Source organism: Primulina huaijiensis, chromosome 11, assembly GCF_012295235.1.
Source record: "Primulina huaijiensis isolate GDHJ02 chromosome 11, ASM1229523v2, whole genome shotgun sequence".
Classification (NCBI taxonomy): Eukaryota; Viridiplantae; Streptophyta; class Magnoliopsida; order Lamiales; family Gesneriaceae; genus Primulina; species Primulina huaijiensis.
The window spans coordinates 19,724,371-19,781,161 of NC_133316.1; the positions used below are offsets into that span (position 1 = coordinate 19,724,371).

Below are 56,791 nucleotides of genomic sequence, written 5' to 3' on the forward strand. Positions count from 1 at the left end.
AACATCATATGTATTAGGAATACAGATCTATAGGGATAGATCAAAGAGGATGTTAGGGCTCACCCAATCCACATATATCGATACCATACTGAGGAGATTCTCTATGGAGGAGTCCATGAGAGGATATCTCCCAATGTCTCATGGTGTGAATCTATCCAAGTCTATGTGCCCAAAGACTGATGAAGAGATAGAGACCATGAGCCGCATTCCATATGCGTCTGTCATAAGCAGTATTATTTATGGTATGATATCTACTCGACCTGATATTGCATATGCACTGAGTGTTGCAAGCCGATATAAGTCGAATCCCGAACTACTGCATTGGAAAGCAGTAAAGGACATTCTTAAGTACTTGAGAAGAACTAAGAATTTGTTCTTGGTATACGGGAGTGGAGAATTAAAATTGGAAGGCTGCACTGATTCTTGCTTCCAATCAGATGTGGATGATTCAAAATCTACCTCTGGATTTGTATTCAAGCTCAATGGTGGTGCTGTCTCTTGGAAGAGGTCCAAGCAAGACACTACAGTGGATTCAACCACTGAGGCGGAATACATAGCTGCATCGGATGTAGCAAAGGAGGTTGTTTGGATGAGGAATTTCATCCAAGAGTTGGGTATCATTCCTCAAACAGTTGATCCAGTCCCGGTCTACTGTGACAACACCGGTGCCGTTGCGCAAGCAAAGGAGCCGATGTCTCATCAGCGATCCAAACATATACTGAGGAAGTTCCATATAATCCGGGAGATTGTGGGAAGAGGAGACATATCGGTAGAGATAGTATCCTCCGCAGATAACGTTGCTGATCCACTAACGAAGCCCCTGCCAGGACCATTGTTAAGAGAAGCATCGCGAAGCAATGGGTCTAAGATCTATGGGTAGTTGGCTATAGGGCAAGTGGGAGATTGTTAGAGTAGGTGCCCGGCAAGCCAACTTGTGGCTAGGGCTTTTATTGACTCTAATGTAAAACAATCTTTATTTTAATAATATTTTACGATTTCGTTCGATTATGGCATTATACTTTATCTGTATACCCATGTAAGCTGCATAGATAAAGTCCTTGAATATACAAAAGGTACCATGAGGTCTGCGTCGCAACGTAAGATCATGAAACTCATTAGGAAGTGTATCGTATATTCTAAACAGGTTCCTAGTCGAATCAGCCGCCTAAAACAAGGATAAAGGTCGCTCGAGCTCGAGACTAGCATCTGTGATGTAAACGCCATGTTTCATTGGCAAGGACATGGAGATGTCCATTCACACAGATGGGTGATCATATGATGATGCACTGAGCAACCCTCCCTCGGACTGTCCAAGTGGTTCTCACTTATCGAGTGGAATAGTCCGCAGTTATGGTTGTACACCATTAGTCCTTTGACCCGGGACAATGTAGGGGCTATACGTACTAGCATGCACTTTGATCCGTTTACCGACTCCATTGAGGGTCATCAGGTGGCGAGGTTGGGTGTAGTTTCGAAATACGTAGGAGCAAACACATTGTAGTCGGGGATTCACCGTTCGCCTACGGGTGAAGATATCCTATGTGATCTGATGAGTTAATAGTGCAAGGAGTCTCTGGCCAGAGCAAGAAATGTGCTTTAGGAAAAGGTGTTTTCCTAGTTGTACATACCATGCCACTATTAATACTCAAAGATAAATCACATCGTTATCGAATTCATATGCAACTCTCGATATACCAATGGTTGCAGATTCGATCGGGATATATGTGTTGAAGGGACCGTACTGTACGCTAACCATGACTAAAGGTTCTTGCAGGCACTATCAGTGATACCTAGGGGATCATGGGGCGATGCTACTAGACGCTCTTACCATGATCCGATGGGTGCAATCAGAAATGAGTTCTGACATTCTTGATCAAGGAGTTGATGAAAAGAATGGGGTTAACTAGGGTAAACCCGAATAAGAATAAATGTTATTCTGAATCACATGGAGATGTGAACCCACGGCTAGCTGTATCCCTGAACCATTGAGGGTCACACAAGTATCGGATTCTGTGTTCCCGTTGAGATAGTCAAATTTCAAGGAGTTGGAATTTGGCGACTATAGTTTGATGGAGATCAAACAAGAAGCTTATAAAGGAGTTATGAGCTGATTCCATAGGATGGAAATTGGCATGATTGCTAAATAAGGAAGGAGAGTGGAACTGCCTGTTTTGTGAAGGAGTTCACTAAAACTGGTAGCTGCCCAATATGGTAAGTGAAAATTTTGATATTCGAAATTTTCGATTTTCATTATATGAACAAGAGTTGTATCCTTGGTACATCGGTTCTTTCAGATCGTCGATCGGGGTTATAATGAGTTCGAAATCATTTATTTAGTGAATTTTGAATTTACTAATTAAATAAGTGGTGCTAGTAGTGGTGACTACTAACATGTACAAATTCTCATAAATATTCTAGAATAGTCTAGAATTAAATTAACTAAAGAGTTAATTTATAAATTAAATAATGGTTATTTAATTTAATATGCATATACATGTATATATATATTTTATATGGTGATATAAAATATGGGTATATGATATTATTATATCATGTATTATTAAAGGTTAATAAATACATTATATATTAATTATATGAGAATTTAATTATAATGAAAATATAGAGTTCTTGTGGGAGAAGGACTCCTAATTAGATTATGAGTCTCACTCTATAAATATACCATGATAGGACATAATTCAAGAGAGATTTTTTTTCCATAAAATTCACAAGAATTCCTTCTCAATTGCAAAGCAACCTCACGGCAAAATTGGAAAGGAAGTCAATGTCAAACATGATTATGGAGATAATTAGCTTAATTAATAATTGATTGAGAATCAATTATAAAAGAAGAGAAAAAAATCTTCCCACCCTTTTTTAGAAAAAAAGCTCTCGACCATTTAAAAGGTTTTGGGGGAAAACTTACGGCTAGAGAGAGAAAAGGGGTGAAGAAAATTTTGGCCACAAGTTTCTTCCTTATGTCGTCGCTACACCGACTCCGGATTTAGGAAATTCGGATGTACAGTCTCAAGGAAGAAATTGTTTGCGATTTCTAGTGCAATCCAAGCAAGGAACAAAGTTTCTGATCGTGGACCTAATTAGGCGATCAAAATTGAAGAGACGTTCGTAGGGATTTACAAGAAGGACTATCTCCGGGTAAAAACCGGAATAGTTTGGAGTCCAGCGGTTAAAACGCAAAGGTATAATTATTTAAACACCCTATGAATGGTTTTAAACACACGACACCCAAGAACAAAAATTTTAAACTTCCGCTGCGTCTTGGGTGCGAGAATACGATGTACCAACACTGAACACACATTTAACTATGTTGTGCGAGGCATTTGTTTGCACCAAAAATACAATTAGGCTCTGTATTTGAAAAGCTCGAAGTCAATAAAAATTTTAGCCCACAAAATTGCACAAGGAAAGGCCAATATTTGTTTTAGATCATTTTGAATTAACCTAACAACGAGTAATCAATTTTGTAGACCATATCGAAATGGATCGTGAAGAATGAAAATGGGTAATGGGGAGAACCGTCCAAACAATAAAGGCAAAAACTTGTGAGAGACGGTATCACAGGTCGTATTTTGTGAGACATATATTTTATTTGGGTCATCAATGAAAAAGTATTATTTTTTATGCTAAAAGTATTACTTTTTATTGTGAATATTGGTAGAGATGACCTACTCAACAATAAATAAGAAGGGAAGTATCGACGGAAACAAAAAACAACTCAAACAGACTCAAAACAACAAATTCTCTACAAAATTACATTCTTTCATATTTAAATGTTTTTAAGATTTTATTATATTTTCCATGTTTTTGTGAATTTCTTATTATTTATAAATATATGGAATTATTTCTTCAATTTTAAAAATATTTTTTTAGAAGATTAAAACTTATGATTACATAAATTGATACACTTGCAGATTTTTCCCCAAAACAATTTGTGTCTATTTTTATTTCTTAGCAGCCTTCATGATGGCGATATGGACAACGTCCAGTTTACATTGGGAAACTTCGATTCCTTTTGGGTTTTCCACAGATTAATTTGTTCCTTGCTTATTAGATAAGTTCGTTAGACCTGAAACTCCTATTTATTGTTTAATCTTGATTTTCTTGAGCTATTTTGAAGTGGGGTAGTTGATTTATGACTACCCCATCGAGGCTTCTGGGAAAATTCCTTAGTCCAATTCTTCTGGCTCAGTTCTTGGTTGGTGATTTTGCATTTTGATCATTTCATGCTTTTGACGCATACTTTTCAGATATTTGGTTGTGGAAAAGTTCATTTCTTTTGATTCATTGACCCTTTATTTTCCATTCTTGTAGATTATGTTACCATGATTTAACTACCCCTTGTGCATCTCTCATCCATCCAGTATTTCAAAAAATTCGAAAACATAGAATAATAAATCACTGCCCTTTTGAATTTCGCCAAGATTGTAGAAATCCGTTGGCTTCATCAGGACATCTCATACTTTTGCTGTGAAAATTGTCTTTACCTCTGCGTATCATTTAGCTTTTAGAAATCAATGTCTGTTGCCTGCTGTCTCCCACTTGTTGAATGTGTATCATGTTTAGCTTGCCTTCGTTGGGTGTGGAAGAAATTCCTATACACCGCAGGCCATGAAAGCCAAAACTGGGGTCTTGCAACAGCCACTGAATTCGAGCCCGTACCTCGACTCTGTCGATATATCCTATCCATCTATGAAGAAGATATTAAAAACCCCCTTTGGGCTCCTCCCGAAGGGTATGGAATCAATTCAGATTGGGTGGTATCAAAAAAAGATTATGAGGATACACTTGGGAGAGTTTCGCCGTACATGATTTACCTTGATCACGAGAACACAGATATAGTTGTAGCGATTAGAGGGCTCAATTTGGCTAAAGAATGTGATTTTCTGCTCTTACTTGATAACAAATTGGGACAGACGACATTTGATGGCGGTTATGTTCATAACGGGCTTTTGAAGGCAGCTCAATACGTTCTTGAAGAAGAGTGTGATATTTTAAGAAATCTTATTGAGGAGAATCCTGATTATACTTTGACGTTTGCTGGACATTCGCTTGGTGCAGGAGTCGTTACATTGCTAACTATGTTGGTAGTGAAGGATAGAGAAAAATTGGGGTACATTGAGAGGAAAAGAATTAGGAGCTTCGCAATTGCTCCTGCTCGGTGTATATCTTTGAACTTGGCCGTGAGATATGCAGACGTAATTAATTCTGTTGTGCTTCAGGTGATAATTTTGTGTTTATTTTTGGTGGTCTTTACTCTATGTGTTGTTTTGTCCCCGATAACATAATATTCTGGTACAACTTATTTTGTTCATGACTTTCTTTGAGTTCAGCTCATGTTTTTTGGCAGCCTAGATACATTTTTTTTAATTTATGTTAGTATCTTTGTTTACCAGGATGATTTCTTACCCCGTACCACAGTTGCGCTGGAAAATCTCTTCAAATCCCTTTTCTGGTAAAAGATTGCAGGTCTTGCCGCCTTTCTGTTTTACTTTATTATAAAATAACCACTATCAGAAGTAAAAGAATGTTGCACTAATACGGATTCCCTTGGATAGTTTCCCTTGTCTGCTGTGCGTGATGTGCTTGAAAGATACGTGCACACTAGAAGAAAAGATGCTCAAGGATCCAAGACGCCTATATGCACCTGGTCGCCTCTATCACATAATCGTGCGGAAGCCCTTCAGGTATGCATTTCAAGTCTTATAACATGATGTACTACTTTGATGAAGTCTCGAGATTTGGAGATTTCGGAATAGATGACACAAGGAACTAGGGTCCTAAAAATCATAATTCTTGATCTGCTCTATATGCTATATGGGGAGCGAAAATTTCTCATCTTTAAGATATGAAAATGGAAAGATGTTGAGTAATCATCAAGGCATGCATTGCCACAGAACACGAAGACGAGGTTCCTCTCGAATGAAGCAAATTTGGTGATATCCTAGATAACTTATTATATGATTGGACATACAGCTGTATGAACATTGTTTATTCAATTTATTTGAGTGATTCTGCATTATTCTGAGTTGAGATCGTATTTTTATTTCTTTGTTTTATGTGCAGTTGTGATGAAATTTCGCCTCATGTAAGGACAGCAGTACCTGTGGATGGTAGATTTGAGCACATGGTCCTCTCATGCAACTCAACTTCAGATCACGCCATTATTTGGATACTCCAAGAATCTCAAAGAGCGCTTGGTGTAAGTTCTCAATTTATAATTAGTGCACTCGTATTAAGTGTAGCGTACCATAGTCGTGATAATGTTCTTCAAATTATTTACCATAAACTTTGAGAATTTCGAGCTGTATCGTTTGTATCTCATTGTTATTGTAAGATACTGATCCATATCAGACAGTGAAAGAGGTAAGAATGACTTTATTAGACTATGCAGTGGCCTCTTATATACCAACTTTATGTCAACTATTTTCGAAAAGTTAGGGTGGACATGGAATAGTTGATAGTGGAGTCGGTTGGATAGAATAGCAGCCTAGAAGGAGACACTTGTGATTATTTAAACCACCTGAGATGGTTTCACTCCTTAGTCATAACGGTGTTTTCTCTTGCTTTCAAAAATATGACATGTCCTAGCATGAGAAAAATGACATAGAAAAAATTCGTCATCTTGAGATCAATTGTGGGTTCTCATTTTTTGCGAAAACACTAAAATGTTCTCTTTTCCTAGTACAGTCTATGCAAGAAGTCGAGCCAATTATGGGTATTCCTGCAGCTCAGAAGATGGATCGGCAGGCATCGCTTGCCAAAGAACACCAGGAGGAGCACCGAGCAGCAATAGAGAGGGCAATTTCACTGGAAGTTCCTCAAGCCTACTCAGCGTCTTACGGAACTTTTCAGGAACCCGAGCTAGGTGAAAATTCAAGTAGCAATGCAGATTTTTCTTATGTGTCTTTAAAAAGGCGAGACGAGATATATGAAACAACACCTGTTCTGGCTGCAGATCATTTGTAGAAAATGTATGGTTCTCATGAATCATGGTATGTGTAAAATTATTAGTTGTTTAGGTTATGATATTCATTCTTTTATTGTAAATGCTGAAATTGCCCTCTCCATGAATCTTGAATCTTTGTTGTATACAAGAGAATAAAAAATCGAGTTATATATTTTTTAGTGAAGTAGCTGGGAATAATTTTGATGATACACTTTAGCTCAAGATAGTTTGCGATTTATTTGAGCCAAATTTAATTGTTTATGAGCTTGTAAATTGTCAATAGATTGGTAAGTGTTAGATAAATTTTATCTTCTTTATCATTTAATAAAATGATATGAAAATTAATATATTTAGAAATACATAAATAAATATATCTAACAATTAAGGTCTCAATTAGAATTCTAATAGAACGACCATGGGTCGTAAACTGGTTCAACATGAGACTCGGCTCATGTTTATGAACTACTACTGGTCGTGGACCGTAGGTTGGTCCAGCACATGCTACATATACACCACTCATAGAATATTTCACCCTTGAAAATTGGTTTCATTCGTCCTAAACATTTGAACCTAGGACTTCCATGCTTAAGTACACAATACTAGTGCATGTGCATGAGTTGAGTCTCATGTTGGGTCAGTCTACGGCCGTGATCGCTACATCTAACATGTTCGAACTTTTTTCCTAGCCGAGAATTAGAGCTCAAATTATTTTGTTCGATTGTACGCGAGCCTCTAACGAGTTATAATATTTTATTGATATGATATAATTATATATTAAATAAATACATTTTAAATATTTATAGTTTAGTAGCTCGCGGATATGTTTGAATATTTCGATCTAAACTTGAACTCTAACAAAATTCAAGTAAAAAATAATAAAATTTTTGAACTTCGAATTGAACTCGAGATCGAATAGATATTTCGAACGTTAAAGATTTCTTCATATTCGAATCAATTTAGCTCTTTTACACATATATCTGGTGAGATTACTCAAATTTAACTATTTTACAATTTAAGTATATGTTTAAACCGCTCAGTGCTCACCCGCCACATTAAATCCAAACGGGCGCCACGATCCATTTCCATAGGCAACCGATGGTGCCTCCGCAGCTTATAAAAAGAAGTATCGGTGTAAGAAAACCAATCTCATGAAATTTATCTATTTCTACGTTCACATGTCCCATGGGGTGCGCTGTAGACTCGCACACCAACTGTTCGTGGCAATCACCGTAAGAGGCCCTGCATCTTCTCAGGTCACAGCAAACCGCGGAAGTTGCAGTCTTTTTCCTCTAAAAAGGCCAAATTTGGTCGATCCTTTTGAGTATTTTAACGAGAACGACGTCCCAAAATCATGGGCGTCAAAAATATCGAGTTTGGTTAGGGAAAACCAGCCCCGAGAGGCCATACGCGTCTTCAAGTCAATTCTCGTAAACAGACGAAGCTCGAATTTTGTGACGGTTTTGAGTGTGATCAAGGCTGTTCGTTTGATTGAATCGAGAGATATGGTGTTTGGGATTCATGGGTATGCAATAAAAGTGGGGTGTATTGATTTAGAAGTATCGGTTGTAACAGCGCTTGTTGGTGTGTACTCTTCTTTTGATATGGGAAATGCCTGGAAATTATTCAATCAGACAGCTAATAGAGACGTAGTGTTGTGGAGTGCAATGGTTTCAGCATGTGTGAGCAATGGTGAGCATCTTGATGCCTTCAAGTTATTAAAGGAAATGGTATTCTTCGGCGTGCAGCCAAATCATGTGACAGTTGCAAGTATATTACCGGTGTGTGCTGGTCTTGGTGCATTGAATATCGGGAAAGAAATTCATGATCATTGTATCAAAAAGGTGTTTTATACTCACACAGTTTTTCAAAATTCGCTCCTGGGTATGTATGCTAGATGTGGGGATTTGAAGACAGCACTTCTTATTTTCAATGACATGCAGAATAAGGATATTGTTTCTTGGAGGATTGTGATACACGGTTGTGTTGAAAATGAATCTCCACGGCAGGCATTAGAGCTCTTTCTTAAATTACGATGTTCTAGTTTTGAGAAAGTAGATGAATTTATCATCCTAGAAGTAATTGGAGCTTATTCTGAACTGGTTGAGAATTTTATCAGGAATGGATTTCATAGCCTTGTTCTGAAAACAGGATTTACTGAATTTGTTTTTGTAGTTACTGAGCTTCTTCAAGTGTATGCAAAATTTGGCTATATTGAGTCTGCTAGAAGCTTATTCGACCAGCTTGATAGGAAAGATCTTATTGCCTGGAGTGCGATGATCTCAGTTTACGCTCAAAGTAGTCGACCTAATGATGCTTTCGATCTTTTAAGACAGATGCAATTAGCAAACCAGAAACCTAACGAGTTCTCCTATGTTAGTTTGTTACAAGCTTGCATTTCAATTAATGCAATAGAGATAGGAGAAAGCATACAAGCACAAATCATAAAAGACGGATATTCAACCAACACATTTATAATTTCTTCTTTAATTGACATGTACTGCAGATTTGGAAAAGTTAGGCAAGGTGAGTTCATTTTCAGTGAAAATTTCACCAATGATTTCATGTGTTGGAGTTCAATGATTAATGGTTATGCAATCAATGGCTGCGGAGAAGAGGTTCTTGAGTGTTTTTCTAACCTGCTGTCTTTAGGTATAGAACCTAATGATGTAATTTTTATTTCGGTTCTCTCTTCTTGTAGCCACAGTGGTCTTGAGTATGAGGGTTGGAACTGGTTTTATGCGATGGAAGAGACATATGGTATTAGACCAAACCTTGCTCACTATGCTTGCATGGTGGACATGCTTAGCCGGCAAGGAAACATTGAAGAGGCTCTTGAGTTTGTGTATAAAATGCCTATTGAACCAGATAAGCGAATATGGGGAGCTCTTCTTGCTGGGGTTCAAAACACTCGTGGAAATACTGATATTTTAGAACTTGTTGTCAAGAAACTAAACAGTTTGGACCCCGAAAATACCAGCTACTTGGTTGTTCTTTCCAACTTGTATGCAGAGCATGGTAGATGGGAAGAAGTTGAGAAGTTGAGAAACATGATAGACAACAAATCTTTGAAGAAAATTATGGGTTATACCACTGTTTTGAGCTAGATTTATCGAGTATAATCCAGTAAGCTTCAAGTCTGATTTAAGGAGAGACATAATTGACTGTCGATCAGAACAGAAACCTATTCTTTTGTAAATAAAAAAGTGACCCAAGGATCACAACAATGAACACAAAAGAAGGGAAGCACTCGAAACAACACATAGTGGGGAACGAGTCCCCGAAGATGTTTTCTCGAGAATTTCTCGGAAGATCAGGAACAGTCCCGGATAGTACTTGAGAAGTTCTTTAAGAAACTGCTTCATTGATGTGCTGCTGAGAAGCTGAAACATACAAAAGACTGACAAGAAAAGACCCTGGCTGAAACCAGGACTCTTGAGGATGGAGCCGAGATATAAAGAGTGGGAGAAGACAGGAATTTACCGAAAAATCATACAAAAAATTCCATTTTTGTCGCTCGAGGGGAGGCGAGGCAACCACCCTCCTCAGTTGGGTCGACGACTGTTGATACTTACTCATTTCGTACTGCAAGTTCCTTGATGTTGAAATGCCGTATGATTCCCCGTTGTAATCCAAGTAATCAATTCGGAGATTGCTGCACAAGTGAAAAGGAAAGATTATTAAAAAAATTTGAATCGATTCGTGGTCATTCAACTGGATTTTATCGGTTTGCTTCGTTTATGTCTATATATATTTCTGACTACATCAATAGCTCAATCCTATATTTTTATAATAATGATGTATCGAGAAAACAAGCTTCAAGTAAATTATTGAACACAATTCATTAAATTGACCAAATATATGATATAGTTATCAATTTACTGTAAGCAAATGCAAAGTCAAAATGAATTTCATTTAAGTGATCTTTAATCATTCAACAGTAATATTATTCTATCACAAACATAATTATAATATATCAATATCAAATTTTGATTGATGGGTTAATTTTATAGAATATTGAATAGATGGTACAACTAATAATTTACAACACAGCAAACACAAATTAAACCAACAAAACTTCAACTATGTCACCAAGAAAGTGTCCGATTTAGTGGAATATGTGAGCATTTGACTAATGATCCAGAGTTCGATTTCATAAAGAATAATAAAGTGAATGTCTATTTGAATATAATTTTGGTTTACAGATCACAACATTTATACACTTATAGTTCGTAATTACATGTGAATCATATCATGACGTGGATGGTTTAAAACTAGTTACAACAGCTGGTGATAGAAATTTGGTTGTTGATATTGTGACAATATTTGCTTGTGAGGTGGAGATTCGCTGACATCCCTGCAAGACGGTGCTCCCATTGGAGATACCGATGTTGGACCGTAGATTCTTGAATGGGATAGCTGACAGTGGCTTGGTTAGAGCATCGAAAAGTTTATCTTTAGAGGAGATGTGGTTGACAACAAACGAACCTCGTGCGACATGGTCGCAAACAAAATGGTAGTGATGGCAATATGTTTCATGGGAGAGTTGAAGACAGGGTTGATCGAGAGATATGTTAGCATCAATTGTTAGAATAGATGTCCTGTAAGCCAATTGTTGCTAGAGATTTTATTGACTCAATTGTAACAAACAATCTTTATTTTAATATAATTCATTATTTCATGGTTTGTTATTTCTTTATCTGTATACTCATGTGAACAACATAGATAAAAACCTTGATTATACTTTAATACAAATGAATCGTAATTCGATGTTGAAACTCATTTGTAAACACTAGATTTGTAAACACTGTAAGATCTAAATTCGTTCTTAGTCGATTCAGCAGCCTAAAACATGGATAAAGGCCGCTTGAGCTCGAGACTAGCATCTGTGATGTTGTGAACCCGCGGCTAGCTGTATCCCTGAACCATTGAAGGTCACACAAGAACTGGATTATTTGTTCTCGTTGAGAGAATAAATTCAAGGAGTTGAATTTATGATAATTAAATTTTGAGAAAATAAATTCAAGGAGTTAAATTTATGAGATAGTAAATTCAAGAAGTTGAATTTATGAATTTATAAAATTTGGAGAGAATAAATTCAAGGAGTTGAATTTATAAAATTTGAGAATTTAATTTATTAAGCTCAAAAGTTGAGTTCATTAAATATTAAATTTTGGAGGTGATAAATTCAAGGAGTTGAATTTATAATTTAAATATTAAATTCAAATCTTGAATTTATAATGGATTTAAATTAAATGTAATGGGTGTATATATTATGTGCTTGTAGGAGTACAAGACCAACATACAAATTATTAATGTTCTTAATTGGACTTTAAAAGATTAATTAATTAATTAAACTAGTTGAACTAGAGTAATTTAAGTCCATTAAGTATTTGATTTAATTAATGGGTCTAAGCTTATATATATATGTATGAGGTTTGAGGTTGAAAATATAACACTCATAATTTTTAGAAAACCATAGCCTCCATGACACAAGATTTTCGAAAAGGAGCCTCCCTTTTCTCTCCAAAATTTCGGCCCTCTCTTTTTGAAAAGGAGTTTGAGCCGTCTCTCAAACTTTGATCTCCATCGTAAAATCTCTTCTAATTTTTCTAGTGCAAATTAGAAGATGAACAAATCTTCTAGTCGTGGACCTGATTCGAAGAATAGAGAAAGGAGTTTTTTTTTTAAGATCGTTCGTAGGGATATACAACAAGAGCTATCTCCGCTAACCTCGGAATAGTTGGAGTCGTGTGAATCGTTCATCAAATGTATAAAATTTCAACACCCTATGAATGTTTTAATCATAAAACCATACGAGTGCTCAAACAAATATATCTTGAATGTCAAGATCTAAAAATTTTTAAAACTTTCGCTGCGTTTGGACACGAGAAAACCGAGATCCAACATCAATGTTATCATAGAAAACACTAGGAGGGAAGGAACATAAATTGGGAAGCTCTTGTAGTAAATTCTTGATCCAAATTACTTCAGTGGCACATCAGGCAAGGGAGCGATATTCTGCGAAGGTTGAGGATCGGTCTATTGTTTGCTGCTTTTTGGAGCACCAAGAAATAGCATTTCCTCAAAGATAGACAACGTATGCTGAGGTGGAGGTACAATTTCAGCCCAATCGGCGTCAGTGAACGTAGTGATTTCAAGTTTTTGTTGACGTTTGAGGAAGAGTCCATGATGAATTGTGCCTTTGAGATACCGTAATTTGTGCTTAGCTCCTGACCGATGGTTCTCAGTTGGAGTGTGCATAAATCAAGAGGACCACGACTTTATAAACTCGACTCACCTAATGGTAGTCGCTGACTTTTATTGCACATGCAAGAATGACATATTAAATATGTGGAAAGTGAAAGATGAAATAGAAACCAAGCCAAATTGAGCAAGTTTATAACGACCCAGCTCACTTGTGATATGTCTGTTTTTATTTATGTCCTCACGACTTTAAAACGCCTCACAAGAGGTTGACACACGTCAATTTTGGATCACATTCACAAAATTAATGTAGTTTCACTCTCCTAACTAATTTAGCAGTCGTGCTAACTCTATAAACTTTCAAATATAGAATCTGCTTATAAAAACTTTTACAAGTCAAACATTTGATCTTCATCAAACTCCAATCATCAAATTCAACTCCTTGAAATTTAATTATATCAACGAGAACACAAAAACCAATATTTGTGTGACCCTCAATGGTTCAATAATACAACTAATCTTGATTCACAACTCATGTGATTCGAGATAACATGTTTCCCATATACATGTTTACCCTAATTAGCGACATTATATGAATCAACTCATTGATTATAAAAACATCATAAATCATTTCTGATTGCACACATCGAATCATGATGAGAGCAATTATTAGCATCGGCTTATGATTATCTTTTTTTTTTTTAATGAAAATGACTTCATTAAAATGTGGTAAAAATTTAAAGTACAAGTACACCGGGCATACCCGGGAACAATTAATCCCTAACCACCCGAATCACAAATCTATCCATAGTATCAAACATGTCAGTAGAGCTAGGAATACAGCGAAAAACAATAATCTTAATTTTACGCACCAAGTCTTCAATCCTATGATCTTCTTCATCGAACATGGTCTTATTCCGAGCATTCCAAACGGTGTAAATAGTTGCTGCGAGAGCTGATAATCGCATCCTAGCTAGAACCGATTTTCCACCATAAGTTGTTCTGAAGATTCCATTCTTTTAGACATGCCTAGCCACGCTCGAATATCCTTCCAAATTGCTGAGGAGAAAGAGCATTTGAAGAACAAGTGTTGTACTGATTCAGGCTCGCTTTTACATAATACACACGATTTGTCAACAACAAATGGAAGCCGATCTCTTGTCAGGAGCTTCGCATGAGCCGGAAGCCAAAACGTAAATCTGTGTTTGGGTAGGATGAACGATCGGCTGATCAGTGGTTTCCAAGGCCATTTACCAGTCGATTTATTGAAGAAGTCATATGCACTACGAAACCCGTGATTACGAACAAACCAAGAATTCAGCAAAGTAGAAGCAGCAGCCACCGAACCTGATCTACGAAGGAGCTCATCCCGTAATGAAATGATTTGCTTAATTAAAGGTGATTCATCCTTGTGCCATCCCCAATGCCAAACGTCTCCAAAGTGGCTATAAATATGATTAACCCATTTGATCCACAAGCTCTCCTTTCTCAATTGTATCTTCCAAAGTGTTTTAGCAATTAAAGCTTTGTTCCAAGCCATCAAATTCTTTAGTCCAAGTCCCCCATCCTCTAGTGGCTTACACAGATTTTCCCACGCAATAGGAGGATGTTTGGAATGCCAAACAAATTTTCGGCATAGAGAATAAATGGACGAAATTACACAATTGAGGATTGGCAAGATAGATAACCAATAGCATTCAATACATTGGACCACCGATCTGATTAACTCAATCTTACCTGCATATGAGAGGGAGTGCCTAGGCCATGAATTGAATTCGATAACGATATCATAGTGGCATTACATGTACAACTAGGTAACCACTTACCCTAGAGCACATTTCATACTCTAGTCAGAGATTCTTTGTACTATTAACTCATCAGATCACATAAAATATTAACGTCCCTAGGTGACCGGTGAATTCTCGACTACAATATATTGGCTCATACGTGTGTCGCCACTACACACAATCTCGCCACTTGATGACCCTCACAGAGCCAATAAACAATTCATAGTGTAGCACTAACACGTAGAGCCTCAGTGTTGTCCCGGATCGTAAGGACTAATGGTGTACAATCATAACCGCGTATTTATCTATTCGATAAATGATAATCACTTGGAAAATCCTAGAGGGAATTTTTCAGTGAACCCATCATATGAAAACCCATCTGTATAATCGAACATCTCTATGTATTTACCGATGAAATGTGGTACACAACATCACACATTATTGTATCGAGTTCGAGCGATCTTTATTATTTTTTTAGGCGGGTGAATTGACTAGGTACATGATTATAATATATTGTAAATATGAAATGGATGTCATGATCGCAATCATATGTATGATCTCATTGTACTGTGATACATTCAAGGTCTTTATCTATACAGTTTATATGACTATACAGATAAAGTAAATGTCAAAATGAATAAAATGTAAAATTTTATTAAAATAAAGATCTCTTATAGTATAAGAATCAATAAAGTTCAAGCCTACAATTGACTTTCTAACAAAGTTTATCCTTTTGATGAATCATATAGGTGGTCGATCGTTTGGCATACAAATGAGAAAGTCGAGTCTAGGCTTCATGACTCGACGTGGCAGAAGACACAAATGGAATAACTGATTCACTTAGAGAGGCCTGAATTACATGAAGAATAAGTTGATCATGACAACGCTAGAAGAAGTGGTCGGGATTCGGAATAGTCTTTTCATATTTTTATAAACGTTAAAGGCGGACACGAAAGAGATCCATCAAAATAATCAAGAAGATCTAGACCCAAAAAAAAGAACATTAAATTGAGCTTTCCACGAAAAGTAGTTGAATTTACTGAGTTTGAGAGGGAGTTGGGCTGCTGCGTTGGTGATAACGTTTTGAGTATTGGTTGGGGAAACATTTGCAAAAAAAAGATGAGGAAGCATCATTGGGTAGAAGGGACATTTGAGGAAAAAAAATTTGATTGGGAGATTGACTCAGATACCATATAAAGAATAATAAACTGAATGGCTATTTGAATTAATAATTTAATTTGGTTTTGCAGATTACTACATTTATACACTTTTCAGTTCCTAATTACATGGGAATGATATAATGAAGTTGATGATTCGAAACTAGTTGTTACAACAGGTGTCGGGAGAAATCTGGTTATTGAGATTGTTCATAATTTTTGCTTGTGATCGGAGATTATCTAACAGATTCCTTCTATTCATCGTCTTTAACAAGCATGTTACACAAAACTTGTCCATTATAGTTTATCTAGCTAATGTGATTTATATGTTATTGTGGTAATCCGGATATTTACCGAATGCACACCAAAAAATAACGACAGCGAGTTGTCACGTCATAAAAATAATTAAAAAAATCTAAACAAAACAAAACCTCAAACATGCTTTATACACATATACAGCAAACGCAAAGAAAGCCTGAAAATAATAGTACCACACAGTAACAAATTTGTTAACTTTTATCGCATTAAATTAACTCAAACTCGAGTTTCAAACTAAACACAATACAGAGAAGAGATTCATAAAACAGAGCTCAACCGGGTCCTGCTCAAGCCTTCGGGTTAAAATTGCCGTACATGTAATGTAATAATATTACCTTGCAGGTGCCTGAGTCTGAAGCAATGAACTTGATTAGTCTTTACATGAAACAGACACCCACATAAGTGTCGAATGTACTGGAAAATCCTATGTCCACTGATGTGTTTCGGTAGATAGAAAAGGCGACTCGCAATTAGAAAGAGATAAGTTGGTTATGCTTCACAACTCACAAGGCTGTTCTGAGGCATCATTTATGTAGAGCTCGGAACGACGTCCTCCACCAAATCTTCAAAAATGGTTTCCCATATTTCGAAACACATAACTTCAAGATCTGATTGGACATTCATCCATTTTCCAGACCTTGCCATGTCTCTTTCGACAAGCTGCTCAAGACAACGGGGAGACTGATGCTCACAGAGGTGCCACTCGACTACTCTCCATACCTCGTGAATAAGATCCATCCCCTTCGCTACCGGTCGGATATTTTGTTTGTGGTTTGATAGCCCAGAGAAGCATCCAAAATAACGATCACATATCTCCTTTAAAGCTTCATTAGCACAATCAAATAGTAGTTTCTGGTCGTGATGTGGTCGACTAGAAAATAACTCGACTTCATTAAACAATGAGGAGTCAAGAATTTCATATGAAGGAATCCATCTTGAAAGAAATTCATCCCAGTTTAAACCTGAGCCCAGTAATACGGCTTCCACGTATTCAAATGCAGATTCCTCGTCCTCAAGAGAGATTCTAACACAAATTTCTTGGTCAGAAGCAGAAGATTGTTCTTCAAAATGGATTTGTAGCGGTGGGATGTCTTTTTCAACTGAATTTCACAAACATTTCAATTTGAGATTGAAAATAGCACGCAAAGAAATCTAAAGGAAGCTATTATACTTTATCATCCATAATCTTACCTAGTTGTGATTTGGTGCTCGCGGGACTGATATCATCATCTGGAAACAGTGGTTCAAGAACAGATATAGGACTAGGACGCTCCATTTTGTCATGTACACAATCTGAAATTTCAACATCCCGGCTTACTGGAGATTGTGTGGGAGATACAGTTGGAGAAGACAATATTTGATCCTCTACAACAAAATCCTGGAAACAAAAGAAAGATAAAGAACCAAGAAAATCCTACGAGAGAAACACTAGTCAAACCGTTGAAAATGTGGGTTCATGTCCATGTAAAGCTTTGTGTTCGTGCAGATTGTCCTAATAATCCCTTTAATTATAAAATAACCAAAGAATGGGAATTCACCGATTTGAATCCACAAGAAGAGTCTTCCAAATGTTTGGTAGAGCTTTCCTGATTATCTCCCTCTTTAAAATCTACATTTCGGATATCTCCACTGATCAAGTTACTGATTGCTTCAGAAGTAGGAGTAAAAACGTTGTCCTCATAAAGCATTGATTCAGCCACTTCATCAACCGGAATAACTCTCGAAGATGAATTTGAAACTGTTGCATTGAAAAAAATTACATTCTAATAAATATAACATAATCATTATAACAACTTCATTTTTCGAGCAAGGCCATAATTTACCCTCATTGATAATAGTTTCTCCAATTACAGATTGATTTTCAAAAGAACATTCTTGGTCATCACTGACTCCAACATCAACATTCAGACCAAGTGACTTTACTTTGTCATTGGAACTGCTAACAAAGATGCTGTGTTGATTATCCAAGTTTGGCATACTTGAACTCGGATAGTTGTTATTGTCTTCTCGCAAATGCCCATTCGTAATCATACCATGTGGAGATAATCTCATGTGAGCAGTTATGATCATGCCATCTCCGTGTTTACCGGGGCTGCAGCAAGGGGAACTATTATAATCAGGAAAAGAAAGAATCCTCCCCAACGATTTGTGCAACTGCTCGGTCATTGATTCAGAATTTTCATCTTCCTTGTTCAGCATCTCAGACAGATGTTTTTTAGCCTCGATGTAAATATTAGATACTCCTAGTCTCTGATTTTGACATGTTTCATCCATCATTGCTGACCCTTTAGCTTTCAACTTACCATCTTGTTCACCCTTCTTCAAGCTAGTGGACGATTTAGTGAATTTTTCAGTGTAGAAATGGTTCCTATTAGGAGAACTCCAAGCAAAATTTTCCCCGGAGACACCTTTCTCTCCACCATTCCCATTTCGGTGCTTAGAAGAAAGTTTAACCACGAGCCCATCAAGAGATATACCCTGTTTTTCTTTTCCCATTGCATGCCTTAACTTTCTTTTAATTTCATGGAACGAGAATTGGGATGAATTTCTCACGTTACCCCCCTTATTATCCAAGAAATTTGACTGAAATGAAACCCCTCTGACATCAACACCCATTTCGGGACTCCCTAAAACTTCTGATCCAGGCTTGAGGATGACAATTTTACTTGATGATTGATTATTTTTGTCCCTTCCACTTAGGTCACTCTCCAGGGATGTGCTCTTTCTACGGAAAAAGTTGTGGTGTTTACGACTAATACGTTCATCAGATTTCAGGTTTATCGGCTTCTCCTCCGACAGATAGGATCCAGACTCTATCCGAGCATTGTCCAAATTTTGGATGCACTTGACCAGCACAGAGTTTGGATCCTTCAGTAATTTCAAAAATACGCGCTTATTAGTACTTAACGTTTGCAGAGCATCTGCCAACTCTCTGGAGCTACAGGATTTCCCCTCCTCCCCTAAATGCTTGACATTGCTACTTTCCCTCTGTTCTATGAACAGCTTCATCACTGCTACTATTTCTTCTTCAACAATTGTGACAGCTTGATCACGCGGTACTTCAAGATCACCATCAAGATTAGGCTTCTCGTTTTTTGGGCTTCTCTCATTAATCTTGGCAAACTCTTCCATTATTGTTTCCAGATCAAGACTATCTACTGTTTTTTGTCCAGGAACTTCTTCAAAATTTCCAGGCACCAAGTATTTTTTGATACCCAACTCAGAGATATCCAAATCACTGGAGTTGTTGCAAATTCGGTTCTTTCTTTTAGGATTCTTTTTCTTATGCTGTCCATATTTTAAGTCAACTTGGTATAAACCCATTTCGGATTCATTTAGCCGGTTCTTTAAACCTTGCTCGTTGATCATCTCTTCCTCCATGAGTTCCTTCACGCTTGGTTTGACAACATCCAACATAAGCATTGTGTTTTCTTCATCTTCCTGAATATCCTCGAGGATTTCAAAAATAAAAATAAAATAAAGCAGCCAGATCACAGGTCAACTAGAATGTAACGAACTCCTACACTCACCACCAATGCATCTTCACATTTTTCAGTTGAACCCTGTAAAGTTGTTTTAGTACTTGAGTGTTCAGCACCTACAGACGATAAAAATACCTAACATTTCATCAAAAGATCGGATTTTGAACATTACACAAATTGTGCACCAAGATAATGCTTGTAGCATCAACTTCTACACAAAACACATACCGACAGACTGCTCACACACTCGTCTTCTATCTGATAGCAGTCTTCTGGTGGATCGACCCTGTCGGAAGTCGAACATGCTAATCAGACCCCACATACAACTCCTTTGATCATCCCTTTTGTGCTGTGTAAGACGCCTTTTTGATCTCTTCGCCATATAGAGTTGTCTCCTCGATTCAATGCTTTACATGCATTTAATTATCCTCAAGCTATGTTCAGTGAAAAAATGTGGAAACTGCAATTAAATATGAAAGATATATTGTCAAAGCTGATAATATGCTGATTTTAAATCAAAGAGATGTTTCAAATACTATTTCTTCCTTTAAAAAATATACTACTTCTTAGAACACATATTGTCAATTTCCCAAAGTTTTTTTTGCCACTTTATGAATAGCTCATCACTGTACATTTTACTTGCACTACTAGCCTAGGCAAGACATGTACAAGAGAAACAATAGCATCAAATTACTTGTTGCAAGAAACCAAATCGACAAACAATAATCATATACTTACAGAGGTGGTTGGCACATCACAAATAATATAATAAAAGGCACATAATGAAAGGAATGGGAAGTAAAATAATAGAGTTTATTTTTATATAGGATGACAAATTAAAAAATCACAACAGTATGAGGATCATTACCTGAAACTTGAACCAACGTGCAGCCACATTAAGTTTCTGAAGAAATCAAGAAATAGAAGTGTTATTGAAAGTGTAAAGGCTAAAGATGTAGCCTTCTTTAACTGGCTAGGAATCACAACCTTTTGCCTTTATTTTCTCTCGCCACACACGCTAGGAAACTGGCAATGAATCAACAAAAAACTTAATCCGAAAAATTATCTTCCTAAAAGCTTTTATGCCCTCAAAAGATATGATCAAAATGTTCGGATTCATCCATTCTTGCGTTCGAGAAAGATTCTGCTATATTTTCACTTTTCAGATAAAAGGTAAAAACACTCCATCTCCAAGGCGCTGTGGTTGTTCCTCAACTTGCCTTGATTTGACTAGATATTGTAATCAAAATATAAAATATTCAGGGAATATTTACGATTAATCTTCCAAAACCTGTGAAACCCGAATCAAAAAGGGAAATTTCCGATCAAGACTGAAGCTTTCTCTGTCAAGATTGAATTTTTTTCCTGGGAATTAGCATATCAAGTAAAACAGGAGCTGAAAAACTCAATCTAAAGCATTCCAACACAAAGCAAGCAAGAAAGAAGAGAAGATTAAAACTGAAGCTTTATTGTTTGGGTGGGAAAGTATCTAAATCTAAACCTAAACCGACAAAAAAGACAACCACCATAGATGAAGATCACCAACCCATTAAATTAAATGAAGAAAACTAAAGGAGTGGGGGCAGCCATTAAAGTCAGAAACTCAGAAATACAGAAAATGAAAGAGAAACAACAATAAAACATGGTGGGAAAGTGTGAGTAATAGTGTGCGTCTGCGGTAAAGCATTTGAAAAGTGCTACTCCCTCGTCCCAATTTATTTAGAAATCTTGTTATATTTAGTAACTAATAATAATATTTTTTCTACTTATGTTTTCTTATTAACTACACCTTAGAAAATGTAAAATTTGAATGAGTAAAAATAAAATGTTTGTTTATAAATTTTATTTTTGCGATGGTTTTCTTAATTTTTGAAAAAAAATTAAAAAAATTATTTATTGACAGTCAAAATAACATGTTAGAGATGAATTCTTTTGATCTTTTTCTAAAATGGCATCGCCTCTTAGTCTTATTTTCTTAAAGTTTATTTCAAAACCTCTTTTTATAATGAATTTCCTTCTTCAGTTTAATTTCAATTATCAAATATCATACAATTTTATTTTTATAGTAAGTTCTCTCAAAATACCACTTGTCAACACTAATCTTATTTTCATGATATACATACATACATATATATATATATATATATATATATATGTATATAATACATACAAAAGTACTTGTGGGAGGATTCTACGAAGGCACCTGTCAGGCTCCTTGTCTGAGCAAAGATGTGAAACAAATATTTGTTTGCAGTTCTTCCAAGTCATTTATTTTTTTTAAAAAAAAAAAAGTATGTACTTTTTATAGCATTTCAAATATGTAAATTCATTTAATTTGTATTTCCAATGCATAATTGTATCCGTAACCTGTAAAATAATTCTAGAGTAACCTTATGATAGATAAATTTAGAAAATATATATTATAAATAAATACAACTTTTTTAGAACCTTGNCACACACGAGACGTGTTGTTTGAGTGCTTTCTTATCTTCTTCTTTGCTAGAGACCAATTTTGGAAGTTATGTTGCGTATGTTCCACGGTTTCATTTTTACGAAGATGATGTTTTTGGACGTTATTAAAAAAATCGACCATCTAAGATGCCTAATCACTAATTAAGCGACTCAAAATCTGTCCAGGCGATCGTATGATGTAATATACAAAAACTGTATTTAATTTTATTTTTAATCTTTTTAAAAAATTATTCGACATATTTTCAATCAATTTTTATCGGACAAAGATGAAAACTATGTCACTTTTTTGTGTTTAAATATGATATAAATGAAGTGTTGAAGAAATATGGAGATGAATAAGAAAAATTAGATATTAAGGTAAAAAAATCGTTTAGACGCTTGCAATGGGTCGAGTACCGTCTATCGTTTTTTTAGAACATCGGCGCACATTAACATGCAAATTGGAAGCATACACTATAATGATATTCTTTTCCATCTAAAAAAATCCCTTGTAGCAGCACATATATACATACAAAAACGACACACTTGGGGGTCATGTCATATTTTCTCCTCATTCATATACTCTTTTTGAGTGTGGTATGTTTAAAAATTATAAATTTTAACCAAAAACACCTTAATCAGATATAAAAAAAAAAAAAAAAAAACTGATTTAAATTAATTATTATATAAGGACTCTAGAATAATTTCAAAATTATATAATCTATTTGCATTAGTAAAGAGTTTTCCCCAAATTGTCCCTAGAATATTTCAGGAAACGAACACAAAAACAGGTCAAGGAGGCCGTTAATATTGATTAATTCTAGTTTTTGTTTCCCTATAATCGGATGGCACGTTTGCGAAATACGATAAGGACCAGTTTATTATTATATTATATTATAAAGGAGTAAAGCATCTTTTATTATCTGATAATGTTTCATTAAAGTCGAACAAATTTTAATTGATAATAATTTCGTGAACTAATTAGTGGCCGAAATACAATGAGTAATTTATTTAAGGATTCGATTTGAATTCAATTAGCTTTGTCTCCACGATAATAAAAAGACGATGCTAATGATCATAAGGTTTTGATGGTCCTTAATGGATTTTGTTCTAATTTGCTTTAATTTTACCTTCAACATTGAAACTTGGTGTTTGAGTTGTTGTAAGATTTAAAATATTTGAGTTGTATTGTTTCTACCAACGATATATTTTGGTAAAACGACAAGCGTTCGATTTCTCAAAAAAATTATAGGTATGTGTTAGTGTAAAATAAGTGATTTTGTAATATTTAGCATTTGAATAAATAGAATAGAATATATTGCAAGATACCATGGGAAAAAGTTATAAGGAATTTGTGAAAATTCGGTTAAGTCGAGCTAATCCAATGTACGTTATAGATGATATTTTTTAGAATTTTAGCTAGTTTGGTCAGCTAGTTTTTTTCCTAATCGAAACGGTACAAAATTAAATAAATTAACTAATTTGAGGAAGTTAGAATTTTAACATGTACTCTTTTTTCTTTTCTTTTCTTTTCTTTTCTTTTTTTTGAGAAAATATACTCTTTTTATCATACATGTATTTTGGTTATGATCTGATAAGTGCAATCATTTCAATTTAATTATTTCAACTGATTTAATAGTTTTTTTTAATGTAAATTCAATATAATTAATTTGCATTCTATTAATTCAAAAATAAATTTGACTGATTCAAATTTTGAGATGTTCAATTAACTTAGTAAATCAACCAATTGAAGCACTCCAAATTTGTGTAAATTACAAGAATGAAAAATTTTAGTAAACAAATTTTGCAAATTTTCTATGAAGCAAACATTAATTAAAGCGAACGATATAATGATAGACAAGGTTACCTCTTAAAAAATGTCATTAAAATAGGGAAATTTTGACATTTTTGATGAAGAACTTTTTGTGTTGCCATCGATAGACAATTTTCCTTGAAGTCAAATAAATGATAAAACCACATAAAAACATTAATTTTGTTTGTTAATTGTGTTAGCATCGGTTTGGTGATTAAAAATTTTGGACTTTTTTAAACTTGAATTACTTTAGTTAGTTGCAAAATAACGTGTTCGACTCGGTGGATAATTTTATAAAACAACAAGGACTAAGATAACAAGATCCAGACAATTAGGTTAAATAAATATAACATAAAGTAAAGTGCATTAAGTAAATGACTCATGATTTGAGTAAAGTGCATTAAGTAAATGAGACATGATTTGTTTCGAAAATTTCGAAGGAATTTCTTATACATCTCCTCTTCTTTCGGTGAAGGAATGTATCCATTAGAAAAATTTGGTTTACATAACAGCTTGTACAAATCTATTTTAGTTTGTATTAAGTTTTAATACGTTGAAACTCCTAGCAATTCGAAAATAACCCAATTTGTTGGGTTGAGAGTGTATGAGCAAGAGTAATACTGAGATTGATGACCTCTTGGGAATTTCTCGTACGTCAAGTTCCTGACGTTGCACCGCTTGATCTGGTTGGCTAGGTGGACCGTAAAGAGTGACGTCAGATCTTAACTGGTAATAATGTCTTTACTGAGGACAGGACCGACGGTAGATAAAGTGTAAGACTGATATATAAAGGATGTGAGACAATACCAGCAGATAGACACGCACCTCTCTAGATACATGGGCCTAACAGCCCGACCCATTAGCACTCAAGTATGTGCACTCTGCGCTGTCAAAAGTATAAGAAAATAAATTTGGGCTGGATTAACAGCTATAGCTTTTGGATATCAATTGTAGGATTGAACGTTTGCCGTTTTACCAAAAGTAATAGCTAGTGATAATGGTTGTAACTCAAATCTTTTAAATTGTATAACATCTTAAGCATCAAGTTTTGATTAATCTACCCAGCAGAGATAAAAAATTTATTGTATCCAACAATATTCCTTCCAATAATTGCATTTCTTGCGATCAATGAGAATCGAACACGTGATCTGGTTTCCGATACCAATTGTATGATCGAGCGTTTACCGCTTTATCAAAAGTTATAGCTAGTGGTAATGGTGCACCTCAAATATTTTAAATCGTATAGTAGTTCCAGCGTCACTTTTCAATTGATCTACCCACACAATCTGTCAAAAAAGTGATATATGACATTTACAGTGATTCATTTTTATAATCGTTTCACAAATACAAATGATCGAGTTAATAAATATCAGCATAATTGAACTTTAAATGATCAGATAGAATGAATTCGATGTGTGCTTGAAAACTTAAGCAGCAAGACAACTTCTTGTGATTAGTGCTCGAGAACTTGACTTTTAAATTTGAATTATTGTGGATTTATCAGTCTTCAATGTCCGATTACTGCCTCTTTAAATACTCGACATTTCCAATGTAAACAAACTTTGAAAACAGACCTCTCACCGAAACTTAAGATAATTTTAATTATAACAAGTCGATAGTACCAAAGTTATTGGTTTAACCTCTACTCTACTTCATTGCTCCATAAAATAAGAAAAAATTTGTGAAGAGCTCATGTCATCGTGGTTTGAATTTATTTCTACAACAAAATCACCCAATATATTTATTATCACTAATAAAGATAAATTTATTAGAGAGTGAATTGAGTGCTTCTTACTTCGTATGATTATACTAATAAAATTCAAATCTTATAAATCATACGACGGTTTGGACACCTGTTGAGTTGGAGAAAATATTACTCTCCGATTATACCAATTTTTTTTTTTGTGAAGCAAAGACAGCAAATTCAACTTACTTTTCAAAATAACATTTTTTTCAGATAAAATGACTCCAGGGGAAAAAAAGTAATTACAATTGTTTTGGATATAAAGATATCTTAGATGAACTTTTAAATAATTATATTACATAAAGATATATGCAAATTTGATTTTCTTTTTCTTATGGCCTTTTTAATATATACTTCCAAATTCTCTTACCACTATTGGATCCATCTCCATCTGAAAGAGACAATTAGCTACAGATTTTAAGGTTGTGTTTGAGTAAGGATAAAGTATAACGTTGAAATGCTTTTGAAAATAATGAAAAAGTAATTTGAAATATTCGTTATGTTGAAGATTGTAATTATTAGATCTAACACAATCTTCAGAAAGAGGTTAAAATATGGATGAAAGTTGAAAGTATAAAATTTTAAGAGTAGGTCTGAAGCGTAAGACGGTCGACTTGATCCATATTTAGAGTGCAAATTAATTTTTTTAACATAAAAAATAATATTTTTTTTCATGAATTTGATCGGATATAATATACGTCTCGTAAAATTGATCTGTAAGACGGTCTCACAGGACTTTTTATAAAATTTTAATACATGAAAATATTCTATTTTTTTATAAGGCATAAAAATTGTGTCCAAATACCCGCTAACCACAAAACTATAATCTTTTTTTCCCATAAATATCCTTGAGTTTATGCTTCAACATCCAAACATGATGACTTTTTTGCTAAAAAAAAATATTTTAATGTAATTTAAAAAGTTCTTGCAAATTGATTGTTGTAATAAAAATATTTTTAAAGTACGCAGATAATTAATAAAGTTAGTTCAAACATTTAAAAACTATTGAAAATGTTAATTAATAGCAGTATCGTTTGAATAAAACGAAATGAAAAGAATTGATTGTATTATTTAAAGCCGAAAGTTAACGCCGTCCTTTTATACCTGCACCATTAATCCAGTATTGGATTGGAAGTTGTTCAACTTAATTGATTCCCCCTTTAAAATATTTAATAATAATAATAATTATTATATCACAAATTATTCATTAGCAATTCCATTTTTAGATCACAACATAAAAAAATTATAAATAAAATTGTAATCTTTTCAAATATACAATAACATTTCACTAGAGATATATGAATGTATAAGAAATAAATAAAAAAAATTTGAACAAGCATGAAGTATATGCCACTCTACAAATATATATGATATTATATTGAGAGAAATAACATATCTTTTGTTCGAATGGGCGGCCGAATTAAAAACAAATAAATAAAATGTTATGAGAATTTATTGGAAATATAGGAGTGGAAATAAAAAATTGTATGAGCTGCCAAACAAGGACCACTTAGCTTATTAAACAACACAATAATGAGAAGATTTGTAACTCATCTCATATTAAGATATCAAATTTAAGAAGATATCTTTAATTTATGAGGATATCTTTTGTTCCGGACCAATTATAACAATCTTATCTCTCGACTAACAAAAACATCATGTAGCTATACATGTGTGTGTATGTATAATGTCATTACTCAAGTTCAATCCAATTTTATGAGAACAATTAGTTTATTTCTATGGAAACCCTTTACTCCAAATAAAAGTTTCTCTTTTTTTAACTGATTGGTTATTATATTTGCGACATCGTAAATTCACATACTAAGCGACAGATAGACATGAGAGACTGTATCGATATGAGTGCCAATGAGGTAGGCTGCTAGGCCCATGAATCTGAGAGGAGCTTTGGGATCGTGCCTTGCTTCATGATATATCAATATCTCGATATTAGTCTTATCTTTACCCTAACATTTGTGTTTTTCTCAGCAAAGACAGTCTTACTTATTTAGAAGTAGCGCCTCTCTTTTTACGGTTCACCAAGTTATGACCTATCTAACAAATCATATCAAATGATGCATTGTCAACAACATAAAACATAAAAAAAATAAAAAAAATCAGGAGGTCCGTTCATTCTCGAATTTCTATCGCCTTGCACACGTAACCCGACAATTTGTTTGAAATTCGACTTTTTAAAGAACGATTTGGAAGTAGTATAACCGTTCTATCACAATCGCAACACAATCACAAATAATGCCGCATCTATTTGGACGCTTATGACTCCAAAGAACTCAAATGCCTAATTAATATTCTCACATATCACACACACACATGTATATAGCAAAAACTTGTGTGAGACGATCTTACGGGTCGTATTTTGCGAGACGGTTCTCTTATTTGGATCATCCATGAAAGATATTACTTTTTATGTTAAGAGTATTACTTTTTATTGTGAATATCGGTAAGGTTGACTCGTCTCACAGATAAAGATTCGTGAGATCGTTTCACAACAGACATACTCATGACATAATGGAGACAATAATGAAATGCAACGAACTTGGCCGACACTCCATGTTAATAATGATATTCTTGTAAATACACGAAGATCAATATTGGAGATGGTGTAAAGGATTATATTTAAAGAACTTTTAAGTTCACGTGTAAAGTAAGCAACGCCCATACCAATTCACTCAATTTAATGGTACAATTTTATTATCAAGAAATAAATTATTGGTACAATTATTTGGCTATTCTTATTACTTATTCAAGCGAAAAATGAAAAAAATGGGTCGGGCAGCGGGAAAAAAATGAGACCCTTATTAAGCCAGACATGAGGCGATGACTTGGTTGGCCTCATGACAGATCCAGCTCTGGTTGTATAACTTATCAACACCAAAATCTCAAATTTTGCACATATATGATTATTCAAATCAATAATCTTCAATCGATTGTACTAGCAGACTGATTTCTATTATTATTATCATTATCATTATTATAATTATATAATCGCATTCCTTTACAGATCGGATGCATTTATTAATATCTACTAAAGTGAAAACATCCCATGGGGAACTCACGCTGTTCTTTAAATTGATCTTAAAACTAACCGAAAGTCTGTCCCCATGATGCACATTTTCTTTGGCCAACGAAACAGGACCCCCTTTCTCCTGAAATTTCTATTGAAAATAAGAATTTCCAAGGAAATTTTTCAAACTATACATATTCACTACACAGTTCATTGCTTTAAAGATACATAAATTAATTTATAATTACATTAATTTCCGAGTGTGCGTAACTCTTTTGTTGATTGGGATTGGGAAGAACTAACATTTGCATTAACTAAAGCAATGGAGGTATGGCAAATCAACGGTAGTTGTACCATAAATGTTATCTATTTGTTGAGTATTCTTTGCCAAGATTGGATAATATCCTATCGGAATTGTAGAATCAATTGTTTGCTGTTTCACCAAGAACTATAGTTTTAGGGACTGGATTTAATAAATAAAATTTAACATGATAAAATATTGACTTTATAATATTGATTATGATATAATTTTTAATCATTGTGAAAGTTTACTAAAGTTTTTATTTTTAGAAAATGCCCAGTTTGACAAAATTCGATTTCTTCAAAAAAATAAAAAAATATCTTCGATTAACTTTATTAGAATATACTATTCAAGAAGTCCCGCTCCCGCATTGTCGATATTCAGATTCATTTGCCTATCACGACAATTTGGGCCATGAGTTTTGTTATTGGGCTTCATTGTGGCCCAACATGGATCTTGCTTTTTTACACTTACAATTAATTTTATATAACGAGTTATTTGCTTCTTGTTCCCAGAAAATTTGTTAATTCCAACTCAGAGGTGTACAAATTAATTATAACAAAAATTTCACAATTATATTATAAGAGACGAGTTCATGACTTAACCTTATTTAAAATTTTAAATTATATGCATAATTTTGTAAATAAATAGGTTTCTTATTAAAAAAAAAAACCGAGCGCGAATATATATCAGATTTGAAATATTAAATATATAATGAAATCATGTTGAGCCTAAAAATATTATAACTCGATCAAAAAATACATATTTTACACTTCAGAAATAAAAAGTCGCAGGTAATGTTCCTAAAAGAGTAACTAGAATACTAGATTATCCATTTGTTGTTTCTTCTTGACTTTTTATAATTAATAATTCTTAATAATAATTAAATATTAATTATGTCATTTTCATTTGAAGCAAATAGCAATAAATTACTCTTGCTTCTTGTACACTTCAGTAGACTGTTGCAAGGAATTATTGGGAACAAACATCGTATAAATAATACAGCACACATCGTACAACTAATCACACACTATATAAATTCCATATCTAATTAAATTTTTTTATCATTGATATAACGCATATATGTATCTTTTGACCATCTCATAACACGTACATAAATTGTAAATATTTGTTGGATGCAATAATTATTTCTATTGGGTAGAGTAATCGAAACATGCTATTTAAGTCGTCGTACGATTTAAATGATTTGAGTTGCACCATTATCATTATCTATAATTTTTGGCAAAAGGACAAACGATCAGTCCTATAATTGATATTAGAACTAAGGTCACGTATTCGACTTTCATTTATCGAGAGAAAGATTGTTGGGTGCTTTAGTTTGTATAAGATGTTGTGCGATTTAAAAAATTTGAGTTGTACAGTTACTACAAATTATAGTTTTTGATAAAACGAAAAACGATCGGTCCTATAATATTTATAAATCAAAGATTAGTTCAAAAATCATAGTTATTACTAATTAACTATTTTTGAGCATAAGTCTATAGGTATACCGTGTTTCAGGATGTTTCCTGGCAATTTTATTATGTATCTACGTATCATACATTGTATATGCTGGTTTATATTAATTTAATTTTTCAATTTCTAGTACTAATAGTAACGATAATTCATTTTTTTAAAAAAATTTAATAGTACGCGCTTGAAGATGGGAGAAGATTTTGGAACGCATATTCTGTTATTGTATCACTTAATAAATAGATAAAATATTTTCAACTAAGTCATATATTATAAAGCCTTTTATGTTTAAAATTTAATTGTTGGGTGCAATAATTGTCCTTTATTAGTAGAGCGATCGAACCGTTGTGCTTGAGCTGTTGTGTGGTTTACAATATTTGAGTTACACCATTACTACTAGTTATAGCTTTTGGTAAAGCGGCAAGTGCTCGATTTTANGGATCAACTCCGTTTATATAATTTTATAAATCCAAATATATGTGATGACAACTTATTATTTACATGATAACAAAATTACTCAACTATTAGATATATAATTTTGATTTGTTTAATCACATCCAATAGGTGAGTGTCTTTTCGTTGGTGGACACAAATATATATATATATATATATATATATATATATAATACCAAAATTATTCACTTATTGGATATATAATTTGATATGTTTCATCACATTCAATAAATGAGTGTCACTTTATTGGTGAGCACAAAGGTTATTGGATATATAATTTGATATATTTCATCACATTCAATAAATGAGTGTCACTTTATTGGTGAGCACAAAGGTGTGCAACATAGAAAAACAATAAAATATTAATCTAAATCTAAATGAGTGTCACTTTATTGGTGAGCACAAAGGTGAGCACAAAGGTGTGCAACATAGAAAAACAATAAATATTAATATGTATCACTTTATTGGTGAGCACATTCAATAAAATACTATTATTATTAAAATTATTTATTTATTTAGAGATGAATAGCCCATTTGTGTCGTTAACATAAAATATTAATCTAAATCTTAATTTTAATAATAATAATAATTATTATTATTATTAGATGTCTGTTTGCTAAACAAAACTCGGCTTTCACGGTGACGTACAATTTTATTATGTTATAATATAATTAATGTCGATTTAATAGAAGGAATCTTTGGGGTATGTTCCGCTCTCACCGCGTGGACTATTGATGAAATCAATTGTTTTGGCTCTGACTTTAGACAATATCAAAGTCTTTCGAATAAATTAGTTTTATTTTATTTGTATGCGTGAAAGTTGAATTATAATTTATAACCTTCATAGAATAAAAGATATTTAAGTCTCGACCATTTTTAAATAATTTTCATAAATGTAAATGACTTTTGTACAAAATGAGTTTTGGGTATATTTCGATCGTGTCATTTGCATTATTTCAAGAGCATTATATTATTTGGATAAATTTGATAAAAAAAAAGATATTACTTTTTATACTAAGAGTATTACTTTTTATTGTGAATATCGGTAGGGTTGATCCGTCTCACAGGTAAAGATTCGTGAGACCGTTTCACAAGAGACCAACTTACTTTGGCAGGAAGACATACCCGCCTAATCATCAATTTTAAAAAAAAAAACCAAATGATCCATCAACAGAGTTTAAGGAGCTCATACAAAATCGGCTAACATATACCCTTTTAAATTTATATTTATACCATCATATCAATATATATAATAAACTATATTATTAAATTTGAGACACTTAGAGTAACTAACTTTGATGTATATCACATATAGGCACGTAACGTGTGACAAAGGTCACTAGTATTATAGGAATGTCAGTAGATCGAATTTGGCTAGAATTATATATCTTTCATCCTTATCCTCATTTATTATATACACATTCATCTTCATTCATATATCAGTCGGATGATTGAATATTCATATCATAATCAAATAACTTATTATCGTTTACAATTGTATTTTTTTGAAATTTGAATTATTTCGATGAAACTATTGATATTTACCAAATTATTAAGAGAACAATAAGAAAAAATATCAAAAATAAAAATAAGTGAACTAAACATTATAGAATAAATTACAAAATTTTATGAATAATTTATCCCAACATCATCATCCAACAAAAATAAAGTCAACACTATACAGATTTTTTTCCATTTCATTCAACTATTATCATTCAACAAAAACATATTAGAATTAATAAATATATATGCATAAACACACACACACACACACACACATAAATTTAATCGGGTATCGACTCAGTTATAAGTGAGATTATATTAGAACAACCTTTATCCACGAACCCGAAAATGAATATATTTCAATCTAACAACCTTATTTATTTTTAATTAATTTTTTTTCTAATAATTTATCCAACAAAAATAAAAACTCTTCACAAAGTAGACAATATATATTTCTAATTAATTAAATAATTATTTTTATAACTATCCCAAATAACTTTAAAAAAATAAATTAAGCCGAGAGTCTGCATAAAACAACGAACAATGAAAATAAAAAAAATATCATGTCAAATTCTACCAATAAAAAATATTAAACGAAAAAATAATTATATAAGCACTATAAAATGTAGTATAGTGTGTGTATATATTATTAGTTAAAGTTAAAGCCTTTAAAATAATTAAATTTTTAGTACGCTGATGAAACTTTTTTTAATAATTCTAAAAAATATTTTAACTATTGAATTTCATTGTCACATTTCTCTTGCATCCCCATTTTTTCTCATATCATTTCAGTTTCATAAATTGATAACTTTCATTTTAAATAAACTACCAACGTCTTCTTTCATTCTTTTATAAAACGTATATATTATGTGTGCCACGACTTACTCGTATATAATATATCTATATTATTAATTAAAGTTAAAACCCATAAAATAATAACTATTGATATCTTGCTGAAGCTTTTTTTCTAGATAAACATTTTACCAACCTAACTTTATATTCTATATTTTTTTAATTATATTTCTTTTCATATTATTTTAATTTGAAAAATCAATAATTTTTATTTTAAAATTTAAAAAACTCAATTTTCCATTTATGGGACCCCATGTGTCACGATCCCTAAATACTAACTATGGTCTCTTGATTTATATAAAAATTTATTTAATATGAAACTAATATTTTCTACCAAATCATCCCAAGTCATGTAACCTCGATTATATCTGCACTCAAGTGTCATATTTATAACAAAAATCAATAATTTTGACGAATGGATCGGATATATATAACTCACATGAGATTTTTTTTCTTTCCATCAATACAGTTACTGTGTCATTTACGAGCAGTCTCACTGCCGTAGGAGATTGACATTGACATTGACATCAAAATCAAAATCAAAATCAAAATCATGTTGACATACAGCTATCATTCCTCACTCCAAGAATTTCTTATGCAATTTCCCAACAAATCCTCCCTTTTACTGATTCGGTCATCGTAAATCTATCTGTCCGTAAATAATAGTCGTCGTATAACGCTATATACCACAAGACAAGCCATCCCTTTTGCAGAAACAACCATCCACCTACCAAGATTTAATTTTCTGGGCATAATCCTTTTTGGATTTCCGCTAGCTGAAGTTTGATGTTAAAGGGTTCTTGAGATGAAACAACCATCCACCTACCAAGATTTAATTTTCTGGGCATAATCCTTTTTGGATTTCCGCTAGCTGAAGTTTGATGTTAAAGGGTTGTTGAGATGGCCGTGGTGGAAATTCCATTGCCCACTAGCACATTAAGGTGCTCAGAGATGAATATTACTCTGATGAATTTGGAAAGTGGAGCCAGGACGAGTGGCCGACGTGATGGTAGTGAAATTGCGGAGGAGGTGGAGACAGTAGCGCCACCGTCTGAGGTGGTGGAGGAAGAAGTTTTGTTTGTGGCTCTGGGAAAAGATGTGGAGGAGGGTGGCGCAGTTTTGACTTATGCGGTGGATAATTGTAAAGGGATGAAAATCTGCATACTTCATGTTCATCAGCCTGCTCAAAAAATGCCCATGTGTTAGTACTTTGACAAATTATTGGCTTTAGCATTTCCTTTATGTTTATTTGGTGTTTGGTCGTGGGATTTTGATTTAGTTTCAACTTGTGTGTGATTATTAATTATCTGTATGAAAATTACTGATTATTGATCTGCTTGAATTTTGATTCTTCGAGAAATTATGAGTGATGGAATCGTTCCGGCTTGAGATTCATGAACCTGTTGTGGTTGTGGGGGGTATATCCATGACACTAGGAACATATTTAAAAATTGCTGTTAAATTTGTTTTTTTTTTTTAAAAAAAAATTTGATTGAGAAATCTTGTAATATATTGTGTTGATTTCTATAACTGTAAGTGTGTTGCTTCTTGGTTTACAGTGGGTACCACAATGCCAATAAGCCTTCTGGAAGAAGAACAAGTGAAAGCATATCATGAAGATGAGAGACAACAGTTGCAGAAGACTTTGGACAAGTATATTCGAGTTTGTGAGAGAGCAGGGGTACTATCCTCTTTTGAAATATTTCCAAAGAATTTCATTGTCTTCTTCAGTTATTATGTTACTTTGTCATAGAAATCTCACACTCGCACTATGAACATATAACAGCCAAGGATGTATTCATGGACCTTGTTTTTTTAATCCTTCTTAATAAAAATCCAACTTTGGTGCTATTTTCATTGTAGTTTAATCCTCTCACCCCCCAATAACTTGACTTTCAGTTCTATTCTGTTTGATCGTATTCAGGTACGAGCCGAGAAACTATGTACAGAGATGAAGTCTATTGAGAAGGGTATTGTGCAGCTCATATATGATCATCATATCAAGTGGCTAGTCATGGGAGCTGCAGCAAATAAATCTTATTCTAGGTACAATGTCATGATATCGTGATTGTTAGTGCGAATAAAAAAAACCTTTCTAATTTATGTAATTATTTTGTGATTGCCATCTTACTACTTGTAATACATACACTGGTAACTGAAGCTGTAGCTTCCCACGACATTGTGGAAGGGAGTTGTTACCTGTTTATAAGTAGTTTAGACGAATTTCCCTAGCAACTTAACTAATTTTGCAATATGCTTGAATGTGGAGTAAATGCAAGCTGAGTTGTTGTAGAGTCTTGCTTGCGGCTGAGATTTTGATGAAAAGGTATTAAGTTTGACCCAAGGAACTGTTAGTGCAGTTGGTTTGTAGATAGAGTAGAAAGCTAGAGTATAATTATACTATTTAACAATAGTTGTAACCCATCTATTCATGAGCAAGCCGAAATATTGGGGATGTAGGTTCAGGATTAACGCCCAAAAACTGCCTTGCAAGACTGGCTTAACATAAAGGAAAACTTTTGACATCATTACCTTGTATAATGGTGGAAACCACTTTTTCTAAAACACCAACCTCGTGAAATATGGCTCAGTTATCGTTTGTACTTTAATGCAAGGCACAGAAAGCCTGATGAAGGGTGATTAGCATATTATATGTTACACTCACGGTTAATCATGCGAGAAAGTTTGTACTTGTTAATGATTGTTCAAAATCTATATTTTCTGCTTGCCACTTTCTAGCGTGACTCATGAGTGCTACTGATTAATTGGGTTGGGCCTCAGGAGAATAGCTTTACAATTTCTGAAAACTGGTCCTTTCATTCAAGGGAAAGAGACTGCAGTTTAGCAGACTCTCTTTGATGGGAACTGTAGAACACTTCTGTTTTCTGTTAATCAGTATACTCTTTGTACTTGTAGCAACTGGTTAGTTCCTGTAGACATTAAAAGTTGATGGCAGATAATGTATCCCTATGTGGCTTCATGTTTTTCTGCACATTAAGATACACTTGTTCCTCCTATACCTACTCCATCAGCGCGTCCGTTTACAGTTATGTTGAACCTTGCAGCAAAATGACGAGACCCAGATCCAGGAAAGCAATCCACGTGAGCCGAGATGCACCTCCTTTCTGTCACATTTGGTTTGTATGCAAAGGAAACCTTATAAATACTAGGTACGCAGTACGTAACAACTATCATAATCTGTGCTCTTTCTGAATTTCTGTTTGAAAGTATAGAGAAGTGATGACATTCGATTCCGAATCCAAACTATTGGCAAAATATTTTGCAGCACATTGGTTCAATGTTTGATTTCTAATTGATAAGACTTATTACCATCATCTTTGATGAATTATTCTGCGATTTAAAATCATACAGGGAAAGTAAGTTGGGGGGTGTTAATGGAGAGGCATATTCTCCACCTTTTCAAGCAATTTCCAATATGGAGACCACACCGGCCTTAAGATCACTCTCAGCTGCAGAAGGGAAAAAGGGTCGGGGAAATTCATGGGGCTCGTTACTGGACTACCGTAGGTTCAAGTCCGTCAATCATCGGAAGCAACCATCTGCACTGTCCTCCGGCTCTGGAGGTGCATCTCCACGTAGCAATCCAGAAGGGACCATTGATTGGGATAGTGTCTTGAGGAGTAGCCCTCCAGTAGAGTCACGCTTTTCAACGTCATCCAGTGAAAATAGGGAGGGGAGTGTACTTGGTTCTGAGTCACCTATGTTTGAGCAAACTAACAGAGATTATTGTCACTCCTCTGCAGCACCAGAACTCAAATCCACTCCAAAAACAAGTGCATCACCACCACTAAAAGTGAGTTTTTTGTTATATANCTTTTTTAGCAGTAATTTTAACGCTGTATTTGTATCTATATTCATTAGTTGATAAACTTCATCAGGAAGAGAATATGAACGATGAACTTCATGCCAAGCTTGAGCAATTTTTAGCTGAAGCAGAAAGTTCTCAGAGAGAAGTGTCTGAGGAATCAATTAGACGGAAAAAAGCTGAAAAGGATGCCATTGATGCTATTCACCGAGTAACATTTCAACCACTTTCCCTTTGTTTCCGTCATTTTCTTTTGTATTGATGTTTTCTATATTCTCTCTTTGTAAAGATGTTGCTTAGAGTTAGACCTGGCCAAGGCCCAGGGTCTGACCCACCCGAACCGGCCTGTGGTCTAAGGATCGGTTAATCGGGTCAATGGGTTTGACTTGAAACCATGACCAGGAATGACTTAGGGCGGTCTGGCTACGGGTAGAAAACTTCTCAAACGGGCGGGTCGACGGATCATATTAATTTTTTTTAAAAAAATTTAAAATGGAATGACCGTTGTGCAAATAATGTCTCTATGTTAAAATTATTATTAGAGATGAAAATTAGGGTAATATTCATTGTCCCACGTCGAAATTTTAGTTAAAAAGAAAGAATTGCAAGACTAAAAAATGAGAAGCATATCTCTTAAATTGTAATTCATAATTTTATACTTCTACATGCTAGTCAAAGTATTTAAATAAAGCAGAATAGGTCTCTTGTGAGACGGTTTCACGAATCTTTATCTGTGAGACGGTTCAACCCTACTGATATTAACAATAAAAAGTAATACTCTTACCATAAAAAGTAATATGTTTCATGGATGACCCAAATAAGAGACTCGTTTCACAAAATTCGACCCGTGAGACCGTCTCACACAAGTTTTTGCCAATAAAGAAATATTTATCCATTTTTTCAATTTTTTTAAATTAAAAAGTTAAAAAATAGTCAAACCGGACTCGCAACCGAAGGTTAACCGGACCCGGACATGGGCCTGAACTGTAGGTTCCTTGACCCGGACCTCGCGGCCGTTTAAAGGTCGGGATTTTTCTGACCCATACCGAACCCGGACCGTAACTAGGTTTACTTAGAGTTGGTATACATTGGTCAGTTAACGATAGGTCTACTTAGAGTTAGTATACATTGGTCAGTTAACGATTATAATTTTATTGTTAACAATAAAACAATAAATCAAATGTTAAATTTGTATCTTACTTATTTATATATTATTATTATTATGATGAATTAGATGGATTTGAAATTCATTTTAATTAATATGAAATATTATATAAACATATAAGAGTAAATTTGAAGTACATGATCTTAATTTTCTAAACAACAAAAATACATGTAATATATTTTTAATAATTAGATTTGAAATCCATGTAAGGCCCTTTAACCAACCTAAAATTTTACCATTTTTTTCCATCTAAATTGAAAATATTTTCCTTAATCAAAGCTTCCCCCTAGATAGTTGTAAAATATTATATTGTATTAAAATTCAGATTTCAAATATAAATCGTCCCTTTCGCAGTAGTTTGCTACAAAGTGTTCTGATGAATTACATTACCGGAGACCTGATGTTATTGTGATCACATCACAGGTCAAGGTATCTGAAGCCATGTATACCGAGGAGCTCAGACGCAGGAGAGAGATCGAAGAAAATCTAGCACGAGGCAAGTTGGAAATTGAAATCACGAAACGCCAACTGGATGAAGTCTCAGAAGAGCTCCGATCCGCCCAAGAACAGCAATCCTCCCTGGAGAGCCAGATGGCAGATTCTGACAAGATGGTGGAGGAGTTGGAAGGAAAAATGTTCTCCGCTGTTGGCCTGTTGCAGAAATACAAGACGGAAAAAGATGACTTGCAAGTGAAGCTAGATCATGCTCTGCGGGCAGCTGAGGAGCTCAGGAAAAACCAATCGGAGGAGGCGTCAAGCTCATCTGTATCCCACTTCTTTTCTGAATTTTCTTTTCCAGAAATTGAAGAGGCAACGGACTACTTTAACCAAGCGATGAAGATCGGTGAAGGAGGCTATGGAAGTATCTATAAAGGGAAGCTTCGGAACACTCAAGTTGCAATAAAGATGCTGCATCTGGATAGCCTGCAAGGGCCTCTTGAATTTCAACAGGAGGTAAGAATTTGTTCTTTTAAAAAAAATATTTGAATAAGAGCTGAAACGGAAGCTCTAAAGCCATAATTTTTGGGCTCTTGGCTGACATTTTTTTACGCTTATGAAACTATAAAAGCCCACTAAACATCAACTTTTGTGAGAAGAAATGTTTTTTATTTCTGAAAAAAAAAATGCTTCGTCATCTCATCACACTCTTTTTTATCCGCGTGGGGATTGATCGCTTTAATTCTTTTCCTTCTTTTTGTTGGAAGTTATGGTAAAGAACCTTAGAATGAATGCTTTCGACGCTCATTTCCACTTCTAATGTAGCTATATATTTTTATTAATTCATCATGTAGCTATATCTGGCATATGTTATTATCACAGCTTTAGGTTTGTGAAGCTTCTTGACTTGAGAATTGCCTGACTAGTTCGCCAAAAAATTTTAGCTCTTTTAAATGACCACCAAAAATAGATCTGAATGTAGAAAGTACTTCTTAACCGCTACTTGTATTCTGCTCAAATTTTTGTTTTCATATTTGATGTGAGAAAGGGGTGTTCTATGTATAAAACCAAATGTCATAATGCCATCCCACAATAGATTTTGATAAAAGGTTTATAATTATCTATATAATAAAATCCTCTAATATTTCAGGGGTTCGGGTGGACTACCTTCTATTATTGGAAAATATCTTGGCTATGTTGGCATATTACAATGTTTTATTGTGGGAGATTTTTTGGAACTTTCTTGTTGGCATTTTACTCTTTAAATTCCACATGTCTTACCATGCAAAAGTTATAATCTTTATGCGAATTAAGTTTTTACGTATTAGTTCTCATAATCTTACGTAGGTAAATATCTTGAGCAAGTTGAGGCATCCGAATATTGTCACTTTGATAGGAGCCTGCCCAGAAACTTGGGCTCTCATTTACGAGTATCTTCCAAATGGTAGCCTCGAAGATCGTCTCAACTGCAAGAACAATACGCCACCATTGACATGGCAAACTAGAATCCGCATTGCTGCCGAGATATGCTCGGCTCTCATCTTTTTACATTCTTGCCGCCCCCGGGGAGTCATCCATGGTGATCTGAAACCCGCTAATATTTTACTCGATGCCAACTTTGTCAGCAAACTTGGCGATTTTGGAATATGTCGAGTCCTCCCCCGAGAGGAATTTTCAGGCAACAATACACTATTTTGCAGAACTGATCCAAAGGGAACTTTCGTGTACATGGACCCTGAGTTTCTTGCAACAGGAGAGATCACTTCAAAGTCGGATGTGTATTCATTTGGTATCATTTTATTACGGCTGTTAACTGGAAGACAAGCATTAGGAATAGTTAAAGAAGTTCAGTATGCATTAGATAAGGAAAATTTGAAAGATTTGCTGGATTCAACAGCTGGGGATTGGCCATTTGTGCAGGCAAAACAGTTGGCTCACCTGGCTATAAGTTGTGCTGACATAAACCGTAAGGGTCGACCTGATCTTTATACTGAGGTGTGGAGGGTTCTTGAGCCAATGAGAGTGTCGAGTGGTGTTTCATCTTTTCGGGTTGGTTCTGAAGAATATTGCCAGATTCCATCCTATTTTGTTTGCCCCATCTTTCAGGTTGGTATAATTTTTAGTTTCTAATATTCCTCTAATATTGGCTATGAGTTCTTGAGTAATTGGGTACATATAGAGTTGCTCTTGCACATTAGCAGCCAGGGATTTTTCACCTCAGATTTTTTAATGTGTAATTGTTGAATTTAGCACCAACTAGAAAAGCTCGAGCTTATTGAAATAGAACAATATCAATAAGATATAATATGCCTCTTCAAGCTGTTTCAGTCCGCCTTCGATAGCGAGTAAATGTCCTATCTATGTTAGTAAAGCGTAGTCTAAGCCAAATATATGTTGGTTTTCGTTGGTGTTTGCAGGAAATCATGCAAGATCCGGTGGTTGCAGCTGATGGGTTCACCTACGAGGCGGAAGCACTCAAAGGTTGGCTGGAGAGTGGACACGATACATCCCCCATGACAAACCTCACGCTGCCGCACAACAACGTCGTGCCTAACCATGCTCTCCGCTCAGCGATACAAGAGTGGCTGCATCAACATTGAGGCATTGTAAATATTTTCTTGTTTTGTTGATCAAATGTTTGTCGAGTATCATTTTGGTACAAGTTTATTTGATTGCTAAGAAATATGATAGAAAATAAGACGGTTGGGGATTCGTTTTGGGTTGTATTTCTTTTTTCTTTGGAATTCAGATGCAACAATTGTAATATACTCGGTACCGAAGGGCAAATTGATCTGATCATCCTTTGAATGTCAAGAACAAATTGTCCAAGGATGAAATAAACTTTTGAGACTGGGAATACTTATTTTTGTTGTGAAAAAGTAAAAATTTACGGTAAAAAGTAAAAATCTCAAACTCTCAAAATTATCACACTACACACTTTATAATATTTTTCTCTCAACTCAATTGTGTTTTTCTTCACAAATGAGAGATATATTTATAGAAATTTTTTACAAATAATCCAAAAATAAATTACATCATTACCTTCATCATCACACAAAAATTTCAATATTCAACACCTAATTTTACTTAATTTTCAACATTCAATTATTCAACAATCAAATATTCAATACACACATTTTAAATATTATTTTTCAACACTCCCCCTTGTGATGATGATCATAATGATTGTCTTCATTACGTGTTTTTATACTGCCTCGTTAAAAATCTTACTAGGAAAAATCCATTGGGATAAAAACCATAGTAAGGGAAAAGAGTGCAGTCACGTAAACTCCCCCTCATGTTGACACGAACAATTCTTCACAAATTTCGTAGATTGCGCATCCCAATATTATATATGTGCTTTCTGAATATTGTCGTAGGAAGTGCCTTTGTGAAGAGATCTGATGAGTTTTCACTTGATTGAATGTGACGAACATCAATACATTTATTCTTCTCAAGCTCCTTGGTGAATGCGAAGAACTTAGGAGGAATATGTTTAGTTCTGTCGCTTTTTATGTATCCTTCTTTCATTTGAGCAACACATGCAGCATTATCTTCATATAGTATCACAGGCTTCTCGTCGAATGATAATCCGCATGAGATTTGGATATGTTGAGTCATTGATTTTAACAACACGCATTCACGGCTTGCTTCATGTAGTGCAATAATCTCGGCATTATTTGATGAAGTTGTTACAAGTGTTTGTTTCTGTGAACGCCAAGAAATTGCAGTGCCTCCACGAGTAAATACATATCCAGTTTGAGAACGTGCTTTGTGTGGATCAGATAAGTATCCAGCATCGGCATAACCAATTATACTTGGATTAGCATCTTTTGAATACAAAAGTCCCAAGTCTGTCGTTCCTCGTAGATAACGGAATATATGTTTAATTCCGTTCCAATGTCTCTTTGTTGGATATGTGCTAAATCTTGCCAATAAATTTACGGCAAAAGATATATCAGGCCTTGTACAATTTGTAAGATACATAAGGGCACCGATAGCACTTAGATATGGTACTTCTGGACCAAGAATATCTTCATCATCTTCACATGGACGGAATGGATCCTTTTCTATGTTTAATGATCTAACAACCATTGGAGTACTTAAAGGATTTGATTTGTCCATATTAAAACGTTTAAGGATCTTTTCTGTATAATTTGTCTGGTGAACAAATATTCCACATTCTTTTTGTTCAATTTGTAAACCCAGACAATACTTGGTTTTTCCAAGATCCTTCATTTCAAATTCTTCTTTCAAGTATGACACAACTTCTTGAATTTCCTTATTTGTTCCAATGATGTTTAAATCATCAACATATACAGCAATAATTACGCATCCGGATGTTGTTTTCTTAATGAAAACACAAGGGCATATTGAATTATTTACATATCCCTTTTTCATCAAGTGATCACTTAGCCTATTATACCACATTCTGCCGGATTGCTTCAACCCATATAATGATCTTAGTAATTTCACAGAATAACATTCTCTGGGTTTTGAACTTTGTGCTTCAGGCATCTTAAATCCTTCAGGGATTTTCATATATATATTACTATCAAGTGATCCATATAAGTAGGCTGTAACAACATCCATAAGACGCATTTCTAAATTTTCAGATACTGCCAAGCTAATCAAATACCGAAACGTAATTGCATCCATCACAGGAGAATACGTTTCTTCATAATCAATTCCAGGCCTTTGAGAAAAACCTTGTGCAACAAGTCGAGCTTTATATCTTACTATTTCATTTTTCTCATTTCGCTTTCGAATAAAAACCCATTTGTATCCAACAGGTTTTACACCTTCAGGTGTAAGGACTATAGGTCCAAAAACATTACGGTTATTTAGCGAATCCAATTCAATCTGGATGGCATCTTTCCATTTTATCTAATTCTGCCGATTTTTACATTCACCAAAAGATTTTGGTTCATGATCTTCATTATCATTTATGATGTCGATTGCCACATTATAAGAAAATATATCATCAATTTCTTCTATATCTTTTCGGTTCCATATTTTTCCAGTATTAATATAATTAATAGAGATTTCATGATTCTCGTCAGTTTGTGGTTCTGACAGAACATTTTCATCATCATTTGTTTCTTCAGGAACTTCATTCTCTATTTTGTGATCATCATGTGTTTCTTCAGGAACATCATTCTCTATTTTGTGATCATTGTGTTTCTCTATGAATTTTCTTTTTCAAGGATTTTTATCCTTGGAATTGACTGGCCTTCCATGCTTCAGGCGTTTTACGACATCATGACTTTGTTCAATTTGTTTNATGGACTATCATAACCAATATAAATTCCAATCTTTCTTTGAGGTCCCATTTTCTTTCGTTGAGGTGGTGCAATAGGCACATACACCATACATCCAAAAATTCTCAGATGAGAAATGTCTGGTTCTTTACCAAATGCAAGCTGCAATGGGGAGTATTTATGATATGCACTTGGTCTGATGCGAATTAATGAAGCAGCATGTAAAATTGCATGTCCCCATATAGAAATAGGGAGCTTTGTTTTCATAATCATTGGTCTAGCAATCATTTGCAGACGTTTAATCAATGATTCAGCCAATCCATTTTGAGTATGTACATGAGCAACAGGATGCTCAACAATGATTCCCATAGACATACAATAATCATTGAAAGTCTGGGAAGTAAATTCACCAGCATTATCAAGTCTAATTTTCTTGATTGTATAATCGGGAAATTGATTCCTCAATTTTATTATTTGAGCAAGTAATCTTGCAAATGCAACATTTCGAGTTGACAATAAACATACATGTGACCATCTGCTGGAGGCATCAATCAATACCATAAAGTATCTGAATGGTCCACATGGTGGATGGATTGGTTCACAAATATCACCCTGAATACGTTCAAGAAACATTGGTGATTCAGTTTGGATTTTGGCTGGTGATGGTCTTATAATAAGTTTTCCAAGAGAACATGCTTTACATTGAAACTTATTATTCTGAAAGATCTTCTGGTCTTTCAACGGATGACCATCTGTATTTTCTCTAATTCTTCGCATCATTGTTGAACCAGGATGTCCTAATCGATCATGCCAATTGGTTAATATTGAAGAATTATCAACTACCATATTTGATTCAATGGGACTTATATGTGTATAATGCAATCCAGTAGGGAGCATTGGTAGTTTTTCAATCATATATTTCTTTCCTGATTTATATGTGGTAAGACACATATATTTCTCATTCCCTTCATTCATTGTTTGAGTATCATACCCATGGGAATATATATCATTAAAACTCAACAAATTTCTTTTCGATTGTGGTGAATATAAAGCATCATTGGTCAAAAATTTTGTACCATTAGGTAACAAAAATTGTGCTTTACCACATCCTTTAATCAAGTCTACAGGACCTGATATTGTATTCACCATTGTTTTTGTTGGTTTTAGTTCCAAGAAATATATTTTATCTCGGAGGATAATGTGCGTTGTACCACTATCAGGTATGCAAACTTCAGCTTGGTTCATAGAATTTTCCATATTTGAACTTCAAAAAAAATGTGCAATGAAATAAAATTACTGACAATATATTTATAAAAATAAAATACAATACAATACATATTTAAAAATTTAACACACGATAAAATATTATCATACAAGTACATGGAAAAATAAATTTTTTTTACATATCTATTCCACCAGCAAATTGGTCATTGTATGAGAAATCAATCAGAAAATCTCCAGCATCAAAATGAGTTGAATTATTCAAAGGTTCATTGTGTTTAGTAAAATTGGTCTCTTTTTCTTTCTCCTTTAATGATTCTTTATAAAGTTTACAAAGGTGCTCGGGGGCTCGACAAATACGGGACCAATGTCCTGGAGTACCACATCTGAAACAAGAACTTTCAAATCTTTTTGAGTGATTTTCATTAACACTCATGTTCTCATGATGCCTTTTCTGTGGGTGGTTCGTGACGCCCTTTTGAGATGAGTTATAAAAATAAATATCTCTATTGTTTTAAAAACCACGGCCTTGACCACGACCACGACCAATTCCACGTCCACGTCCACGACCTCGACCTCGACCTCGACCTCGACCTCGACCAAAACCTTGTCTTTGAATTTGATTTTGGTTTCCAGGTTTAAATTCATTTTTACTTACAGCATTTACTTCTGGAAATGCTGATGATCCAGTGGGTCGGGACTGATGATTTCTCATTAACAGCTCATTATTCTTTTCCGCCACGAGAAGACAGGCGATGAGTTCAGAATATCTCGCAAATCCACGCACTCTATATTATTGTTGTAGAGTTATATTTGATGCGTGAAACGTGGAAAATGTTTTTTCAAGCATTTCCGATTCTGTAACCTCATGTCCACAAAATTTTAACTGCGAGATTATTCGATACATCGCTGAATTGTAATCACTGACTTTCTTAAAATCTTGGAATCTCAACGTATTCCATTCATCCCGGGCGGTCGGAAGTATAACTTCCCTTATATGTTCAAATCTTTCTTTTAATCCCTTCCACAAAACCATGTGATCTTTTTCAATCTGATATTCACATTTTAATCCGTCGTCGAGATGTCGACGCAAAAATATCATGGCTCTTGCCTTTTCTTGTGATGTGCATATGCCATTTTCTTTTATGGTCTCATTTAGACCTAATGACTCAAGATGCATTTCTACATCGAGAGTCAATGGCATATAATTTTTCCCCGTAATATCAAGAGCAATGAATTCGAGTTTTGCCAAGTTTGACATGGTGCTACTAAAAAAAATTACGATGTATTTTATTAGTTAATTAATATTACAATACAAAGTAATGGATAAACAACAAATACAAGCATTCGTAAAAATAAAGAAAACACACGAGAAGTATATTCTTCGATAAATACAAGCCTCGTGAGTATGATAACCAAAATAATTAAAAATAACCTTGAAAAAGCCATCTTCTTTTTTTTCTTCGAAAATTTGATGAAGAATAATTTTTAGAGAAGAAGAGAAAGTTGGAGTGATTGAATGTGTTTGTGAGATCATATTTATAGGGTAAAAACTAGCCGTTTTGTTACCGTTTATGACCGTTGGTGTTCAAAAAATAAATGTATGTATTTGTATAATTTTATGGTAATAATATGATGTATATAATATTAGTCATTTTTAAATAATTATGTATATTATATCACATTATTATAATGAAATGTCATAAGATATTTTGTTTAAAAATCTTATAGGCTTTTATACTTGTCGTATCCCTTACCGGGAGTGTGGGATGTCGTCTTAACATCCTCCCAGAATTTATAACAAGTTTTTTGAAAAATTTATTTTATTATTTATAATAACATTATATTATATAGTAAATATATAAACAATAAATAAATAAACAATAAAATAAATATTATTACTTTTGTTACCTTTTTCTTCTGTTTTGGAGCTTGGAAAAATATGGAGGACTTTTAGAGCTTCGTGTTGATAACGTGTTGTGAAAAAGTAAAAATTTACGGTAAAAAGTAAAAATCTCAAACTCTCAAAATTATCACACTACACACTTTATAATATTTTTCTCTCAACTCAATTGTGTTTTTCTTCACAAATGAGAGATCTATTTATAGAAAATTTTTACAAATAATCCAAAAATAAATTACATCATTACCTTCATCATCACACAAAAATTTCAATATTCAACACCTAATTTTACCTAATTTTCAACATTCAAATATTCAACATTCAAATATTCAATACACACATTTTAAATATTATTTTTCAACAATTTTGTATTTATTTCAGCTATTATTCCCATGTCGGGAAGATGTCATATTCCTTTTTGGGTCATATTCCTTTTTGGATTGAATAATTTCATGATAATTTGAATTAGATTTATTGCTTTTTCACCCTGTACTGGAACAAAGACTCTTGCAGATGGAGTGGATGTAATTCCTTTTTGGATTGATTGTGTTCTGTTGTACAAAAATTGATGCTAAGTTCATTGCCTGAAAGAGTGTACTTTATTGTAAAAGAAAAAAGAAAATAAAATTAATCATTGGATCTTTTAGTATCCTAGACTAGATAGCAACAAGCATTTGTTCCCAGGCTCAATTTGGACAAATGGGATTTATAAATTATTCCTCTTTGTTCATCCTTTACAATGTTAACTTTTTAAGTGGAATTACTCAACAAATTGTCAATCGTTTTTTTTTGAGGAATTTTTTTTCTCAAATTTTAGTTATACAAATAATTTAATTTAATATATTTCCCATAAAACTATGACCAGGTTCTTTTTATTTTTATTTTTGAAGTATATATGCGCGAGTTTGACTCCTCGTGTTATGGACCAATCAATCTGGAGACACGAGCTGGGTGCACGGCGGCTGAATCCAGTGGATCACTTACAGTTACCTATAATTCCAGTCAGTATTTAGTGTCCAGGCCTTATCCGTACGGCTAAAGACGGAGATAATCACGGGCTTAGCCGGTGTGATCGCTCAGCCTTTTTCCTCACCAGCAGGCGGCGCGTTTCATTCTTGATTGCTTGTTTTGCACGCGTCACTCCGAATCTCTGAAGGGTTTCATTGAGAAATTAAGGGAGAAATAGATCCACGGTTACATCTCGGCAATACTGTTGTGACAACGTACGAAAAGTGAAATAAGAGAGGAAAAGGGATAGCCAAACAGCCCTTTAACCATTTGCCTTCTCTTTCTGGTATTTTCGTTTGCATATATGCTCATAATGCACCGCTTGTTGTCCCCACCTTCCACATCACAATATTGGAAAACCAATAATTTATTTTACGATTTCTACGGCCTTTTTTTTTTGTTGTCTTCAGTGGATGGAGTTGAGGAACAGAGCTCTCTACTGTTCTTTCTGTGCAGTGGCTGTGTTGTTATGTAGTTCTGTGGTGTCTGCTGGTGACATAGTTCATCAGGATGACGTTGCTCCGAAGAGGCCTGGTTGTGATAACAATTTTGTGCTGGTAAAACTCAATCTTTTCTTTTTCCCCATATCAAATATTGTTCCTTGTGCAATTTGTTTTGCGTTTTGGAAATAGGCTGTTTGGGTTCAATCATTTCTCGTACTTACTCGATCAATTTATTTTTTGACTTGCAATTCTTGGATTATTGTTGCTCTCGATTTTGGCGCTTATAAATCAAAGGGTATTTATCGTTTGTTTTTTCTTGCTTATATCTTTGAAGGTTGTTTTGGGGAGGGTTTTATTATGTACACCTATTTTATTTTATTTTTGACAAGTGATTTGAATGAGCTCCGGTTAACTATTCTAACAATGACTTACTCTAATTAATCTTGCTATATTTATCATTTTGACTTTTGGGTTTGATATGTTAAATGTCATTATTACTTGGTGAAAGCTATCATTTGGAGTATTTGGCAAGTTTTTGTTTCTACTAAATAGGAAATTTGTCTCAGTTTGTTTTATTTGGTTATATAGATGGGTTTTAATTGGACTAAAAAAGCAAAAATGAATCTTGACGCCTTGTCTGATTTTGGAATAAGTGAGGAAAAGAAAATATCAGATTGAGGGGTTGGGAGGGACTTATGTTTGCAAATTAAAATTCAGTTCTTGTTTTACTTGTTAATCAGTTGAGGGAAGATTCTAGCTTCTCATAGGAGGGGGTTTCTCTGCGAGAAACCATCAAATGAACTTGTATTTATGGAAGCTTTTAATGTCGTAATGTCCCATAGTATATTTCCTCCTTGCAAATGTTCAAGAAGTCTTTAATCCTTCATTGATTTCCTTGTTTGGTGGTTCTTCTAGGAAGCCAATATTCGGGGGTTTTATCGAATATAATGCTTATGTTTTTTTTCTGAAAGTCCTGAAGAAAAGAGCTTAGAATTCTGAGAACCATCGCTTTTGCCATCCTGGTTGGAAATATAATTTTCCTTTTATCAATGCAAATTTTGTTATATTTCGCTAATTTATAAAATTCTTATGTTGAAATCTACGGGTGGTTTTTACACTTCTTATATTGCTCTAATGAAGCCTATAAAGCACCAATGTTCATCAGGTAAAAGTACCAATTTGGGTTGATGGAGAAGAAATTACGGAGTTCGTGGGTGTCGGTGCTCGATTTGGGCTCACCTTAGAATCCAAAGAGAAGCGCGCCAACCAGACTAAAGTTTCTCTTGCAGACCCTCCTGATTGTTGCAGTGTACCAAAGAATAAGGTCCTTTCTTCCTTACTGAGGGCTTATGACCATGACTTTTGTGTTCCTCGGGCAAATTTTTTTTTTTTTTTAATATAAAAACTCTTTAGGCGTCGTTATTTACTGCTTTCCTCACCATTCAGCCCTTTTTCCCCTCTTTTGTAGCTGACAGGCGAGGCCATCTTGGTGCATCGGGGAAATTGCAGTTTCATTACCAAAGCAAATGTTGCTGAAGCTGCTGGTGCATCAGCTTTACTTATCATAAACAACCAGACAGGTTAGTGATAATCAAACCAATGAATATTTAAGTTAATTTCCTCAAGCTTCTCATGTTAAACTTTGTGGGGACTTTTTGCCGGAGCAGAACCAGGAATTCATTTAGCTGGGACAAATCTAAAATGCTAAAAGGTTTTGGTGGAAAAACATATTTTTACCTTATTCATTTATTGTATATGAAAATCATTCAATATTTGTACTTGGTTGTTGTTAAAGCCTTCATCATACTAAAAATAATCAATTATCATGGTAAAACCATAATCGGAAACAGATTATGGCATTAATTATTATCTTCCATCTTTTTTTTTTCCACGTTTCCCACTTGATCAAATCAATTTTCAGAGCTCTTCAAGATGGTTTGTGAAGCAAATGAAACCGACGTGATTGTTGGAATACCTGTTGTCATGCTTCCAAAAGATGCAGGAAAAAGCTTGAAGCTAAGTATGAGGAACCGCTCAAATGGTAGGATCTATCTCTTTCTTCTTCTTCTTTTCAACCATTCGAGAATCTGTCAGAATGCGGTTCGTTTCTTCGCGTTTCACTCTAAATCATTCCTTTGTTTTTCAGTTTCAATTCAAATGTACTCTCCACATCGTCCATTGGTTGATGTAGCTGAAGTGTTTTTATGGCTAATGGCTGTCGGTACCATCTTATGTGCATCTTATTGGTCGGCATGGAGTGCCAGGGAAGCATCTATTGAGCAGGACAAGCTCTTAAAGGTAACACCTACCCACACACTTGCAAATAATCGTCTTCTGCTAATGACATTGCTAGGAACCACTTTTCCCAGAATTTTGATAATGTATAAAACTCTTATTATTCTCTGTTAATTTAGAAAATAATTATATTTTTATATAGGTGAAGCTAGTAAATCTTTCCTATAATTTAATTCACATATAAGTAATACCAAAGATAGATAATAGTATCAATAAATATAAAAGTTGATTTTAGAATATATTTATCGAATTTTAACAAGCATCAAAGGTATAATTTTCTTGATGCGTCTATTATGTTATTTTGAATTGCAGGATGGTTCTGATGAATACCTCAGCAAGGAGAAACATCATTCGGGTGGTGTTGTGGACATCAACATTTTATCAGCAGTTTGCTTTATTGTGATCGCCTCTTGTTTCTTGCTCATGCTCTACAAGTTTATGTCTCACTTATTTATTGAGATTCTGGTGGTTCTATTTTGTATTGGTGGTGTAGAGGTACGATTATTTTTGCGTACCTTAAGAGTTATTTACAACCTGTAGAGAAGATCATTCAAATTCACAGGACCGCATTCTCTATGAGATAATTTCACCAAAACTAGGCACACTTGCAATGTTTGTGTGTGCGTACTTGCACACGACTTTAAGCAGAAGCTGATTTTTTAAATCTTATTGACCCACAGGGATTGCAAACTTGCCTGGTTGCGCTATTATCATGGTATGCAATTTATTTTTCAAAGTGTTGTTGATTCTTGGTTCTTGATAATAATAATTATAAATGACTAAAGGGTATCTTTATCTTTCGACATTTTATTTATATCATCAAGCCCATGTTCATTTTTTAATTAAGACAGATACTCTTTCCGTGGCTGGCTCACTACACAATAAAGCGCTCTACTTTGCAACATTATTCATAAGCACAAAAGAAATTAATTATAATTATTATAAAAAGTGTAGTCAGGGATAATTTTTTTGTAATCGCTTCCTAACATATTTACGGCATTTTTCATTCATGGAATGACAATCCTTCAATATAGTTTCAGATGGTTTGGACCTGCTGCAGAGTGCCACGTTAAAGTACCATTTCTCGGAGCCGTTTCATATTTGACACTCGCTATTTCTCCATTGTGCATATCATTTGCTGTTTTGTGGGCAGTTTACCGCCATGTTTCCTTTGCTTGGATTGGTCAAGATATACTCGTAAGAATGTTTTATCTGTTTCTTTTATCTAGTTTGATTTGTCTTCATATTAATGTTGACTTGGAACAATGGACTGAACAAAACTTTATTTTCTTTCCCTTTGCACCAGGGCATTGCATTAATAGTCACCGTTCTCCAAATAATACGAGTTCCAAATCTAAAGGTAGTAGTGGGGACTCGTCCATTGCTTAACTGATGTGTATATCCTTCTTTTTCTTGATGCTTTCAAAATTGTTAGGAGTAAGTGTTCACTTTTTCGACACTGTTCGACCACAATATATTAGATAATATGGTGCCGTAGAGCTATTTATTGACATGCACTTGAATTGATATCAAATATTTGCTTGATGTTACAGGTGGGAACAGTTTTACTTGGTTGTGCTTTTATGTACGATATCTTTTGGGTCTTCGTCTCCAAGTGGTTCTTCCATAAAAGTGTAATGATAGTGGTGAGTAGTTGTATAAATCTTGAAGAATTATATGGAATGTTGTTCTTGATGTGTTAAAGTCAATTCAAATTTCAAAGCTACTAAAAACTAGCTCGTCGCTGTGTCTTGTAGGTAGCTCGTGGTGATGGAAGTGGAGAAGATGGGATTCCAATGCTATTGAAAATTCCGAGAATGTTTGATCCATGGGGCGGATACAGCATCATTGGATTCGGCGATATCATCTTGCCAGGACTACTAGTAGCATTTTCTCTCAGGTTTGTGTTCCCGAGCTTGCTGAATCTCAAGAAAATCGATCGAGGAACTGTATCTATTCAATTTCTCTTTGCAGGTACGACTGGCTCTGTAAGAAAAGTCTAAAAGCTGGATACTTCCTCTGGGCAATGCTTGCTTACGGTTTAGGTATGATTTTAGTTCTGATACGTGATAATAAATCGAGCTGGCTTTTAGCAAAGCCTGTTTCTGCACCAGAGCACTCATCTATCTTAGTTGTTGAAAAAAGGTGTTATCTTATGTTATAAATTTTTGTTTGATAGGTCTTTTGGTTACATATGTGGCTTTGAACTTGATGGATGGTCATGGTCAACCGGCCTTACTTTATATCGTTCCTTTTACCTTAGGTACGTTACAAAGGTACTTTTAAACTTTCACCTGATATATTATGTAAATGATGTGGTGCATGGTGTTTAGGTACATTGATAACATTGGGGAAGACGAGAGGCGATCTGAAGCATCTATGGATTCGAGGGGAGCCCGATGGCAGATCTTGCCCCCACGTTCGACTTCAATCTGATGAAAAACAACCCAGTAATTGAATATACTAAAATTTGCTAATAGAAAAATATTCATTCTATATACATTAGAAGGGAAATTGGTGGTGCTTTGATGAACAGTTTCTTCACTTGTGTGTGTATTTATTGCATCGAACTCGTACTTTTCCCAGCCCATTTGGATTGTAAATTGGCCGATTAGGTGAGCTGTGTGTTGACCCAACTAATCATTTTAAAAGCTCGAAGGTGGTAATCGAAACAGCCGAAGCTCAAAAACGTGAAGTTCACTACATATTTTGAAGGTTGAAACAGACCACATAGGATGGAAGGTGGGTTAAGTTTTTGTCCCCTAAAATTTGTGATTGTTGTGTGAAGAATAAATTGAGGAATTAGACATATTTTATACTGATTTCAAGCCCAATATATAGGATTTGGTTTTCCTAATTTATTATCTCTCGTCTTTTTTCCACTGTGGAGTGATTTTCTGAAAGTGTGTTGCAGCACTCAATTATAACAAGTTCATTCTCAATAACGAGGGATTAGTTCTTGAATCAAAAATGAATTCAATTTTTAGGGATTGATTACGGTGTGAACTAGCTTGTTGTATTTGTTGTTTATGTTGAATTTTACCGTGAATAAGGAGGAGTTGTGGTCATGAACAATGTTATGTACTTGAAAATTATGTGTTTGTGTTTATTGCTATTTATGTGTGAAAGGTTGAATTTGTTGGTGGCCTATGAATGATCAATACATGTCTAATTTAGTTCATAAATTGAATACAAGTGTGTGTGTGTATATNTCATTTGTAAATTGAGTACATGGTATAAATCATAACAAATAAGGTACAATTTAGAATGAGTTGGATAGTTCGAAAAATATATGTGAGTATGAAATTCTAATTCAATAAATATTTATGAGTATGAAATTCGTGGAAGGGAAGTAGTATATCATATACAATGCATTTTGAAGTAAAATGTTGACATAGGTGCAAAAGTTATTGTGGTATAGTATGATTTCTAACAAATTATGTAGAAGTTAGAAACAATTAGCGTTAAGATCGATTGAGGTATGATCGTTGAGCTATAATAGTTCGTTCTTGAAATATTGAACACCGAAAAATTAAATTCAGTTTGGTTATCAAACCAATCGGAAGACACTTAAAATAATTTATCGTAAAAACCGATTAAATATTTAGTAAATGATTTGACAGATAAGTAAGTTGAATGAGTAAAAATAATTTTGGTCGAATCATTTTATCAAATATTTGGTATGCAATATTTTGGTATTTGAAAGACACATAAAATGGTTCAACAATACATCTAAAAAAATTAAATTAAGTAGACACAAATTTGTTTATAGGTGTTCAGAGATTAACAAATCTCATGTCACCTCTTTTCCCACCTAAGAAAGATTCACTAGAAGACTTTAATTGGTAGATTCTTGTACAAACTCAAAACTGTCATTGGCTTAGCTATTGTCTAATTGAAACTCATAGCATGCTCGATTGTTGATTGCAATATCACAATTTGCATAATGTTGTCATCTTTTATGCCAAAACTACAAAAATAATATTTAATTTTTGTATAAAGATTATCACTCATCTAAACTTTGAATCTCATCTCTCTTGTATAAACGTGATTGATCGTGTGTGTGAGAATTTAATGCATTACAATATATTTATCTTTCAAATACATCCTTACACATTGATTTTGCTCTCATTCTAGCTAATTTCGTCATTTAGGCTGCTCATGCTTTGATTTCTCCATCAAAAAATCGTATTTGATATTCAAGATGTATATATAACATCCAAGAGTGATATATATGTTAGACACGAGAATATGATTGTTGGAAAATGTTATGTACTGTTTCTGACATTGCAATAATCATATTAGACTTTCTGGCAAGTTGCTGGTGTGGTCTGGCTCCAAGACCAAAACCGATTGAGTGAATGAGCAAAACGGTTGAGGGAAACATGGTCTGGTCCGGTGAATATAAATCTTGATATGTTGATCTTTGTGCAAAGTAGTAAACACGAAAGTTGTAGCACTTTCTCTTATCTTTTCAAGACTCAAGAATCACTCGATTTCAAGTTCATGTGAGAGACATATATTTGGAATACTGGACTATGTACACTTTTGAAACTCTTTCTGCAACTTGTGCAGAGTAAGCAGATTCATATCGAATTATCAGCTTCTTAAGCTTCGATTCTGACTTTGGCCTTTGAATATGATTTGTAGATCTGTGTCTAATCTTTTCAACACATGATGAATCGTTCTATTATGATAATTGAGTTCATCGATATGACCAAAATACCAGAACTGATCTATCGAGCCATCCGACTCGAAGATTTTTGGTTGGTCATATCTTGCGACTACCATTTTGCCTCGATAATATCCTAATTCAGTCAACCGACCCGATATATGATTTCTAGATAATTGAGTTGGATTTCCAACCGTTTTGGTCCCCATTCATTTTGGATTACTGATTTTTTTGAGATATCATCAAAATACTCCACCTTACCAGATTTTCATATTGACTACATTTGAGTTCCAACTTGTCAAATCTCTCAATTTGACATCTAGTAACTACACACCTGAATAAATATATTAGAAATACAACAACAAATTTTGTTATCATCAAAATCGAGATTGCTAGCTTTTTCACAACACAACAATATACATATGTGTGTGTACTAAAATCTGAAGGGTCCGTGACCCTATATTCATATATCTCCGTCTAAATTAATAATGTTTCCGATCCATTTGCTGCCAAATTAAATTTGTTCATTAAATTGAATTTCGATGCCCAACTATCATTCATTTATTGAATTTTATGCCCTTACACATTGGTTGACAACCAATAATTTTCAATAATAATTTGCAATAACTAGGAATTTACAAAATAGCCATGATTGTTCTCTACAGAATAACATCTCAAAATAATTTTCAAAAGATTCACTTTTAGTGGGGGAAAAAACCTTCGATGCTAAGGTACAATTAGATGCACCAGGAGACCGAATGCCGTTGGTCTTGTATCTTAACCAAATTTTTTTTTTATAAATTGATACGTAGCAGACTCTCCATAAAAAAAATATTTAAAATTGCTAAAAAATGAAATAAAAATAATTAAAATTGAAATTTGAAAATATAAACTATCAAAATAGTAAAAATGTCACAAGAAAAATAAGGACCAATTATCAAATAAGAAAAGGTAAAAATGAATTTGATTTCCTTTTGTTACGCGTATTGGATTTCTTGTTTTATTTCTTGTTATTGTCGATGGTAATTTTTGATA

General features: G+C 34.1%; 5 protein-coding genes across 7 annotated transcripts; 4 read left to right on the plus strand and 1 right to left on the minus strand.

The window, feature by feature from the left end:
- Nucleotides 1-3,907: 3,907 nt before the first annotated feature.
- Nucleotides 3,908-7,148, plus strand: LOC140988656 (uncharacterized). Of its 2 annotated transcripts, none has more exons than XM_073457694.1 (5): nucleotides 3,908-5,237; nucleotides 5,412-5,470; nucleotides 5,574-5,702; nucleotides 6,082-6,217; nucleotides 6,701-7,148. In XM_073457694.1, the coding sequence occupies exons 1-5, from the start codon at nucleotides 4,533-4,535 to the stop codon at nucleotides 6,809-6,811; spliced, it is 1,140 nt and encodes a 379-aa protein (XP_073313795.1). In that variant the 5' UTR covers nucleotides 3,908-4,532; the 3' UTR covers nucleotides 6,812-7,148. The 2 variants fall into 2 exon arrangements, with proteins under 2 accessions (XP_073313795.1, XP_073313794.1); XM_073457693.1 differs by having other exon boundaries at nucleotides 3,911-5,237; nucleotides 6,706-7,148.
- An 845-nt stretch (nucleotides 7,149-7,993) lies between these two features.
- LOC140987093 (pentatricopeptide repeat-containing protein At4g33990-like) lies at nucleotides 7,994-10,706 on the plus strand. Its single transcript, XM_073455485.1, has one exon. The coding sequence runs from the start codon at nucleotides 8,113-8,115 to the stop codon at nucleotides 10,066-10,068; it is 1,956 nt and encodes a 651-aa protein (XP_073311586.1). The 5' UTR covers nucleotides 7,994-8,112; the 3' UTR covers nucleotides 10,069-10,706.
- Nucleotides 10,707-16,534: 5,828 nt separating this feature from the next.
- On the minus strand, nucleotides 16,535-21,604 carry LOC140987636 (uncharacterized). 2 transcript variants are annotated; one of them, XM_073456220.1, is made up of 7 exons: nucleotides 20,781-21,604; nucleotides 20,141-20,372; nucleotides 19,961-20,028; nucleotides 18,254-19,880; nucleotides 17,969-18,168; nucleotides 17,622-17,808; nucleotides 16,535-17,530 (listed from the first exon to the last, which is right to left on the minus strand). In XM_073456220.1, exons 2-7 carry the CDS (start codon nucleotides 20,292-20,294, stop codon nucleotides 16,959-16,961), a joined length of 2,808 nt encoding a protein of 935 aa, XP_073312321.1. In that variant the 5' UTR covers nucleotides 20,295-20,372; nucleotides 20,781-21,604; the 3' UTR covers nucleotides 16,535-16,958. The 2 variants fall into 2 exon arrangements, with proteins under 2 accessions (XP_073312321.1, XP_073312322.1); XM_073456221.1 differs by having other exon boundaries at nucleotides 18,254-19,871; nucleotides 20,781-21,603.
- Nucleotides 21,605-34,053: 12,449 nt separating this feature from the next.
- LOC140987802 (U-box domain-containing protein 33-like) lies at nucleotides 34,054-41,749 on the plus strand. Its single transcript, XM_073456462.1, has 9 exons — nucleotides 34,054-34,725; nucleotides 35,084-35,205; nucleotides 35,449-35,570; nucleotides 36,590-36,694; nucleotides 36,897-37,338; nucleotides 37,424-37,561; nucleotides 38,939-39,469; nucleotides 40,301-41,059; nucleotides 41,371-41,749. The coding sequence occupies exons 1-9, from the start codon at nucleotides 34,425-34,427 to the stop codon at nucleotides 41,551-41,553; spliced, it is 2,703 nt and encodes a 900-aa protein (XP_073312563.1). The 5' UTR covers nucleotides 34,054-34,424; the 3' UTR covers nucleotides 41,554-41,749.
- Nucleotides 41,750-48,280: 6,531 nt separating this feature from the next.
- On the plus strand, nucleotides 48,281-53,945 carry LOC140987942 (signal peptide peptidase-like 4). Its single transcript, XM_073456717.1, has 15 exons — nucleotides 48,281-48,632; nucleotides 48,757-48,903; nucleotides 49,955-50,113; nucleotides 50,258-50,369; nucleotides 50,711-50,830; nucleotides 50,936-51,087; nucleotides 51,397-51,579; nucleotides 51,765-51,799; nucleotides 52,119-52,281; nucleotides 52,391-52,444; nucleotides 52,638-52,730; nucleotides 52,842-52,984; nucleotides 53,059-53,129; nucleotides 53,264-53,347; nucleotides 53,418-53,945. Exons 2-15 carry the CDS (start codon nucleotides 48,760-48,762, stop codon nucleotides 53,540-53,542), a joined length of 1,638 nt encoding a protein of 545 aa, XP_073312818.1. The 5' UTR covers nucleotides 48,281-48,632; nucleotides 48,757-48,759; the 3' UTR covers nucleotides 53,543-53,945.
- The last annotated feature ends 2,846 nt before the right edge of the window (nucleotides 53,946-56,791 follow it).

Coding starts and splice junctions, on each gene's coding strand:
- LOC140987093 (XM_073455485.1), top strand. CDS start 8,113: ATGAAATTTATCTATTTCTACGTTCACATGTCCCATGGGGTGCGCTGT.
- LOC140987636 (XM_073456220.1), bottom strand. CDS start 20,294: ATGGCGAAGAGATCAAAAAGGCGTCTTACACAGCACAAAAGGGATGAT. Junction 19,881..19,960: donor AATGTGAAGATGCATTGGTG/GTGAGTGTAGGA, acceptor GAAATCCTCGAG/GATATTCAGGAAGATGAAGA. Junction 18,169..18,253: donor AGAAACTATTATCAATGAGG/GTAAATTATGGC, acceptor TCAATGCAACAG/TTTCAAATTCATCTTCGAGA.
- LOC140987802 (XM_073456462.1), top strand. CDS start 34,425: ATGGCCGTGGTGGAAATTCCATTGCCCACTAGCACATTAAGGTGCTCA. Junction 35,571..36,589: donor GCAAATAAATCTTATTCTAG/GTACAATGTCAT, acceptor TGAACCTTGCAG/CAAAATGACGAGACCCAGAT. Junction 41,060..41,370: donor TTGTTTGCCCCATCTTTCAG/GTTGGTATAATT, acceptor TGGTGTTTGCAG/GAAATCATGCAAGATCCGGT.
- LOC140988656 (XM_073457693.1), top strand. CDS start 4,533: ATGTCTGTTGCCTGCTGTCTCCCACTTGTTGAATGTGTATCATGTTTA. Junction 5,703..6,081: donor ATCGTGCGGAAGCCCTTCAG/GTATGCATTTCA, acceptor TTTTATGTGCAG/TTGTGATGAAATTTCGCCTC. Junction 6,218..6,705: donor AATCTCAAAGAGCGCTTGGT/GTAAGTTCTCAA, acceptor TTCCTAGTACAG/TCTATGCAAGAAGTCGAGCC.
- LOC140987942 (XM_073456717.1), top strand. CDS start 48,760: ATGGAGTTGAGGAACAGAGCTCTCTACTGTTCTTTCTGTGCAGTGGCT. Junction 50,114..50,257: donor GCAGTGTACCAAAGAATAAG/GTCCTTTCTTCC, acceptor CCTCTTTTGTAG/CTGACAGGCGAGGCCATCTT. Junction 52,985..53,058: donor CTAGTAGCATTTTCTCTCAG/GTTTGTGTTCCC, acceptor TTCTCTTTGCAG/GTACGACTGGCTCTGTAAGA.